This window comes from Chelonia mydas, chromosome 17 (assembly GCF_015237465.2).
Source record: "Chelonia mydas isolate rCheMyd1 chromosome 17, rCheMyd1.pri.v2, whole genome shotgun sequence".
Taxonomy (NCBI): domain Eukaryota; kingdom Metazoa; phylum Chordata; order Testudines; family Cheloniidae; genus Chelonia; species Chelonia mydas.
The window spans coordinates 1,551,534-1,616,858 of NC_051257.2; the positions used below are offsets into that span (position 1 = coordinate 1,551,534).

The following is a 65,325-nucleotide window of genomic DNA, read 5'->3' on the forward strand; positions in this document are numbered from 1 at the left end:
GGGGTTGGCACGGGGAGGGGCTGGGCCAGCGGAGAGGGCGTCAGGGCTGGCACAGGGGGCTGGGCTGGCAGGTGGAGGGGCCGGCATGGGAGAGGGGCTGGGAGGGGGCGGGGTTGGCACGGGGAGGGGCTGGGCCAGCTCAGAGGAGGTCGGCACTGGGAGGGGGTGGGGTTGGCAAGGGAGAGGGGCTGGGCCAGCGGAGAGGGCGTCAGGGCTGGCACAGGGGGCTGGGCTGGCAGGTGGAGGGGCTGAAGACATAGGGCAGAGACCTAGTACTTGCCTGCAAGGTTTCTGCAGCTGATGGGGCTTGGCGGGCACAGGCCCACTGACTCCCTGCCAGGACTCCCAGCCCAGGGTTCCTCTGACTCTTTGTCCCGTTCCAGCACGAGGCCTCTCCCGCCCCAGGGCCCGGAATGGTACAAAGAACAACTCCAGTTCTGTGCAGGGGGTAAGCCCGATCCCGAACCCACAGAGCTGGGGAGAAGCCTCCTCTTGTGCCGGCACCTTCCGTGGGCCCTTTCAGGCCTGCGGTGCTGCCCCCGAATCCGCCCCCTGGGGGCCTCAAAACCCTTTCCTCCTCAAAATCCACGTTGCCTCTCCCCATTCCCTCGGCAGCGTTCCCGAGGTGTTCCCTGCTAGGAATAATAACCTCAGAAGGCCTGTGTACAGCTGAGCAGCAAGGGAGCCAGAAGCCTGGAGTGAGCCCATCTGGCTGCATGGTCAGGATCCAGGGGCTGTGTGAGCCAAACACAGGGACCCTTCCCTGTTTGGAAACCTGGCCCGAGTGAAGCCAATAGACAGGAGCCTGACCTACAGCAGGCCGTAGATATGGAAGGGGGAATTAGAATGGCCAACGTGGATTTTGAAGAGCAAATAACTAAAGAAGTATAAAAGGAACGAGATTTTTTAAGTCTTTCTGAACCAGGAACCCAGCAAGTCTGATAGATCACCGAGCGTTAAAGGCACAGTTAAGGAAGATGAGGACATTGGGGAAAAGCAAACTGATTTTAATTTTTTTGCATCAGTCTTCCCCACAGGGGCTTTTGGGGAGATTCCTACTTGGATCTGCTCTTTCTGGCATTAAGGGTGAGGATCTCTCCCAGACTGAGGTGTCAGAAGAAGAGGTGGTGAAACAAACTGATCATTTAAAAAGCAGGAAGGCCCCAGGTCCAGCTCGTCCAGCCAACAGTTCAGGAGGAGTTCAAGGACAAGGTGTGTCTCTGTGAAAACAGTCACTGTGCCAGAGCACTGGAAGGTAGGTAGCAAATGTACCTCCCTCCTACCCCCAAAGTCTCTTGAGGCAATTTCAGAAATTACAGAGCAGTCAGCTGTAGGTGTAGCTGAAACAATAATTAAAGAAGGAATAACAATACTCCTGAAAGCTGTATGATGGGCGTAGTCAAAGGAAAAGTGTGTTCCAAAGGTCTGTTAGAACTCTACCAGTCAGCCCCTGAATGGCTAAAGGAGAACTGTTTGACTTAATTTATAGATTCCAAAAGGTCTTTGACAAGATCCCGCACAAGAGACTACTGAAGAAGCCAAATTGTCATGGGGTGAGAGGCAAAGTATTGGCATGCATCAGAAACTGGCTGAGACAGAAAGCAAAGAGTAAGGGTAAATGGCCCGTTTTCGTGATGGTGAAAGGCTAACAGCAGGGCCTGAAGGTTCTGTCCTAGGTCCTGTGCTGTTTAATATATTGATTTAATTATCTGGTTAGGGCTGGGAGCAGCAAAGTTTGCGGTTAGCACAAAGTTATTTACGTTAGTTGGATCAAAGAGGACAAGCTAGGGGAGTGGGCAACATGGTGGCAACTGAAAATCAATGTCTACAAAAGCAAAGTAATGTACATTGGAGGGGAAATGTACACTACTATAGCGCACGGGGTTCGAGAGGTGTAATATCCGCTTTGGAAAGGAACCTGGGCATGATTGTGAACAGTGCAATGGAGACATCTGCTCAACTTGCAGCTGTAGTCAGAGAAGCAACAGGATGTTTGGAAGCATATGGAATGGGTTAGAGACTAATTTGTATTTATTTATACAAATCAGTTATGTGGCCTCATCTGGATACTGGGTGCAATCTAGGTCACTCCATCTCAGAATGGTTATTGGAGAACCGGAGGGGGTTCCCAGAAGGGCAATGATCAAGGGTAGGACAAACTTTCCAATGAAGAGAGATTTAAAAGATTGCGATTAGTACCTTAGAAAGGAGAAAAATAAGAGGGGGGATGATACAAACATGATAATTGATGGTCTAGAGAAGGTAGATGGTGAGTATCTCTTCTTTCCCATAACACAAGATCAAAGGGGACATTAAATACAATTAAAAGGTAGTCAATTCAAAACTGATACAGGGAAATATTTTTTCACAAAACATCATTAGACTGTGGAACTCATTGCCACAGGATGTCAGAGAGGACAGGAATTTAGCAAGATTCAGAAAGGGACTGGACAGTTATATGGATAATAAGGATATCCAGAGTTATGGTGGTTAATGCCAACATCTGTTTAGGGAAGGATATTAAACCCTATGCAGCAGGGTTCAAGCCAATCTCTAACTATCAGCCCAGGATGAAATCTAACATAGGTGACAGATTGCCCCACTGCTGCCTGCTGATGAGTTCTTGCACCTTCCTCTGAGGCATCTGGTGCTGGCCACTGTCAGAGACAGGATACTAGGCTAGATGACCCCTGGGTCTGATCCAGACTGGCAATTCCTGTGCGCCTAGACGATTGAGGGGAGGTGATGGGAAAGAGCAGCTTTATCTCAGACTTTAGTAGGATTCTCAGGCCTTTCGGTGCTGCAGATGGACATTGACACAGTGCCTACTGTGAGGGGGTGCCCTTTGCACCATGCAACACTTAAGGCTGGGGAATCAGTTGTTTCCATGATATTAAGAAATGCGTGTGTTGTGAGGCACAAGGGAGCTGGGAAAGAGTGCAGGGAGCAGCCACATTGCCAATCTCTGGTTCCAGGCCGGGCTGGGGGGGAATCACGCTCCACACGTCTTTAGGGCTAAGGGGGCCACTTGGGCTCAGAACTAACCTCAGAGCCCCCTGCACTGCTATGTCTGTGGGGCTTGGGTTTTGGGGAACTCTCCTCCTGTTTGCCACTAGATGGTGGCAGTGGCACATGGTGCAAAGTGGTGACTGACCTGGCCCCTGTCTCCCTCCATTTATAGAGGTTCCCAGGTGGAGAGCAGTTAGCTGGGGCCTGTCCTCACAGGCTCTGGCCCTAGTCTCTCTCCCCATGGAGCTCAGCCCTTAGTTGTGGGGGGGATGGGGAGGGAATCCAGCCTTAGTTCTCCTCTCCCTGTCCCCCTGCTGACCATTTCCCCCTGCCGTGCATGGCCTAGCCCATCCATTCCCACCCTAATGATGTACCTGGTGCCAGGGCCTGCTCCTGGCCTCATCCCATCACTGGCACAGCTTGTCCCCATGGACCTAAGCTGAAGGGGGGAGGTGTCCTAAGCGCCCCCCTCCAGATATCAGCATGGCCCTGCAGTGGAGTGCCACAAGGAGGTGATGGGCATCTTAACCCTTCCCTTGCAGGACAGCAGCAAGCTGGACCCATCAGCAAGCGCAGCCTACGGGGGGAGCAGATTGCAAGAGCATGGTTCTTCAGCCCCAGGATCAGAGCACTGGGGGGGAGTCCTGCCTCCGGCAAGAGCCCAAGCCCTGTGCTTCAGGGACAGGTAGAAAACGTCTATAATGCACCTGGACAGCTGTGCGCTGCTGCTTAAGGGGTGAGACTCCTGCAGTAATCAGCTCACACCCCAAGCAGGGCCCAGAGGCAGTTTACCAGGCCCTCTGCCCACACATGCCCAGGGAGGTTGCCCTACCTAAGGACCAATGGGGCTAACAGGACCAGGTCTAGGACAGAGCCACTGCTGCTGTTAAGTTAAGAGGTGGCTCGAGCAGTCTGTAAGTGCCGACATGGGGAACAAATATTTGATACTGGCTTCTTAAGCCGAGCAGAGACGGGTCTAGCAGGATCCAACGCTGGAAGCTGACACCAGATAAATTGGGACTGGAAATAAGGTGTCAATTTTTAATGATGAGAGTAATTAACCATGAAAACAACTTACCAAGGGCCATGGGGGATTCTCCAGCCCTGGCAATTTTTAAATCAAGACTGGCTGTTTTTTTCTAACAGCTCTGCCCTAGGAATCTCTGGCCCCTGCTATACCGGGGGTCAGACTAGATTATCACAATCTAGGAATCCATGGCCTACTCCCCCTTTGCTGTTAACCCTTCCCTTCCAGAGGGTTGTCACGTGTGCATGGCACTGTCCTGTGACACAAGGATGTACAGCGGTCACCCAGCTGACAACCGGCTGGACAGTTTGCCTGGGTCTCTGGATGGGATTTATAGGGTGTCAGTTAATGCATGCTGATGGATTGGCCCTACTCAGAGCCTGTGCGAGCCCAGCCCATGGCGTGGCGTTTCCATTTGCTCTGCTAAGAATAGGGTGACTGCCCCAGCCCCAGTCTCTCTGCCGTGAATTCCTTTCCTTTGTGCGCAGCTGCCCCACACCCTTGCTGGGTCTGGGCCAGCTTCAGGCTCCTCTGGCCCTGCAGGGCAATGCTGGTGTCTGCCATTGTCCAGAGGTATCCCAGGAATGCAATGAAAAGAGAAGCCAGCTCCTGGGAAAGCAGCCAGAGCCACATCCCTCTGTGACAACAAACAGGCCGAGCCTCGGGGCAGGGACTGGCTTGAGCAGTGGGTGTATTAACACAGGCAATGCCCCAAGCTGCCCTCCCAGTGCCCCAGAGAGGGGCATCCTCTGGCACTCCTACCACCCACCCTCCCCCCAGCCTTGGTGCTAGGGCCAGCTGGTGTGAGCCTGAGGCAGCCAGGTACAGGGAGGCAAACAGCTCTTAGTCCCCAGCTGTGGTCCTGGCATGCTGAGTGTGGATGGCGCAATGTTTATCTCAAACCCACGTGGCTCAGAACCAGACTCTCCTGTCAGGGCAGCCCAGCCCCACAGCCAGCTCCTTTGGGTTCAGGCCAGGCTGTGGGGCCAGCTCCTTTGGGATGTAACACTGCCCTTTCTGCCCTGCCCTGCTGCTTCTCTTGCCCTGCTATCAGCCTGGCACTCATGCTCTGCTTTGAATCTCAGCCCAGGGCTCTCCACATTTGCCCCTGCTCCCCTGAGCTGCTGGGGGAGGTCTGTCCGTTTGCTCTCTCTGTTTGCAAAGGCTCAAGCTCTCTGCAGCCAGTTATAGATTAACTCCTTTCATCCTCTGGAGTGAGTGTGGGGCTGGGGAGGGGATCCCCTGGGATCCAAGGTTTCAGAGTAGCAGCTGTGTTAGTCTGTATTCACAAAAAGAAAAGGAGGACTTGTGGCACCTTAGAGACATCCGATGAAGTGAGCTGTAGCTCACAAAAGCTTATGCTCAAATAAATTGATTAGTCTCTAAGGTGCCACAAGTCCTCCTTTTCTTTTTGCGAATACAGACTAACACGGCTGCTACTCTGAATCCTGTCTTAGAGACTAACAAATTTATTTGAGCATAAGCTTTCGTGAGCTACAGCTCACTTCATCGGATGCATTCCATGAAGTGAGCTGTAGCTCATGAAAGCTTATGCTGTAATAAATTTGTTAGTCTCTAAGGTGCCACAAGTCCTCCTGTTCTTCCTGGGATCCAAGCGGCAGATTATCAGGGTGGGAAAGGTTAGGCAGTCCTGGCTTCCCAGCCGGAGTAACCATTCTGTGTGGTGGACCATTCTGTGTCGTGGACGGGGCAGGCTGGGCTAATCCATTATCTCTCTGTGGCCTCTCAGGAGCAGACACCCCCCCGCACACACACATACCTGCTGGGGTTTTTTGACTCCCAGATGCCATACCTCAAGGCTGGGGCTCCGGAGTGTGTTGTGCGGGGAAGAGACCTGCCTTCTCCCACTCCTGCTGCTGCTCATGGGTCCTGGCTTGGGCTCTGCAGCACTCGGGACCAAGGCCGTGCCACCCACGTGGGGCTTAGAGAGTGAGGCATGAACTGTTCCTGATGAATTAACCAAAACCCCACCTTTCCTTCACTGCCCGTTAATCCCCTTCTGGTAGGTTCCCTGCTGGGACGGGACGGTGTCTGCACAGCAGAGCTCTCACCAGCTGACTGATTGCCCCCCGCCAGCCCAGGGGAGTGTAATGCGCACAGTCTGTCTGCTCCGTGACTCTCTGCCTCAGTGGGAAGGGAATCGCCTTTGGCTGGGCCGGCCCTGCCAGCAGTCGGCTGGGCACGTCCATGCACGGTGGCACGGAGAGGAAGAGCCAGGTAACAGAGTCTGGCCCTCAGAGCTGGAGGTGAAGTGCTTTAACACCAGGAATTGGGAGACAAAGGGCTGTTCACAGGCCGTGGTGCCCCAGCGGCCTGCCAGAGCTGTCCTGTGCTGCCTGTCTCAGCGGGCTGCCTCCTGGACCTGCCGAATCACCCAGACTGAGGGGCCTGAGTCTTGTCCTGTTGGTGCCATTGGCAGGAGCAGGCCTGACAAACCACCCGCTCTGGCTAACCTCCCAGCCGGGGGCCTGCAGGCCCTGCCCTGCTCAGGAAGGTAAGTGGGGTAGCTCGCTCTAACATGGCCAGAGCCCTGGCGTCTGCCAGGAATAGTTACTGCTCCTACGGGTCCGTTGCTACAGCCGCTGCTGTGTCCTTCCTCCAGCAAACGCCCACGCATGTGGTCAGCCTCCCTTAGCCTCACGCTGGTTTCCCACTCTTACCGCTGGGCTCACTCGGGCATTGGGAGGCAAAGTGACTGGCCCAAGGCCACACAGCAACTTCGTAGAGGGGTCAGGGCTAGTACCAGGAGCCCAGGGTCCCAATGTCTCACACTAGCCATTAGATCAGCATTGTGTCCACCCCTGCGCTGCTCTGGGACAGGCCAGCACCCCTCCTGCAAGCCCAGCCATGGCGTGCAGCTGCCCTACAGGTTCTGGATTCAGCTACCTACTGGGCCAAGCCAAGCACCAGGCCCAGGCCAGGGAGGAGGAGTTTGCCTGTCCTGGCCCCATCCCTTGAGTGCCATCTGTAGCTGGCATTTTCTGCCCGCTAGGCCTGGCCCTGTCTGGGCAGGATTGTCTGTCTCAGAGGAGACGCAGGTAGAGCCCAGACTGTTGGGACAAGGCGGCAGGCTGGCGTTTACAGGGCCTGCTTTTGTCTGTTGAACAAAGACCCCCTCACCCACCCATCAGCCACTCCTTCCCTGACAGCAGCTAATCACCCCAAAGGCACATGGCAATTAACTGAGATTAAAGGGACCTGGCAATTTACAGCCCTGGCTGCATTCAGATGCTGGCTGAGCCCAATAAAGAGCCATTTAATTAGTGAGGAAGGTGGGGCAAAGGCGAGTGGGTGTGATGGCCAAAGAATTGGAGCTGTCACCCTGTGCTGAGCAGCCCTGCCCTGGAGGGAGAGCAGACAGGAATTCACTTGAAATTACAGATCCAGGGGCACTGGCCAAGTCACTGGCAGGACGGCTCCAGCCCAGGCTTCTCCCACAGGGGCTGACTGGCAGTCTGGGAGCAGGAGCTCTGGCTGTCTTACTGTGTCCTGAACGCTCACTAGGTCCAGGGTTGTGGGCAGGGTGTCACTGATGGAGCACAAAGGCCTTTCTGGGCCTAGGTTGGGGTGGCAGCCAGTGTGCTGTAAAGTGACCCCACTGGGGGAGAGGGGGCAATTCTAGGGCCCCAGTGAGTGGGAAGTTCAGTGCCAGGACTCGAGACCCAGGTAGCTTGAGGTGGGAGCTCAGCACCAGGCCTCAGTGATGCAGAGAGGGTGAGGGGGAGCCCAGCCCCAGGGTGGGCTGGGAAACGTTAGGGCATTGCCCCCAATGGTACCCAGGCTCAGCAGCCCTGCACCTGGCGATGAGCTCTGCTGCAAGCAAGCAGAGGGAACGTGCACGGGCCTGCGATGTGGAGCGTAGCTGGCTGGTTCCCTGCTCTTTGCTACAAAAGTCAGTTCCTAGAGAGAAGAGGCTGTGAGCTGCCAGAGGTACTTCCAGTTTAAGGCCATGTCTCAATCAACCTTAACCTAGCAGAGGGACATGGATACAGCACGACAGGGCCTCTGTAACTGGGCTATGCCCTGGGGCATCAGGTTCCATCTGCATGGCAGCTTGGATGGGGTCGCACACCATCCCAACTCGATTGCAGTGCAGCTGGGGAGAACGAGTGCTGCGGGCGACTGGCAGCTCAGTGCAGCGGGTGGGCTGGGCTCAGGAGTGCCAGGGCAGCACGTAGACAGTTCCCTGTAACCTCAGCTTCCTGATTCAGCGTTTTGTCAGTGTCAGACAGAGCTCAGGATTGGGTTAGGGTGGGGCCGAGTTGTTTGAGGTCTCAGATGAATCAGGCATCCCCTGGAAAAGGGTTGGCCTGGGGCAGATGGCAGCTTTGCTGGGCTGAGGGATTGCACCACTCACGGATCTCACCTGGCCTCCGCAGGAATGTTAAATCGCTGAAGTCCTCAATGGGCTCATACTCCCCAGGGGGCCTTGGTGGTGCTGCCAGCCTCAGCCCCCACCAAACCAGGAGTCAGGCCCAATAACTCAGGAGAATGAAAAAATATTGAGTGGGGCTCTCTGGGTTCCCCTTGTGTTTGCTGAGGCATTAGGTCAGGCTCAGGGCACGTGCTCAGGCTCCTCTGCAACCGGGACAGCTCAAAACTTACTCGAACAAAACACCCAACCCCTATGGGCAAGATTCTGACTAATCCCCCGACTCCAGGGGCTGGGGCTCTAACGACACCCCAAAACCCGCAAGACTCGCCAGCCAATCCCCAGAGCTGGCAGCGCCCACTGGCCAGGACTGGAGTGCCCGGAAACAAGCTGGCGAAGGGCAGGAGCCCAGCACTGTGGGGTGTTGGCTGTTTTGTGATTTTAAAGCCAATCTCATGAGTTTTGGGGCCTGACTTGTGACTTTTGAACTGTTGAGGTTGGCAGCACCTCTGCCAGGGGCATCGCTGCCTGAGCCCATCTCCCCCCGGCTCAGGCACTGGGAGCCATGGGGTGCCTTCCTTTGGTGCTGGGAGCCATGGGGCGCTTTCCTGTGGCGCTGGGGGCCATGGGGCACCCCCCCTGGGCACTGGGGGCCATGGGGCGCCCTCCCTGGGTACTGGGGGCCATGGGGCGCCCTCCCTGGGTACTGGGGGCCATGGGGCGCCCTCCCTGGGTATCTCTAGTAGCCTGGGGCCATTAGCACCCTCGTGGTGCCCCCAGGGCGCCTGGGCTCCCCACCCCGCTGTTGTGAGCAGCCCTGGCTCCGCTGCTGCCCCCCGCCCCCTGCAGCGACCCTGGGCGAGGGGGCCCGAGTGCGGGGAACGCGCCGGGATGTTCCTCCGCGGCCGCCGTAGTGGAGCCCGGAAGTGTCTCCATGGAGACGGGGGGAGCCGGGCCGGGGCTGGGGGGCGATGGAGAAGTACGAGCGGATCCGGGTGGTGGGGAGAGGAGCTTTCGGGTGAGACCCCCCCCCGGGGCCTGGCGCTGCCCCCTCCCGCGAGCCCGGGGGCAGCTGCGCTGCCACGTGGCATGTGGGGGCGGGACCCCCGGGCTGAGCCGCGGTACATGGCGAAGCGGCAGCGCCCCCCTCCCGGCGCAGCCAATCAGGGACCGGGAGACAGGAGGGCGCCCTTGGGGCAGATAGCGGAGAAGGGGAACAGGCTGGGGGGCAGATAGCGGGGGACGGGCTGGGGCAGATAGCGGGGCCCGGGGGACGGGCTGGGGCAGATAGCGGGGCCCGGGGGACGGGCTGGGGCAGATAGCGGGGCCCGGGGGGCAGGCTGGGGGCAGATAACGGGGCACGGGGAACGGGCTGGGGGCAGATAGCAGAGCCTGGGGGATAGGCTGGGGGCAGATAGCAGAGCACGGGGGGGCAGATAACAGGGCTCGGGGGATAGGCTGGGGGCAGATAGTGGAGCAAGGGGGACAGGCTGGGGGCAGATAGCGGGGCCCGGGGGGCAGGCTGGGGGGCAGATAGCGGAGAAGGGGAACAGGCTGGGGGGCAGATAGCGGGGCCCCGGGGGGCAGATAGCGGGGGACGGGCTGGGGGCAGATAGCGGGGCCCCGGGGGACAAGCTGGGGGGCAGATAGCGGAACAAGGGGGACAGGCTGGGGGCAGATAGCAGGGCCCGGGGGACAGGCTGGGGGCAGATAACGGGGGACGGGCTGGGGGCAGATAGTGGAGCAAGGGGGACAGGCTGGGGGCAGATAACGGGGCACGGGGGACGGGCTGGGGGCAGATAGCGGAGCATGGGGGGGCAGATAGCAGAGCCTGGGGGATAGGCTGGGGGCAGATAGCAGAGCACGGGGGGGCAGATAACAGGGCTCGGGGGATAGGCTGGGGGCAGATAGCAGGTTATGGTGTGCTAGGCTTGGTGGGGGCCTGTGTTTCTCACTGATAAAGCTTCTCGGGCCAGACTTCTAGAGCTGAGCATCTTAGTCCAAAGGAACTGGGATGGGTAACTGGAGCAGGGCTCGCAGTTAGCATCTTCAGAACATTCTGCATAGCTAACTCAGCGTCACTGCCTCTGGAGAGGTGCGGAATCACTATTATTCCCATTTTACTGCTGAGGAGACTGAGGCAAGGTGCCTAGGCGCACACAGGAGGACAGTGTCAAGGCTGGGGAAGGAGCCCTGGAGTCCTGTGCTCTAAACACGGCACTTATTTCCTCTTGTAGTTTGGGGGAGGAGTGGAAATGGGGACCAGGCCCCCTGAAATGGCTCCTGTGTTGCTTGCGTCTGTTTGTTTTTGGACAGGTGCATTTGGCAAACATCTGGTGCTGTTTTCCACTTCACATCACTCATTTTGCTCTAGGCTTGGTCGCCCCTTTCCTTGTTGAGCTCCCTCCCATCCCATCTCTTGCGTGGCTGGTCCCTCTAATGCAGACTGTCCGTGCTTTGTGCTATCACAGAATAGTGCACCTGTGTCTGCGCAAGGCTGACCAGAGGCTCGTGATCATTAAGCAGATCCCTGTGGAGCAGATGACAAAGGACGAGCGGCTCGCAGCACAGAACGAGTGCCAGGTGCTGAAGCTCCTGAATCACCCCAACATCACTGAATATTATGAGAACTTCCTGGAAGACAAGGCTCTTATGATTGCTATGGAGTACGCACCAGGTGGGACACTGGCGAGGAGGGGCATAGGCTGGGGACAGAGCTTCTTGGGTTCCTCAGTGTAGCTGGATCTGGGTGAGTGAGCCTCTTTAGAGAGCGCCTGACTTAAATATCAGCAACCCCATGGGTTGGTTTTCAAGGCATCCATAGTGCTCTGTGAAGGTGAGGAGACTCCGGTAATGTCTCTGGTACTTGAGACAGGCCTGACCTTTGTTTGGCAAGGCTGTTTCCCTCTGAAGAGGTGCTCACTCCTGTCCTTTGTCACCTCCTATTTCCTTATCTTGAAGCATATCCTATGTGAGGCTCTTGTGGACATGGTTTGGAGGTCCACAGGATAACTTAAGTTTGTTGTTCAAAGGGACCTGGCCACATTGAAAATTCTATTATTTGAAAACGTTTTAAAATACATTTGCATGATTAGCATTGCCAGCGCTTATCCCAATGGAAAGGATTTTAAAAATCTCTTTTTCATCACTGATCTGTATGTTCCCTTCTGCTCTTCACTGGGGGGTTCTGTCAGTTTCCCTTCTGTTTGTTGTCAGCTTCCCTTTTGGGCTGCAGTGCTGGAGCGGCAGAGCTGCCTGGAGAAGTGTCAATTCAAACAAACACAAGATTTGCCTGGCCATTTTAAATCAAGAAAACGTTTACCTTAGGGTTTGTAAAACTGCTTCATACAAAACCTGAATTCTGGGCCCCTTAAACAGCGGGTGGGTACTTTAGCAAGGGGAATTTCTCGATGCAGAACAGGCTTATCTTGTTCTCCCATTGACATTTGCTGCCTCACAGTGCTCTGATATGTATGGTTTTAGCATTTCTGTTTCCCACTGAGCCCTGAAGGCAGCGCTGCCATTGACAGTGTGGTGCTAACATTAACCCCTCTGCTGCTGGTTCTGCATCCCATGTGCTGTGCTGCTGCTGTTCTCTTAACATTCAGAGAATGCGTGGGCATGTTCCGTTGGTACATTGTATGACTTTGGACATGCTTGGCTCGTTCAGCAGCAATTGTGCAGTTAAGATACTGTGACTCAGTTCCATTACTTTTGGTTAAGACTATGCCAGCCCTGATAAACGTCCTCTGCTGATGGCCCTTCTGCCCTTTGCCATCCATCCCAGGTGGCACCTTGGCAGAGTTTATTCATAAACGTTGCAACTCCCTGTTGGACGAAGACACCATCCTGCACTTTTTTGTGCAGATCCTACTGGCCCTTCATCATGTTCACACCAAACAGATCCTGCACCGGGACTTAAAGACTCAGAACATTCTGTTGGACAAGCACCGCATGATCGTCAAGATTGGAGACTTTGGCATCTCCAAAATCTTGAGCAGCAAGAGCAAAGCCTACACGGTGCGTATCTGCTGAGCGTTCCCAAATTTCTGAAGTCCAGGGGAAGTTCTTCCCATCACAGCTGTTCTGTTTCTGTGTCTCCATGTGGGGAGAGTGGGCCTGAGATTAGGTTGCATCAACTATTGTGATTTAGATTTTGACAAGTCCATAAATAATCAGTATTACTGCTAATCTTTCCACTCTGTGGGTGTCTCACTCCAGTTAGCTCACTGATGTTAGAGTAACAGGGTAGCAGTGAAGACATAGCAACTCAGCTTTTAACACAGGCTGGTAGCTGGAGTTCAACCCCAGGCTGCCCTATGGGCTTTAACTCGAGTTGTTAACCCGAGTTAAAAGCTGGGTGGGTGCGTCTTCACTGTTACTTTAACCCTAGGTAAAAACAGATCTTCTTGTGCAGTGTAGACATACCCTTAATCTCCCTTGACACCCTCTCTTACTGCAGTCATGAAAGTAGTTATGTCAGTTCCTATCTCTCTCATTACCATAGTGTCTGAACGCCTTCCAATAGTGCATGAAAACAACTGTCCTCCTTGTCCCCAGGAGAGTATTGTGTGTGGCGTGGATTGGTTCATTTTGGTAGGGCTTTGTTGTTGAAGATTGTTTTTATTTAAAAATATCCCTGCGGCTGTGTGTTTGTGCTGGAGAAGGCTGGTTGGAGGTAGGTGCCTGGCGCTTGCAGTGGGAGGGGATGGGGCGTGTTGGGATGATCCATAGTTCCTGGGGAGGTTTGTTCCACAGTCTGTTACTGGCCTTGTGGAAGTTCTTCCTCCTGCACAGACCATCTTTGCCCTTGGGGTAAAGAGTCCTGCTGTTCCAGGGGGGTGGAGTTGTTAACCACAGTCCTCATCCTGAAGCTTCAGGCTCCTAGATATGTTGGGCCCAAGCCACTGAGCACCTTGAAGCTAAGGCCTGAGTCCTTGTACTTGACTCTTAGGCTACAGGAAGCCAGCGTAGAGGATGGTGGACAGGCCTGCCGGGCTTGTGATGGCCCGTGGTTCTGAGGAGACTCACTATGGCATCCGGTGGCTGGAGTTTCCTAAGGCCTGTTGCCTTTGTGCCCAGGTGCATTGCATTGCTGTAGTCCAGATGGGATGTGACAGAGTCTTGGATAACCAAGGTTAGGTCACAGTCCACCAGGCTGGGATGGAGTCTCCTAGCCAACCAGAGATGGTAAAACTGCGGCTGTGTGAGAGGTTAGCATCAGAGAGCCTCTTCTGAGACCGGGCTGATATGACACATATGCTTGGGGGCTGACTTTTTCAGTTTCTGAATCTTGCTGGTTGGGTGGATGTCCTGTCTTTTCTTTTTCATCTTTTTGCTGCCTGATACCTTGGTATCTGTCCCCATCTAACCTGATCTGGTTGGCATCACTAAGCGATCTGAGCCCCGCAGTTGGCTAGAAGTCCACATTGGAGCTAAGTGCTGAATGGGAGAGGGAGCCATGCTCTAGTAGTGTCAGAAATGGTAAATCCTCTAGCAATTTTATCCTGGGAAGATCATCGGCCAGTAATCAATAGCAGGGAAACTAACGCCCCTCCCAGTTCGCCTAGAACTCTGGCTTCGTTGTGTTGTAGTCAAGTCATTTTTGTAAGCGGTGTTGATCTTTACCTCTCCTTGCCATGGTTCTGGACTGAGAATGCCATCATGCATCTGTGCCTCTTTCTCTCAGGTTGTGGGGACTCCGTGCTACATCTCCCCAGAGCTGTGCGAAGGGAAACCCTACAACCAGAAGAGCGATATCTGGGCGCTGGGCTGTGTGCTCTACGAGCTTGCCAGTCTCAAGAGAGCCTTTGAAGCTGCAGTAAGGCTGGGGTCTGGGGTTTTCTTAAAGCTGAGATGTGAATTCCAGAAATACGTCCCTTGGGCTGTGCCTGCTGCATTCCCACAGAGCCTGCAGCTCTGGGGAGGGCAGCACCTTGCATTGCTCCTGATGTTTCCTGTCTCTCTGCCCATGCAGCAGCCAGGGTTCTGCTAACCATGTGTGTCTATGTTCCTTCCATACTCTCCAGAACCTGCCCGCCTTGGTGCTAAAGATCATGAGTGGGACGTTTGCTCCCATCTCAGACCGATACAGCCCAGACCTGCGCCAACTCATCCTGAGCATGCTCAACCTGGACCCTTCCAAGCGGCCCCAGCTGAACGAGATCATGGCCCAGGCCATCTGCATCAGGCCACTTCTGAATCTTTACACTGATGTGGGCAGTGTCAAAATGAGAAGGCAGGTTGTGCTGCTGCGATCATCTCTCTGGGGCCTACCAATGGGAGGGGGTGGGGATGGAGAGGCTCCAGCTCTCAGGAGGTCTCTGAGATAGTCAGTTCTTTACTTGGTTGGAGCTGGGAAGGGACGCTGACCAGCTAGAGATCTCAGCTGTGCTTGTGGTATGTGCATACAGGCTAACAGGACCCGGGCTCATGCTCGGCAGCCCGGGGGCTCAGGAGATGGTGCATTGCTGAGGGGCTGTCACGGGGAGGACAGGTTCACCTCCGGTCTCAGGATCTTGCTGACAGGTGTTGCACTTGCTCGCTCACTCTTTGTTGTGGTGGGTGTGGTGCTTTGGGATCCCTGGAGTTGAGAAGACCCATACTGCTGTGGTCAGCAAATACAAATGTGCACACACTGACTGAGTTCTTGCCCCTGCCCTCGGTGTCGCCCTTACCCTGGGGCCAGCATGACCTCACACAGGACATGGTGCTGTCAGAGAGCCAGCTGGCCGATCTTAAAGAACTGTCCCCAGGAAACTGAACTGTGTCTCCTGTCCTGAGTCTGCCTGCACCAGGCCATGCTCAGCAGTTCACTCTGCCCTAATGAGAAAGCTTCCCTCTCCTCTCTGAGCCCAGTGCTGATGCTGGCCCGGCTGTTTGAGTGAACAGTCAGAAGTTGTGCATTTTGGTTTGACAGGCCTGAGAAGCCATTAGCTACAGTGCCACCAGTGACCCACAACAGAGCGGGAGGAAGAGTGACCAGTGCCAGACCCAGGGGTAAGGCCGGGCACAGTGTATTCAGCAGAACTTAATTTCAAAGGCGAATCCTTTGTATTGACCAGCAGTGGCATCCTCTGCCAGATGAAACTCAGGCACTTCACACCCTAAATCCCCTTCCTCGGAGAACCTGTACTCCAGCCCCAGGCTGATGGGACTCAGGAGCTAGCCAGTGCTGCTTCTAGATCAGCCCCTTCCGAGGCTTTCCTGCCCTTGTCGTCTGGCGCCTGAGTTCCCCTGTGCTGCAACGCTCCCAGGCTGGGAATTGAGGGTCCCTGGGTGATGAATAGCTAGAGCTGTAGCAGCCCATCTGCCCTCTGCAAATTCTAGAGTAGAACGCTAGTTTCCCCCTCCTCCTGCTGGCATCGCCCTGGAGAGCTGCTGTGAACAGCCTTCCCTGGAGCCCCTGGTTGAGCCTCAGACAGAGGTTCCAGGCCCTGTTCTTGCCAGCTGATTTAGCCCCTCTGTCTGACTGGGTGTTGTCCTCCACTGCGGGTGGGCATCTGGATAGTATGGCTAGAGCCACTTCCTTGCCCATTATAGCTTGCCAGGGAGGGCTGGGGGGTGGCAAGCTGGGGTGATGGTATTTCGTTTGGACTCCTAGGTGTTCGAGTTGGTTCAGCCAGGACTGGAATCCCACCTCCCCTGTCTTCCATCTACACCTGGGGCAGCGGGATCACCACCCCCCTCCGCCTGCCCATGCTCAACACAGAAGTGGTGCAGGTTTCTGCAGGGAGAACCCAGAAGGCCGGCGTCACTAAATCAGGGAGGGTCATCATGTGGGAGGTGAGCAATGGCAAGCAGGCAGCAGCCAAGGGCAATAAGCCACTGTCAGCAAAGGAGGAGTATAGCCTGCTTCCAGACATGCCATGGCCCCACATCCCCCCAGTCAGCAGGCAAATCCCTGCCTGCTCCTGATGACCACTGAGGCTACAGGAGGTCGGGGTGGGCTTATTGCTCCAACTTGTTCTTTTCCCCCAAGCCCAGCTGCAAGCAAAGTACATTTCAAAACCTTTTGGCTTTTCCTTGCTAGGCTTCCCCAGTGGGTGCTGCTGGAGGCCCTTCTCTCCCAGGGGCCACAGAGCAGCTCCAGCCTCAGTTTGTGTCCCGCTTCCTGGAAGGTCAGTCCGGAGTGACTATCAAACATGTGTCCTGTGGTGACCTCTTCACAACCTGTCTGACAGGTATGGCCATGAGCGGTGCTGTCTCCCTGCACGTTTTGGGGGTTCCCAAAGCAGCCAACCCCATCTTGGGATGGTGCAGCTGCTGTGTTGCTGATGGGGCATGCCCAGCAGGACTCTAGTCCCAAAGTCCGTATGGCAGAGAACCCTTCCCACCCAGAATGAGAAACCAATTTCAATGAGTCTTTGTGACTCAGCAGCACCTGGGGGAGCCAGGATCTGAAAATGCTTTTAAAGCATCCTCCAAGCTGCTTTTGGTCTGAGCTTCCTGGCTGAGTGACATCAACCTGGAATGTGCACTGTTTGCACAGTGAGGTTCTTCTGATGGCCCGTGGGGAGCCGGGTGTGTTTGCAGTTCTGCTGGGGATCAGGGGAATAAGTGACAGATTTGCAACTGGCAAACTTCAAATGTGTATGTTTGTCCTATCTCTGACCATGCTTCCTGCTGCCCCTGGGCTGGGTGGCCGGTAAATGAAGGACTCTGTGTGTTTAACACCTCTCCAGACTGTTGAATTAGAAGCTCCTGCGTACACAGCTGGAATAATGTTATCTCAGTGCTTTGCCCATCATCCCCTGTTTGTGTTAGTTCTTGTTGGGTGACTTGTCCCAGCACGTTTATGGCTGCTTCTCTCAAGACTCCTGAGCCCCATCTAAAAGTAGCCCTCTGTACATATCCCCCTAGCAGCTAGCCCAAGGCATCGGTGTGGGATTGGCAGTGTCTGCCAGCTGGTGAGGGCTCCCAAGGGACGCTGGTACTGCTTGGATGCTGTGATCTGTCCCCAGGGCTGTGTGGATGCACAGTGTATTGTGGGTGGCTGTAATATGGCTTTATTTTGCTTTTCCAGACAGGGGGATAATCATGACTTTTGGCAGTGGCAGTAATGGTTGTTTGGGGCATGGAAACTTCACTGATGTAACACAGGTTTGTAGTGTGAGAAATTGGGGACACCGATAAATACTGACTGTGTCATGTGGCACAGCTTCTCCCTGGCCCCCAGCGGACTTGCAGCACTCCTGCTGTGTGCATCCAAATGACGCTGACGGGCTCTGGAACCGGATCCTTTCCCTTCCCTCCCCCCAGCTCTGTTCATCCTGCTTCTCTCTCCCCACTTGCACAAAGATGTCTTTGAATGTGGGGTTACAACATGCTGAGGGAAGTCGAGAGCTGCCTTGTGGTTGCTGTTGGCTGGGACCCAGACTCTGCCGCTGCCTGCAATCACACACCTGGCTGTTTCGGTCTCAGCCCTACAGCTGCTGCGGTTCACTGGGAAACTTGTTTTTCAAAAGAGCCAGTGTTCAAAGGAGAGCCACGCGTCTCTGATTGGGACAAAGTGCTGGAGCTGGAACGGAGCTCTCCTCTCCCCCTCCCCTCTCCGGGCTGTTTCCCAGCCCACCCTGGCTGGCTGGTGGCGATAACATGTGAAATCCAGCCAGGGATGAGGGTTTGGGCCGGTTTGTCTCTGTGCTCCCTTGCAGGGCTTCGGTGGGTGTTACCCTCTGGCTTCTGCTTGAGAGCTGTGCACACCTCCCATTTGCCGCTGTGGAGGAGCGTAGATTGGTGGCTGCAACCATATTTAAGCAAATGGTGCTTTTCCCTGAGGAGGTTGAGGCCCATGGGAGGGATGTGTCAGATCTGACTCTTATCACAGCATGGAAAAAACAAAGTGAGGAGATAAATGGGGAATCTGCCTCACGGGAGAGTTAGCTAGTAGTTTCCATGCAGTGCCCTGGGAGTGGATCTTTCAGGTGAGACATTATAACCAAGTTTTACCTGCTTTGCATGGGCTTTTGTCACAAGGGTAGAGATTTGCCCTGCTGCCTTTGGCATAATGTTTCTCCTCCCCAAACTGTTGTGCTAGTTGGTTGTCTGGCAGCTGTTGTTTACCCCAGAGGTGGCTGCATTTTCCTTTGTGCTGTATATACATAGTTTGTAAAGCACCTTTAAGATCCCTTGGGACAAAAGGTACTATGGAAATGTAAATATTGTTCATATAGTGTAAAACCTGGAATAGGAACTAGAAAATCTATGGAGCTCTGCTACCTTGCCTTGCCGTTCTGCAGTGCCCGCTGGGTAGGCAGATCTGCTGTAGTAAGGAGTCAGTCAGTGAGCTGATGGGGGGGAAAGGGCGGAGCTGACTAAAGCTGTTCTTTTCTCTACCAGCCTAAGATCGTGGAGGCATTGCTGGGCTACGAGATTGTGCAGGTGGCATGTGGTGCGTCTCATGTGCTGGCCATTTCCAATGAACGGGAAGTGTTTGCCTGGGGCAGAGGAGACAATGGTAAGGGGATTTTAGCTGCCACTGCTTAGCATGATCAGGGGGCATTTTTCCTCCCCTTTTACTTCCCCAGTCCCTACTGATGTCCCTTTGTGTACTTCCTGGAAGGTAACTGTTGTGTGAGACCGACTGTGGCTGGAGCAGCTGGCAGTTCCCCACAGCCAGGGCACCTGCGCCCTGCACACAATGCTCCCTGCTGGGTGTGTCCGCAGCTAAGGCGCCTGCCCCCTTGCACGCAGTGGCCCACATCCAGGCCCTGCAGTTACCGCTCTAGATATTGTTACTCAGGGAAATGCCTTTGGTTTGTATTTTGATACGAAAAGTCTCTCTAAACGATTTCTTTTGCCCAGGTCGGCTGGGGCTGGGAACTCTGGACTCCGCTAATTCTCCCCAGCAGGTAGCTGTTCCTCCTGAACACGAGGCTCAGAAAGTCCTTTGTGGTATTGACTCCTCCATGGTCCTGACGGTGAAGAACCAGATTCTTGCTTGTGGGAGCAACAGGTAAGAAAAGAGGGATGTTTTCCTGCCTTCTGGACCAGAGGTGTCACCATAGCAGATCAGTCCAGGGCCCATCTAATCTAGTGTCCTGTCTCCAGCAGCACGAGAAGCTCAGTAATGGGTATCTCTTTGGAGCTGCCGACAGCTCTGATGTAGAGCAAGAATGTGCCCTATATCACAGTAACCATACATTTCTCAGCATCCCTTGGCTTCCGTGCAGCTAGCCCGGGAAGGCTTTGGCCCAAGGCATCCTGAAGAAGTTCCATCTATAATACATGATGTTTGCTCAGCCCCGGGACTGCTCTCCTCATGCAGGTTTAACAAGCTGGGCCTGGATAAGATTGCGGAGGAGGAGGAGCCGTCCCTGGGGGATCGGGTGGAAGAGGCTCCCACATTCACGTGTGTCCAGTCAGGGCCCTTAAATCAAGAGCCAGTGGTGTGTGCAGATATCGGAACAGCCCATTCGGCTGCAGTCACAGGTGAGGAGGTGGCCCTTGGAAACCTGTGCTGGGAGGGGTAATGTGGGGAGGACCTTCCCCCCCTCCCCCCGTGGTTTGGGTTCCAGACAGCGAGTCGGCCTGGGAATGTTTGGGCTGTGGGGGCAGTGTGCTCTGCACTGGTGGAATACCAGCCTCTTACCGGGACATCTCGCTGCTTTCTGACCAGGCGAGTATTGGCTGACTTCTCAGTTCCGTCTTCCCATTGACAGCTTCTGGCCAGTGTTACACCTTTGGCAGCAACCAGCACGGGCAGCTTGGCAGCAGCACCTGCCGTACCAGCCGTGTGCCCTACCTGGTGGTGGGACTCCAAGGGATAAAGGTCACCATGGTGGCTTGTGGCGATGCCTTCACTGTGGCCATTGGAGCAGGTGAGATTGAAGCCCTGGTGTCCTGTCTTGCAGCAGTTCCTGGCTTTCTTGAGCTGTTAGCCAAGGAGTCAGTGCTGCTGGTGAGCGCTCCAGGCTGCAGCCTGCAGCCCCACCCTGCTTCCTATGGCCGTTCTGAGAGGAGCAAGGGGGGTAGGCTTGTTCCGCTCGGCAGGGCACTCTGCTCTGGAGGGTCAGCAAAGCTCATGTCAGTCTGGGAGAAACCATCTGCAGCCAAGTGTCTCCTTTCCAGAGGGAGAGGTGTACACGTGGGGGAAAGGAGCCCGCGGGCGCCTGGGAAGGAAGGATGAGGAGACCAGGACTCCCAGGCCTGTGCAGCTGGAGGAGACCCACCCCTACCTGGTGACCTCTGTCGCCTGCTGCCATGGGAACACACTGCTGGCAGTAAAACGTGAGTAGAGGGTTCTTCGCCACAGCTGTTCTTGCTGCAAGCTCAGGGGACCTAAACTGAAGCCCTGCCTGGCGCCCTAGAGGGGTCGTGCCCGGCAGCACTGAGGGGGCAGAGTGTGTTTAGCCAGCTGTCAGCCCCTGCTGCCCTCTGCTCTCTGCAGCTCTCCTTGCTAATTACACTGTGTGATTTGGGGGCCACTAATGCTCTATTGCTCATTCCATGCCTGCTGGGCCACAGACCTTTGGGGTGCTCCTGCCTGCCTTGGCATTGCTTTGACTTGCCTCTAGACTAAGCCCCTCCAGATTTTGTCACTCTGGGATTTCCTTTGGGGGAAGCGGGGTGCTGCCGTGTCTGTTGCTACCCAGGTCCCTTTCTAGCTGGGGTGTTCCATTGATCTTCCTTAGGCCAAATGCTAATAACCAGGGAATCCAACACATTTTCAATCTGGACTTACTCCTCCACAGTGAACCCTGGCCCTGCAGAGCACAGGGACAGCCTCCACTGCAATGGGTCCCTGCTCAGCCCTGTCAATCCGGACGTCCTGTACCAAGCGTTTACTGTGTCTGTGCTTCGGGGAGACCTATCCCTGAGCCGGGAGTGCTGCATGCAGCACCCTCTGGAGTCACTTAACTCTGCTCCATGGGTCAGCTCCTGAGCGGTGCAAAGCCCACTCCCCCCCTGGTTGGAGCACTCTGCAGCTCTTCCCAGTGCCTACCGGGCCAAAGGCCCCCCATTCGTTACCAGCTGGCTGGTTTCTGGAATCTATGGTGTCTTCGTATTCCACTGAAATCAGAGCAGCCCCAGGCAAAGCACAGAATCCATCTCTCGTTGTGTGCTACACCCCTTAGCTACTGTAGTGATACTGAGCCAAGCCAGCAAAGCAAAGAGCAGCGGGGGAAGGAGTCGTCCTTTGGATTCCTAATGCCCTCCTGCTACGGCTGGTCAGGGGAAGCCTGCAGGGAGCTGCCGTGCTGGTGGCCATGTTTATGGAGCCAAAGCATTTCCCAAACCAGCGACTTTCAGAGCAATTGAAATTGCCTAAATAGAAACTGAGATTTGAGGCATCATTTTGGCTCCTGGATCTTCTCTGTGGTTTGATAAAAATAGCAACAGCCTGTGGCTTCTCTTCCCTCAGTCTGAAGGCAGCATCATTACATGGTTCAAATACACCCACAGTCGGACCTGCCCTTCCTGTGCCAGGATACACGAAGAGAGCCTAGGTCAGCACATTGGAGGGTCTGCTCGTACCTCTGCAGTGTGGACTATGGCTTTTCCCTTTCCCTGTCCCCTGCTAGCTGGCTAATTGTCCCCAGCAGGGAGGAGCTCCTTCCCAGGGACATGGCTTTTAGTTCCCTCACGCTCCACTGGGCACCTTGATTAAGCTACAGAAAACATTCCTGTATCTGTATCGATCCAGCCTAGGTCCTTATCTGCCCTGCCCCACCCCCCAGTTACATCTGAGCGCTTCACAGTCTTTCACTGATTTAGTGTTGAACCCAAATGCATAACATTCAGGATTGTGAATTGAGCCACCAAAATGTCACATGCAAACAGCGCCCTGCCCTGCTCCATGGGTACCAGAGTGCAGATATCATGGAAAGCCAGCAGAATGGGTTGGTTCGAACTTTGGGCTTTCACCCAACTGTTGGGTTGGAAAGCTTTTCCCAGAAGAGAGAACCTGTCTGAACCTTCTGCTTGTGGTATAGCCCTAGTCCCCTGACACAGGGCCGTACGAAAGGCCCATCACTAAAAAGCACCTTTGTGCTAAGGACACAGCGGTTCCTTAGTGCCCCAACTTGTCATTCTCTCTTGGTCACCATTCAGTGCAATTTCTTTCCAGCATTTGACATCTGCTCCCTGGCTGCAACTGCCTGGGCCTGGACCAGTATCTGCGACCCGCTTTGCTGTGAGCTCTGTACTGCAACCTGCTGCTAACTCTAGTCAGACCTCAGCAGTGCAAACCTCCGTGCCGCAGCAACCCCAGTCAGGAAGGGGCCACTAATGAATGAACAATGAGAAGTGGGAGCCTGTCCAGCAGCACAGAACTCCTTTGGAGAGAGTCTCTCTTTGCCTTCGGGGCTAACTCAGTGGGGGGAGCAAGGGGGGCACAGACCTCAAGGAGTCACTGTTTCTTTACCCCCCAGAAGACCCTTTAGAATCAACATGAAGACAAAGGGCCTCTCTGTTAATCCTTTAGCACCAGTGCACATGGCTGTTCTGATGCCAGTCCCACGCCCTCTGCTCTGTGTACTAATGAGGGCCTCACAATGGCTTCCCGGGGCAGCAAGAAAGTTGGGCTACTGAACCACAAAGCCTGTCAGCCTGATTATTGGCTTGGTAGCCACAGGATGCTGCTGATTTTAGCCTCCTGGTGGAGTGCTCTATTGGATACTTTGCCTGTGTTTATCCCTGGTTTCTGCCCTTTGTGTTTCAGCTGCAGGGGAAGAGTCGGGCCCGCAGTGAGGAATGGGCTGAGAGGAGCGAACTGCACCACCTCCATATGGACATAGCCAGCTTCCTTCTGATCTATATCCTCTCCTGCCTGCCTCAGTGTTGCTCAGGCCTGGAGGACGGGGCTCTGTAGTGCAGGGGCAACACTATGGGCTGCATTGGTGCTTGCCAGGAGCCTGAGAACACCTAATCTATAGAGAATGGAATGCACAGAACTGATGCCCTTATCGTTAATATAGAGATGTCAAACCCCTCAGATCATCAGGTGCCACTGCATGCTGGAACCTGAAGCCTCCCCTGGCCGCTGCACCATGGAGCAGCATCTGCTGGGACAGGCCACATCTCTCCATCCAGGATGAAGGGTGATCATGACCTGACTTGTATTCAGCGGGCCCCACTCAAGCGATTTTGCCACCAGCAAGAAGGGCCTCAGTTCATTTTCACAGATCCATGAAAACTGAATCTGGTTACAAAGCGTGGGCTGGCAGTTTTGTGTTGGAGGGAGCTGTCACTGTTTGCACCGGAACGTCTGTTGTTACAGCCCCAGGCACTATGATGGGTGACTAAGTGCAAAACTCTTTTACTTAAAGTCTATTTATTCCTGAAGAATGTTTGGCCCAGTTGTTGACCAAGTTCATTGCATTTTCAAGCTACCAAAGTTCTGGGGCCATGACCCACTTGGCCCTTCACAAGCTGCCAGAACCAGCGAGAACAGTGATCTTGTGTGTAGGCGGCTTGGCCCTGGACTGTTCTTCCCAAGTGCCTGCCTTTAACTCTCCAATCACAGCTTGACTTGGGTCCTTCAACCCTTAGTTCTATATGCCCTGGCTAAAGTTTGTTCTCAGGTCTCCTAAAGCCTGCTAGTGACCAGTTCACTGTCCAACAGCGTAGACCTCTGCTACTGAAAATCACCAGTATCGCAGCAAGCAGCTGTGAGTAACTGGAGGGCTAGCCCCAATCTGACCATGAGGAAGGAGGAGGACCTCCCCAGGGCTCTTCCTACCAGAGACTGGAGTTATCTTTCTATGTAACCAGAAGGATCGTTCCCTTTTCTACTGACACCAGACTCTGGGCCATTTGCTGAAGAGCTTGTCTCTGATCTATCTTAGCAGCTCTCCTTTTCACATCTACTATGATACACTTGCCAGTCAATTATTGTGTATAAAGGCCATGCTTTCACTTGCTGGTAGGTTCACTGGCTTAGTTATTTTATTGTGGATCTTTGTTTGATTTGAGGCGAAACTTGGCAGTGGCTGACAGGCTCCAGTGGCATCTGGCTGCTATGTCTGGAGATGAAAGATCATTTCTTGTATCGCGGCTCCTGTCCCCGCTGGGTGCTGGGGCTCTGGAGAGGCTGAGGAGCAGGGTCCCCTGTAGCACTGGAAGTTGCATGGTGACCTGACTGGGGACATTCCTCTCTTGCCTGTGTTCCGCCAGGAGAGCGAGACCTCCTTTCCCTGGTGGCTGTCTTCTGCACAGGTGGGAAGAATCAGCACTCTGTTACCACCAGAAAGGGCTGTTTGTTGTTCAAAGGTGTCTGTTTTCTTGGCATTTGCCTTGTGCCGTCCGCCTCTGCTGGCGTTGGAAGCTCTATTCACGCTAAGGAGCTGTAGATCAGATCACTGCACATGCTCATTGGATCTCTCTTGCCCTTAAAATGGTGTGGCTCAGGAGGTAGAATCCGGGGCTTGCTGGGGGAATGGCCATCTCGATCGGTTCCAAGCCAGTGCTGAGTGATGAAGGCAGTGCTGCGTACCTGGCTGTGCCGGGTGAGCCTGTCTCATGCCCCTTTGCTTTGGATGGGCTGCGCTTCCTCTCCCTTCTGTAGGTCACGGTGAGGCTCCCAGGAGCCTTTGTTTAGGTGGAGGTGTTTTCTGACCCCAGTCAGATCCAGGATTGTGAGTCAGGGCAACCCTTAACCAAGGGGATTGCAGCTTGTTGGGCTAAGAGAACCACTGCAGCCTTCCTGGGCGAATGGTTTCAGGAAAGACCTCTTGTTGTAGGGCAGCCCCAGCTCCTATAGGAATAGCATCCTCCTGCCAATGTCTCTACTGCCCCGGCTCTGTTCTGTAGAGCCCAGGGAGAGGGCTGCCAGAGGAGCCGAGTGCCTGCAGCTCCCACTGACCTGACCTGGAGCTGTGGGTGCTCAGCACTTCTGTTAGCCCCCAAGTCCACTCTGATTCCAGGGGGGCACTTCCAACGTGGAAGCGCAGGTGAGAGATTCCCTCCGAAGAGCCTGGCCAGTCTGTTTTCCGACCCAGAGCTGAGGGAAAATGGAGCCTTCCTGGAGGGAGATGCTATTCTTGCCTCTGGAGAGACTTGCCAGAGGGTCAGAACTGGCCAGGAATGGCCACTGGACGGGAGGGTTGTGACTCCATAACCTAGGCAGGGCAGCTCCCTGATGAACCATGTCTGCCTCTGACAGCACAAGGTCTCTGTCCTGCACTTTGGCAGCACTTGTACAGCCTCTCCTGCCAATAGAGTATGGAGTTGAGTAGAAATCCACCATAAACCAGTCCCTTGGAAAGTCCGACACCAGCCACCTGGTTTCCTATGTCCCCTTGGAGCAAAACAGCTCCTCCCCAAGATGAAGTACCTGCCGAGGTGAGACCTGCTGGCACCAGCTCCACTTCCGGAGCCTCTTCTGGGGCTTTTACTGCATGAGAGATGTTGTTTTATGGCCTACTGAAGGGCCATTTCTCAGCAGAGCCCATGGGGGATGGCAGCATTAGGGACTGTAATAGCGTGAGGAGCCAGCTCATTAACAATGTGCTCCCAGAGGGGAAGACCCCAGTAATCTCCCTTGTAGAGTGACCATATTTTCCCAAAGGGAAAGTGGGACACTGCACAGGACCAGCCCAAGGCCCCCTCTCCCCACTGTGCATGGGGTTGATCTGGCCCGAGCCACTTTCTTGAGCCCTCCCTCCCATGTGGGGCTGGCATTGGTGCTCTCCTGCCCCACTTTGTCCAGTTTGCTTTTGCCAACTGATCATCAGGCAGCAAGAGCAAACAGGACAAATGCCCTGTTTTGTCAAAAAAGTCGGGATGACCAGGACAAGGCTTAAAAAAGGGACTGTCCTGGCCAAATTGGGACGTATGGACACCCTACCCCATTGATTCTCACTCATGTTACACCTTGGTGTGTGTGGAGTTTGGGGTGTTGCAGCCCCAAGCTAAGGCCAGAGCCAGCAGGAATTCACAACCACTGTTCGTATTTGCTGAGCACTGGAGTTAATCTTTGAAGCCCCGGAGTTCAGCAAGGTCATTTGAAGAATTTAATACTGGACTGTGACCCAGCTCGGAAAAGAAACAAAGAGGCCCCAGAACAACACTAGAGCTCTCAGAACTACAGGCTGAGGCATGTCCTCCCTCCCTGAGGCACAACAGCCAGAGCTAACAGGCCATTCCATCCTCAAGCCTGTGCATTTGCTCCCCGCACAAGCTCATGCTACCCCAGTGAAAGCTCCCGCTTATCCTATGCCGCGGCTTGTGGGCTTGTTCTTAGTCCTATGTGTAGAGGAGCTGGGGCTAGAGTACATTCCTCTAGCAGCATATCCCAGCCAAGGGCAAGGAGCCCCGGATCCACAGGCACTGAAGTGCACACGCCCCTTTCATGCGCGCCCCCTACTCGCAGCTCGCTTCCAAAGCCAGAGCACTTTCCACGGGGCCAGCAGCAGGAGAGGGACGTGGAGCGCATAGAGGAGAGATGGGCCCTGTCCTGGTGAAGAGGACAGCTCAGCCACAGGACTGTTCCAGAGCAGCAGTGTCCCTCAACTATCCCTGGTGAGCCTCCGGAGGACGGACAGAAAAAAGAACATGTTCAGGAGATGATGCTGGAAAGGGGAAGGCTGCCGAGGCAACCCATTTCCCTCCTGTTCTCTCCAGCTTGAGGTGGATCTTGTGCATTGTCCATGTTCCTGAAGAAAAGCTGAAGGCCCATCACTTGGCCTAGGGACTCAGCGGTGGCGGGATTGGGAAGGGGCACGAAACTCTGTACTATGTAGTTTCTGTAGCTCTCCTAAGCATCTCCTGGGAGTGGAGCAGCATCCATAATCAGCTCTCCCTGTGTGAAGGGATGGTAACACCAGGAAGAGGGAGGGGAGGGACTCAAGAAGTAGAAGATCCCTAGGGAGCTGGTGAAATCCCAGGCCGCTTTGTTCTGTTCTCAGTTGACAGTTGGAGAGAGAGTGAGTGTGTGTGTGTTTGTAGGTGGGTTGTGATGGGCTGTTGGGGGCACTGGGTGTAGGAGGACTGCCTGTCTGTCAGGGTAGCTGCGGAGGTTATAAGTACAGTAGCTGCTCTGGGGGTGACTGGAGCGAGGTCATGTATTGCCCGTATTTCTAGTGACTGCCGATGTGCCTAGAGGCATCTGGGCCTGAGGGAGCCATAGACATGCAATATCCGATAGTGATCAGGCTCTGAAATGGGCTGATCTTTCCTGTTTGTAAACCCCATGGCAGGGACAGGGACTCCTCGCTTCAGGCTGTCCCATCTCTCCAGCCAGCTCCTTCTGATGACTTCGTGTTCCCACTAGCTAATGAGTCAGAAATGCTCTCTGCAGTGGGCTTAGAGGCTGAGTAGTTTTAAACATCAAAGTGCAATAAATAGAAATAGTGACTCTCTAGCCTGCTAGCGCCTTTCATCGGAGAGTCCCACGGGGCTCGCAGGCCTCCGTTAATGGACCTGCACATACTTCTGTGAGCTAGCTAAGTTCTGTCCCCATTCTCCGCATGGGACACTGACACAGCGCAGTTAGAACCCCCCCGCCCCCTTTTAAAGCTGTGTGCAGAGATGGTTTACATGGAGTTATGGCTGGAGGAGCACGTTCTATCCTGTTCTGGCCAGCCTGAGGGGGATGGGACCAGCTTTCACAGCCATGCCCCAGCCTAGGCTAGACCACAACTCAAGTGCCAACTGAACAACCTGGGTCCATTTTGTGGTGTAGACAGGACCCTAACTGTGTTCCCAGAGCGAGCTAAAGCTTGGACACGGCGAAGGCCTTAGCTCTTTTGCCTACAGAATACAATTAAGAGCCATCTATGCTATAGGAGGGCTTAGGGGATAATCACATTGTATTTGGCTTCCCTGACACTGGCTGAACTGTAATGCAAGAGACACCTAAGCACGCACGTCATGCTGTGAGTCAGTGGCAGAACCAGAAAGGGAATGCGGAGCTCCCCCAGCCTGAAGCGTTTTATGGCTACTAGAAAACAGAATGGGAAGAATAGTTACCCACATGCCATGGGCCATGCAGCCAGCATGCCAGACCCGGTGGGATATCGTTGGGGGCCAATCAACAAGCTCCAGATATGTCCAGTATTCTAATGGCATTTCCCAGCCTGCTCTCATAAGGCCACCCATGGTTAATCTCTCACATGTAGCATTTCCAGGAGCTCTGGGAAAGTGAGGGAGCAAATTCCTGCTGGTTAAAGTTTAGCCCATTCTGCTACCAGCTTACTGCCTTCACAAAGCCCGTTTGTTAACCTTTCCTGCCTGTCGTCTTAGTGTGTGGCTGGAGACCAGTCCTCTCCCATCAGCCAGAGCTGTTGAGGGCCTGTAGTTCAAGTCACACTGGTGCCCAGTCTGCTGGAGAGGGATCCCAGTGCGCTCCTGGCATGCACTGGCAGAGACCCTCTTTTAAATTTGGATGCCCCATTCATTTAACCCATCTGTCATATATCCAGTTGCTTGACAGCAGGTAGGGTAACACCATGCATGTGGCAGATTAAGCTGCTAGCACAGAACCTGATTCCCTGGGATATCATTCCCCCCCCACCCCGGGCTGTGTATGTGGGGGCTGCAGCCTGTACCCCACAAGTTTTGTGCCTGCCTTGATTCTAGCAAACGCTGGGGGGCCGGGTTTTGCTCCCACCAGGCAGAACCTGGCAGATTTTAACAAGACTTTTTGGGGAGAAGAACATGTGTAGCAAGCGTCATGATGGGGATTTACTCACTTAGCATTTCCCCCAGGAATCCCTCAGTGTTCCATTTGCTATTTGAAAACTAAACCCAAAAGTTACCATAGCAACTACTACCCTCAATGAGACAAGGACTAGAGCACGGGCGGGTTAGGCTCCAGACACCTGCTCCTCACCCTGTCAGCCGGTGGGCACCAAACGGTGGTTGGACCTGTTCTGCCAGCCTCCGGGGAAAGGGACACACATTCCTACATGCTGCTTTGGTTTCTGAGAGCAGCAAGTGGAGGCTGGAGGGTGGCAGCTTTAGTCTGGCTCTGCTCCTTGCATCTTTTATCCTCCCTCCAAACTCTTTGAGAAAAAGGTGAGACGCGGGGCAGGAAGGCTATCGCCTGCTTGGCATACGTACCCATGCAGTCCGAGGAGGGCCCCCAACTCCCAGTGGCGGGGAAGAGGGGCTAAGCCAAGAGTCTTGACGGTTTGCATGGAGAGAAATGGGATGTTCTCTGCTCTGAGAAATAGGGAACGGGATTGTTTTTGCCCTCATCAGCATGCCCCCCCAAGGCCCAGCATTGGGGCAAATGTCCTTCAGTGGGGGTGGCTGTACAGGTCTCAGGAGCGAACAAAACAGTTGTTTGAGATTAGCCACAGGGGTCACTGCAGGTCTTTGTGCTCTCTAGGTCCTGAATGTCCACCCCAGGGCCTGGAGCCGCGCAGCACCGTATCCACCTGACAAGGAGTGTCTAGCGCAGCGGTTCTCAAACTTCAGTGCACTGCGACCCCCTTCCGACAACAAAAACCACCCCAGAACGGGGGGCTGAAGCCTGAGCCCCGGGGGGGAGCCAAAGCCCAAGGGCTTCAGCCCCAGGCACGGGCCCTGTAACCCAGCCCTGCCACCTAGGGTGGAAGCCCTTTTGCTCCGGGCCCCAGCAACTTCAAGGCAACCCTGGTGACCCCATTAAAATGGGGTCCTGGCCCCCAGTTTGAGAACCGCTGCTGGTAGTCTCACCTTGCTCCAGATGTGTTCGGTTTAGTAACTTGTGCGGGTAACAGGTGTGATCACTAGGTGGCGCCCTCCTCCCCGCCCGTCGCGGGGTGCGGCAGCTCAGGGGTCGGTGCAGCGGAGCGGAGCGGGAGTGTGGTTAGCCCGCTGCTGGGCGCCAGACGGGGAAATCACCGCCCCTCCCCCGCCACCCGGGTGCTGGGCCTGGCCTGGGAGCGTGGCCACCCCCGGAGACGCGCCAGTCTCAAAGCACGTGGCCGACCAGAGCTAATGACTCCTCCAGGCGCAGGTAAGCAAAGAGCCCAGAGCGGGACACTGAGGCGCAGGGTGTCAGTGACTCAACCAAGGACACCCAGGGAGCACGTGGCAGAGCCAAGACTAGACCAGACCCCGGCTCCCCGGCCCGGGCCATGCCCACTGGGCTGCGGCAGGGGAAGGGAGCCGGGGGCAGGGGGTGGCCCTGGCCTGGCTCTGGGGACTCCGACCCGGGGCTGTGACCCCCCTGAGCGAAGTCTTGCGCTGACCTGGCAACCGTGGGGGCGGGAGCAGCCCTAGGCTGCGGGGGGGCAGCGCGGTGTCTGCTCTGCCAGCCGCTGTGGCGTTGCCCCCGGGGGCCGAGCCGGGGAACCCCCCCACCCCCACTCCCTGCTCGCGCCCCGAGGGGGCGGGGCGGCGCGGCCGGGCGCTAGGACCGCGCGGGGCCCGGGGCCGCCCTGGGCGGGGCCGCCGCCTGCCCCCGGAGCCGCCGCGCGGCGCGGCCCCAGTCGGTGCCCGGCAGGCGCGGGGCGAGCGGCGGCCCCGGCCCCACCATGCCCGGCTTCGACTACAAGTTCCTGGAGAAGCCGAAGCGGCGGCTGCTGTGCCCGCTGTGCGGCAAGGCCATGCGGGAGCCCGTGCAGGTCTCCACCTGCGGCCACCGCTTCTGCGACACCTGCCTGCAGGAGTTCCTCAGGTGCCCGCCGGCGCGCTCGGGCGGGCTCTGCCCGGGGGGGCGCGGGGGGGCAAGGTCCCGGCCTGGGCGCCTCGAGCCCGGGCTCGCCGCCGGGGCTCGCGGGACCGGGGGCTGGGGGGGGGTTGTGACGTCAGAGATCCCTTTGTTACGTCAGGCCCGGGGGGGCGCCCCCCCAACCCCCCGGAGCGCCCCGGGCTCGTGGCTCTCGCGGGCCGGCGCTGGGACCGTGCGGGGCTCCCCGGGCTGCTCGCCGGGCCCGGGGGGGGGGGGTCTCGTGGCTGGGCCGGGCTGGCGGGGGCCCCCCGGGCAAAGCCCCCCGGGATTTCCGCCCCCGGGGCAGCGGGGGGGCGCGTCCGGCAGCCGGGGCTGGGCAGAGCCCGGCTCCTGCCCCGGGCGGTTTGTTCTGGTGCCCGCCTGGCCCGGCGCTTTGGCCCCCCCCGGCCGCGGGTCCCAGGGGGCCCGGGACCCCCGGGCGGAGCGGCCCGGCCTCTCCGCAGCGCCCCGGGGCGGTCGCCGCTGCCTGGCTCGGCCCGGCTCGGCTCCGCGCGCGGCGGGAGGTGGGGCCGAAACTCGCCGCTTTCGTGACGTCCCTGGGCAGGTGCGGAGATTGTCCCCGGGCGGGACGTCCCCCCCTCGGCCCCTCTTGTGCGCGGCTCGGGGGCCTGCGGCAGAACGAACTGGGGGGGCCGTGTGTGCAGCGGGGGGGTGCAAGTGTCAGGCGTTGCCCAGCCCCCCGGGGTGCGGGGGGGGTGAGGCTCGACACGGGGTCGGGTCACGTCGCTCCTGAGTCCTCACACGTGGCTGTTCCGCCCGGCTCCGGCGGGCAGCGCCCTGGGTGCAGCGGGGCTGGGAGCTGCGCCCTGCCCCGCCCCGCCTGCCCCTGCCCCTGCCCCAGCCGGCCGGGCTTGCAGGAGGGACACGCATCTAGCTGCGTATTCTGCCCAGTCCAGCAGTCCCAGCCTGCCCTCGCCTTGTGCCCTCGCCTTGTGAAGGAGGATGGGAGTCCCTGTGGGTAATGGCAGCCTGGCCCCCCGCCCACCCCCCCCCCCGTTTCCAGGCTGGGTCCCTGCAATGGGGCACCACAGTGGAGATGTCCCCGTTGTCCCCACGTCCAGGGTGCTGGTAGGCGTTGTGGCCCACCTTTGCGGAGCGAGAAGCCGGGTGCTCTCTACATGGTGACGGACCAGGGGGCCCCTGCCCAGGGTATACAGACTCCTGTTTCTCCCAGCTGGGGGCTGTCCTGCTCTTGGCTCTGAGTTCTCACTCGCTTCCCACCCGTGGGCTCAGTCTCGGTCTGCGGGGGCGAGGGTGGGGGGTTAACCCCTCAGTCCTGGCGGGTTCACACTCTGGTGCATTCCAGGCTCTGCCTTGGGTGGTGGCACCAGCCTGTCCGTTCTGCACTCTGCCCCCCGCGCCCTTTGTCCGAACATCCCTCCCTGATACCAGTCACGCTGCAGCCCTCTCTGCCTGCCCCACGTGGCCTGGTAGTGGGAAGGACCCTGCAAACATGCTGGCTATGTGCCCAGCTCAGCAGCTGCAGCTCCATGCCACCCTGGGCCCTCCTCCGTTTGACTGGAGACCAGCTGGTTCCCTGCTATGGGGCGGGTGGGGGGGGGGGCAGGACAGCCACTTTATTGCAGAAGTGGGTTCCAGAAGTGGGGAGGGGAAACCCTTGGCCACGACAAGACCCTCTCTGAGGAGCCAGAGCTCAGCCAGGCTACATCCCACCCTGCTGCAGGCCCATAGGATTGTTTGCCCCCAGACCCTTCAGCTCCATGTGGTGGTTTGGCTACAGTGTTCTCTCAGGTTCTGGTGCTGTGAGCAAGCCCCTGGAAATGGGCAGACCCTGCTGAGAACCTGGGCTGCGTGTGTACAGCGCCTGGCACAGCAGGGTCCCAGTGCTACAGATCACAGTACAGCAGCTGCAGATGTGGGCAGGGCTGGGAGCTGTGCACTGGGTTAGGAGAGGCCTGGTCTGTGGTCAGGGGACGGGCATAGAGGCTCTGAGAGGCAGTGCGGGCTCAGCAGCCCATGCAGTGGCAGTGGGTAGAGAGGAGCCTTTTTGTGTGTTGCACAGTGTGTAGCTAGCACGGTCGGTCCTGTTCCCGGTGCACTCAGGGCCTTCAGGATCCCTGCGCCTTTGTGCTGGGGACACTGCTGGGAAATAAGTGTGCCAAATGGGATTTATTTCAGCCCTTGCCGGACTTCCCTTAAGAGCCCCAGCCCAGCTTAGCTCTCAGCAATTGCAACACTGACCTAAAAAGCAGAGTCTTCAAATTGGGATTAAACGTGTGCGTGTGGGGACATAGGTGGGAGCTTCAGGGCGAGCGGTTTTCCTTCGGGCACCTTGCCTTTCTTCCACAGCCCTGCCCCTCTCCTTGCTGTGAGACTCCATCCTCCTGGCAGGATTGTGCCCTTCACCAGAGATGGAGCTCTGCAGCCGCTGGTGCTTGAGCCCTGTCCACACCACAGCATCTATCCCTGCTGTTGAAGCATGCTTGAGCCATGGGGTTCTGGAGGGGTCACCTGCGGCAGCAGCTTCCCACAGGCTTGCTGAGCGGTTGTGGATTGCCAGAGTGCTGCCAGGGCTTGGCATGTGCCGTCCCTGGCCCCCCCCACCCCCGCCGGGCAGGCAGGGTCTCTCTCGGGCTAGCCAGCTGTCCACAGCCTCGCCAGGGAAGCCTGGCGTGCGCCTCTGAACGCTCCCAGAGCCAGCTGCTTCCAGCACCACCAGCCAGTCCTCTGCCTCCTGCTTCCTGAATGAGGCCCGGCGGGGCGAGAGGCGGCTCTGGCTGTCGGTGCTCGGAGGGGGGCTGGTTCAGTCATGTTCTCCAGCCTGACACACCTCAGCAGCCTGTAGCTCCCGTCTGGGGGGCTGCGGTCCCCCCTCCCTCAGGGCAGGGCTGGGGGCCAAGGAAGCCCCTCCACCTCTGAGGGCTGTTTTGTGTAGAACGATTCGTGTTTAACCCCTTGGTGCCCAACTCCACTGTCACCAAGTGCAAAGCGGGCAGCTGTGGGGTCTCTGGGACTGCAGAACCCTCTGGGGCTGAGCTGGGTGCCTGGTGTGCAGTGTCGGGGCGGGGGGAAGGACTAGAGCACAGGTTGGTGCCAGGACCCACGGCTGGCCCCGGGCCATGGCCATGCTCCCTGTGGCTGCGATGCCCAGGCCCACTGACCAGCACGCCAGCCTGAGTCTCTGTGGCGTTGTCCAGAGTTTAACTAAACCCCTGGCTTGGGAATGAGGAGCCCAGCGTTGGCCCTGGTGCCTGTGAGCAGGAATAGAACCCAGGCTACTGCCTTGAGCGTGTCGGCATGGACCCCACTGCAGGGGTGCACGTGCCTCGCACACGAGACCTGGTTTTTTGTGACTGGCAGGGCTGCGTGTGCACCTTGTGCTCCCACACGGGGGCAGAACAGGAGGGGTGGCTCTGACTTGTCTCCGTTTCCGTTTAATGCCCGTGGCAGCGAGACCGAACCTGGCGCACGTCGAACCTGCACGTTCCTAGCTCAGACTAAGTGGCTTGAGAACCTCGGCGCTCCTGACCACCATGGGCTGAGGGTGACTGTGGCCTGAAATTCTCTGGTTACACCCCCTCCCCCAGCACAGACCCTCACCGTACAGGGTCTCTGTAGCGAAGGAATCAAGCCCCAGGGCTTAGCCCTCCTTCCATGGACTGGTTCCCCTGACAATGGGCACAGCTGGGACCTGTTTTGTCTGTGAGAATCCCACATTCCCAGCAGATGCTCAGCATCCTCGTCCTTCTCTGGACTCATGAGGCTGAAACTCCACTGTCTGGGACAGTCCACGATGGTCTCGTCAGCCCCCAGACGGTGAGCGTCAGAACCCTCCAAATGGCCAAGCCAGCGTCGCCTTGAACCCCACGGAGCGTCAGACAGGGCCCCAAGGAAGGACCCCGTACAGCCAACCACAGCCCCTGAGGGGTTGCAGCTCTGCGCTGAGGGAAATCGGGGCCTTCCCATAGGCACAGCAAGTCCTCCCAGCCCTTCCTGGAACGGGGGACAGGGAAGGACGTTGATGCTTCCTGGCCCAGCACTATGCTGCCATGAGCGTTGGCCCGGACCCAGTGGATGAGGCTCTGGCTGAGCCAGGCCCATCGTCTGTATCGAGATGTCCGCTGGCCCCGTGAACGGATTGGGGCTGAAAGCGCCTTCTACCTCTTCACTGCCCCAGGGGAGGTCTTCTCTTCACAGTCACTGGGGCATGTTCCCTGCTCCCAGCAAGGCACCTCCCCTCCTGAGACTTACAGGCTTCTACTGCAGCCCAAGCCTCCCTGGCCTGGCAGGACTGGCGCTGGTGAGCTACCCGTGTCCATCTGTGATGCCACCAGGCATCACCAGCCCTCGGCCCTGCTCTCAGGAGCCCTCGGCTGCCTGGGTTTGAGTTGGGGGGGAAAGGGGAGTTGCCGCCTGGCCGCTGTCTGGGAGCTTGAGGAGGCACAGAGCACGTGTGTGGCCCTGAGGGATGCTGCTAGCCAAAAAAAAACCTGGTCTCGTGCACGCAAGGTGTATGGGCTCCTCTCGCGGGAGCTGCACGGACCACGGCTGGGAGAACCACAGCTCCTGTAGGGGAGGAACCGTCCTCCTCTGGGCTCCCCCTTCAGCGCCCCCTCCTGCAGGAGCCTGTCCCGGGGTGCGGCATCCCCTCCTGCTGGTGGGGCTATTGGCCATGGGAAATGCGCTCCCCTCCCCAAAGGGGCTGGTGCAGAGTGTCCTGGCTCGCTGGGCTCTGTGCCTTGGTCTCTTGGCTGTTTGGAGGTGTGGGGGGATGTGCTCCCGTCTTTTGGGCTAAAGGAGCGAGGGCTGGCTGCAGCTCAGAGCAGTGTCTCCCCGTCCCCCGGGGCGCTCAGCCCTCCTGGTGGTGTGGGGGCCGGGCATGCCCAGTCTTGCTGGGCTGGCTGCGTAGCCAGGAATTCGGAAAGTGTTTTGTGATTGCTTGGTCCAGGACTGAGCTGGCACAGGGCTGGGAGCGGAGGCCTCAGGGGCTGCACCAAGGAGCTGAGCCCTGTGTAAACACGGCAAACTGTCTGTTTCTGCTGTCAGGTGGTCCCAGTCAACAGCCCCTGAACCCAGCCCCAGTCTGCCAAGTCAGGGAGGGGCCCCACCCTCTGTGGGGTGACCCCTCCATCAGGGCGACCTTCCGCTGAGCAGAGCTGGAGAGTCCCCAAGGCCGCGGGCTCTTGGAAGGAGCCAGGCAAGTGCCATATGAAGACAAGAGGAACCTGATTTGTGCAAAACTGGGGGTTTCTCAAGAGAGGCTCCTTCCATCCTATGGTGCCGTGGAGGGGGTGACTAGGACGTGGCTGGGGGCAGCTGGAAGCTGACTTATCTCCCTGGGTCACCTGCACTGATGCTGCCTGGGGCCTGCGTCTGGCTCTTGGCTCGAGTTAGGATTTCTAATGTCAGAGAGGGGAGATGTCTACTGGATTAGAGCAGGGGGCTGGGAGTCAGGACTCCTGGGTTCTGTCCCTGGCTCTCGCACGTCATGCTGCCTTAGGGGATCTCTGTGGACCCTCGGAAGGTGCTGACCCTGCTGCAGGGCTGCTGTTCTGCCCAGCCCCCGTGGTGTGGCAAGGGGCGTGGGCTCGGGTCAGTCTCTGGTAACTGATGCGTTGGGCAGGGTGCATGGCTGAGCTTGCTGCTGGCGCCTGGAACAGAGCAGGGTCCCAGGGAGGGTGCTGTGACCCTCCTCCCCCTTGGGCAGCCCAGCCCCAGACCACGCAGTGTTCAGGGACGGTCAAAGGCAAGGACTTCACTCCCTAACTGCTGCCTCAGCACATTCTCTGCCCAGCCAGCCGTGGTGGAGTGAGCAGGCTTTGTTGGGGATTATGTCAGTTCTCCCCCGCCCTGCTGTGGGGGACCTGCAGCCTGTTCCTGTCTGTGCTGGTTAACCCTTGCTCTGTGCGCGGCGCTGGTGCTGGGGAGGTGCATGGCAGCCAGCGTGGGAGCGCATTAGGCTGCCGGAGCCGCAGGGTTCCCGCCGGGTCGCCTGGAGCTAGCCTAGGCCATGTGCCTGTGCCCAGTCTGGGGTGGGGCTGCTGGCGCGAGCCAGGCTCCCACACTGCTTAGCATGGCGCGGCCAGGCCGGGCTCCACCCCAGCCTGCTCCAGCCTTTGCAAGGAGCCTCGTTCGCCCTTGTGTACCATAATCCTCGCCCTCGGCTTAGTCGCTTCCTCTGGGCGTGGAATCCAGGCAGAGCCGAGGCTGGCTGGGAACGTGCTGAGGCTGGTGCTGTCTGAGCTATGCCCAGCTGTGGGAGCTGCTGTCTCAACCGTTCTCGGGTACTGCAGTGCTCGGCTCTGCCCACGGTCTGTCCCCGGGGGGAGGTGCCTTTGCATGCGGGGAGGCCAGGTTCCATTGCCCGGCTGGCTCCGTGCTGCACCGTCAGGTGTGTGGCTCCCTGGCGAGCGCTCTGCTTCCATGTATCCCGCTGCTTAGGCTGGGGCTTTATTTCTCCTCGCTGCCCAGCAACTGTCCCCACAGGAACAGCGGGCGCCCAAACAAACCGGGAGCTGGGCAGCCTGGGGCCTGTGCAGGGAAGCGGGCTTGGCCTACGGCGCTGGGCTCAGGTGGCAAGGAAACCACCCAGCCGTATTGGCCGAAACCTGGTGGTTTCCCTCTTGGTGCATCTGCGGGGGGGACCATAGGGGCTGAGCGCTAGGGGTCTGACTAGCCCTTGTTCTCCAGCAGGCCGTGGGGCCGGGGCTCTGCCTGGCATCCCCGCCATGGCATTGGCAAAGGCCTTTCCTCCTGTAGAAATAACCCAGCCTGGAAGCTGAACGAGGGGGCGAGTTGGATGCCAGGCTGTGACACGTGTGAACCACTCCTGGGAGTCGGGAAGGGGAGCCCTGGCGGGTCAGCGCTCTCCCAGCTGCCCAGGGCCCCCATGTGTTCCTGTCACACCTCTGTCCGCAGGTGCTACGAGCGACTATGAGGGAAGGGCAGGTGCAGTTTCCTGTCCAGCTCCACCAGGCATCCTGGGAAGCACAGGAGCTGTTGCCCCAGGAAGAGGCCCCTGCCATGGGTAGGAGATCCCAGCTTTGCAGTGGGAGCCTGGCCCAGTCAGACCTCTGGGCTGGAAAGCCTGGCGTTCAGTCTCTATGTCTGCTGCCCTGCTGTCCAACCCTGCGCCCTGCCTTGCTCCTCTCCTGTCTCCCCGGCTGCAGTTGTTGCTTGGCCCCGTTTGTTCCATCCAGCCCTGGTTAGTCCGTGTGAAATGCTGCTGGCACCCTCTGAATCCTGCCGCTGGGGCGGCGTCTCTGCTCCCCGGGCGCCCGAGGGAGCTCTCTGGGCCCGGGTGGGAAGGGGGTTAGTGGAGGTAAGCGCCAGGGTGAGCACAAGGATATAAACTGGCCAGCAACAAGTTTAGGGGGGAAAACACCCAACTGGCTTGAGGACTGAGGCTGATCAGTTTGTGGAGGGGATGGTACAATGGGACTGTGACTGCCAGCAGCAAATACCTCCAGTGGCCGGAGACGGGGCACTGGATGGGGAGGGCTCTGAGCTACTACAGAGAATTCTTTCCCAGGTGTCTGGCTGGTGGGTCTCACCCACATGCTCAGGGTCTAATTGATCACTATATCTGGGATCAGGAAGGAATTTTACCCTGGGTCAGGTTGGCAGAGACCCTGGCGGGTTTTTGCCTCCCTCTGCAGCGTGGGGCATGGTTCACTTGCAGGTTTAAACTAGTGTAAATTGGGGAGTCTCTGTAACTTGAAGACTTTAAACCATGATTTGAGGACGTCAGTGACTCAGCCAGAAGCGTAGGAGTGGGAGGGATCTCGAGAGGTCGTCTAGTCCAGCCCCGTGCCCTCATGGCAGGACTGAGTATTATCAGAGCTCAGGGGTCTATTACAGGAGTGGGCGGGCGAGGTTCTGTGGCCTGCCATGTGCAGGAGGTCAGACCAGCAGATCACGATGGGCCCCTCTAGCCTTGAGTCCCTGAGTCTGTGGGCTGTGGCAGGTGGCTGTCGCACGGGGGGTGTCCCCTCCCCTGGGCTGGGCTGTGGCGGTGCCCGTGGCCCCGAGGTCTCTCTCATGCAGAGTCTGAGTGGTCCCAGGTGTGGCCGTTCTGGCTGCCGCGAGCACGGTTCAGCAGAGCTGCTGTTCAGGTCTGGAGGGCAAATGCACTGTGGCTGCCTGCCCTGCCCTGCCCGATGGCTCCTGTGCGTGTTGCTGGCGGGCCAGGCCCCTGGGAATCACGGTCACATGCTGCTCTTCTCGTCTGGCAGCTTCTTAATTCTGGCTGAGCGATTTAGTAGCACTGCCGGGGATGTAACCCTGTCATGTCTGGAGAGCGGCTGCCAGCCTCCCTGTGCTCCGATGGCAGGCGGGTCGTGCTGTGTCCGAGCCCCCAGGCCTCGCTGCTAGACCTTGTCCTGGACGCTCGCCACAGGGAGGCTGGTGGGACTGGCTGTGTTGCAAGCCTGAGGCAGACCAGCGAGGCAGGGCGCTGTGCAGCTGGGTGGAGGAGGGTTCCTGTGCAGGGGGAGGCAAGGGCCGGGCCCCCCAGCCTCAATCTCCTCGTGCTCCGGGTTCTCCAAGAATCTGGCAAGTGCAGCCAAGCTCCTAGTGGTCGCAGGTGAGATCCGTGGGCCAGGGAGCTGCCGCATGCTGGTGATTCGGGGTGGAAGAGAAGTGCTGGTTGCAGGGAAGGGCTGGGCTGGCCCCAGTGGCTCCTCGGCCCGTATTGGCTGTGGCTCCTCTGGCCTCGGCTTGGGAGCAGATTTCACTGTAGGGCAAAGGTTGGGCATTTTTCTGCATAGTCTTGGCCCAGGCGTAGCTGCAGATTCTGCGACGGGCTCTTGGCCTGTGCTGCAGTTGACTCTCTGCAGTGCTGGGCCCAGGCCACGGGTGCCTCCTGCCCCTCCAGCACTGGCTGTAGGGCTCTGCATCGGGCCCCCAGTTCAGGGCCCTGGTGTCTTCCGGCCATGGCTCCCTGCTCAGTGCCTGAGAGAGGGCAGGGATCTGAGCTGGGGGGCTGGCAGTGTGCAGGCTGGCAGAGCAGAGCATTGCCCAGTGCTGGCCTATGCCCTCGCCACCTCCTGATGTGCATGGGGGAGCCCAGGGCAGGCGAAGCAACCCCCCCTCTGGAGCGGGCGCCTGGGGCTGGCCGAGGCACAGTGGGACTCTTGGTGTGCTTGGCCCAGGATGGCCGCAGCTGTTGATCTCGGTGGGGCGACTGCTGCTGTCTCAGCCCACTGGGAATCCCAGGCTGGCAGCAGCTGGAAGCCTGGCTGAAGGGACACCTGTTCCCAGGCTGCAGCCTGGGCCTTTCCCATCCCTGTTTGTCCGTCAGGGGATTTGATGGGGGGAAGCCAGTTGGACTGAGCTCTGCAGCACTTGCCTAAGCAGGGATCTGGTGTCAGGGGAGGAAGCAGCATCTGCTAGGGGTGGGGGTCGGGTAGGGGCATTTCTGGGGTCAGAAATCACAGCTCGTGGGCCTTGATAAAACCCGTAATCTGTGCAAGGGCCAGGTGGGAGCCCCCCTGCTCTGGCCTCCCTCAGTCTCTCCTGGGGCTTGGAAGCAGTGGGCGGACGCTCGAACTGCGTGGGATACGGTGCCGCGCTCCGGAGTCTCTGTTTATTTCCATCAGGGGTTCATGTAACTTACCCGGCAGCTGGTGAGGGGGAGAGGAGGCCATGGGAACTGGGGGAGGGGAGGAGCAGCTGGCTGAGCCGGGCCTGGGCTGTGGGAGGGGGGGAGGGAAGGGGTGTGAGCCAGGTAAATGCCCTGCTGTAGTGATCACTGGCCTGGCTCTGTGCAGGGCTCTGGAGCTGAGACCCACGGGGGGGCAGGGGCTCCACGTGCCAATCCAGCCTGTGCCAGGGGAGGGGAACGTTTGCGTAGTCGACTCCCACCCTGCCCCAGTGACTCACAGGGAGGCGCTGCCTGCGGGCGTGACACCCGCTGCGTAGCTGACCTTTGTCACGCAGGGAAGGTGTTTACACTCCCTGCCTGGCACTGGCTGTGCCTGGCTCTGCCCTGGCCTAACAGGCAGCCGTGTGCTTGGAGCGGTGCCCACGGAGCTTGTGGGGGAGGCAGCCAGGGCCAGCCCCACCTTTTGGACACGTCCTGGCCTCCTGCGGGGAAGGTGTCCTCTGGGTATGCTGAATTGGGGTTGTCACTGGGGCCTGGAGTGCAGCCCCTGCTCCCCACGGCCCTGCCTGGGGCAAGGGCTTGGCCAGCGGAGACTAGCTCGGGGGGCTGAGTGATCTGTGGCACCTGCCCCCCATGTCGCTGCAGCCAGGCCCCTCTCCCCTCCTGGCCGTGGCAGTCCTGGTCTGCCTGCACCTTGCACGCATGCTGCATGAGGACCCCAGGCAGTGTGGGCTGTCAGCGCAGGGAGATGGGGCTAGCGCTGTGCAAGGCCTTTCCCATGGGACCCAAGGGACTCCCTCCTTTCCTGGAGCTCTGCTGGGGGGCTGAGGGCTTGCTGCTGCCGGCCCCATGAGCTCAGGGGTAACATCTGGAGCTGAGCACGTGGGGGCAGGCTTATTACCAGGTTCAGATACAGGGCACATTTCCTCGCCAGAGAAGCCTGAAGGATGGGCTGGGAAAGCGCAACTGCCTGGATCCGTGCAATGGCTTGGGGAAAGCCCTGCAGAAAGAGCAGCGGTGCTGGCTGCAGGCTCAGGCGCACTCTGGGAGAGGCTCCACTGTGCTGGAGGCCCAGTCGCGCAGGGCACCTCCAGGCCTGCCAGGAGAGGCCCCAGCCCAGCCCCACTCAGGCTGTCTGTGGGGTGGGGCCCAGTGCAGTGTCCCCCAGGCAGGGTGCCTTGCGCAGGTTTTGGCGCCTCTGGAAGCTGATCAATGGACAAGCGGTGACTCCCCTTCCCTCCCGTGGGGTGCAGGTGTCTGTGTGTCTGGGCCCTGGCAGGTGGGGGGCAGCTCCAGGGCGAGCCTGCTGTGTTTCCAGGTTGGGGGCTGGGTTTGGGGAAGGCACTAGCCGGCTTTGCCCAGACTGCCTCCGCGCCTCCTGTTTGCTAGATGCGCCGCTGGCAAACGCTGCCACCTGCCCCACGCGGGGGCACCTGGGCTGCTATCGCTGGCCAGCTGTGCGAGGCGCACGGAGCACGGGCACTGCACAAGGGATCTTCCCAGCTGAGTCCCCGAGTCCAGGCTCTTGGGATCTGTGGGAGGCTGGAGAGTATGTTTCAGAGTAGCAGCCGTGTTCGTCTGTATCCGCAAAAAGAAAAGGAGGACTTGGGCCCACCTTGGTTATCACTACAAAAAGTCCCGTCCCCCACCATCCCCGCTCTCCTGCTGGTAATCGCTCTCGTTACAGTGTGTATGGTCACACCCATTGTTTCATGTTCTCTCTGCATATAGATCTCCCCCCTGTATTTTCCACTGCATGCATCCGATGAGGTGAGCTGTAGCTCACAAAAGCTTATGCTCAAATACATTGGTTCGTCTCTAAGGTGCCACAAGGCCTCCTGTTCTTTTTGGAGAGTGTGTGTCATCCATTCCCCCCTCCCCGCCCCCCCCCGCGGTGCCTAGGCCCTTCGCAGTCCAGGGCTCCCCTGCCCCCCCGGGTGACCTGTCTCTGAGCCACGCGCAGCGCTCCCCCCGCGCCGTCCCAGCAGAGCTGTCAGCCCCTCCCAGGGTCAGAGGCTGGGGAGCTGCAGGGGTGGATGGGACTGAGCTGAGAGCTGGCGGTTTCCTGGAATCCAGGAGCCCCTGGGCTGCCTGGCAGCACGTCCACCCCTCAACATCTGGCGAGCAGCTGTGGGGGGGGAGGGGGAGAGGTACCAGCTCCTGCTGTGGGGTGGCAGATTTCTCACCTCTAATGGAGCCTGGGAGGCATTTAGCACCTGGCTGTGGGGAGCTGCGCCAGACCATGGGGCGGAGCTGGGCCTGTTGGCCTGGCCTGCAGAGCCCTGGCTGCCCAGGGCTGGGAGCAGCTGCCCTGCTTTCCTCCCGGGGCCCATGCTCCAGAAATGTTCAGGGCCGGGGGCTCGGCTCCACCAGTGTTTGGGGCCGGGTCTCTTCCTGGGCGATGTAAAAGGGCCCGGGGCCCCCGGCTGCCACCACCAGCAGCACAGTGGGGCTAAGGCAGCTTCCTGCCCGGCTTCGCTCCGTGCCACTCCCAAAAGCGGAACGGCCCTATGGTCCGTGGAGACACCCCGCCCCCGCCCCCACCCCCACACACCGCTCCTGCTCCCAGCACCAACTCTGCAGCTCCCATTGGCTGGGAGCTGCGGGGGTGGAGACCCCCTGGCCCCCTGCCTCGGAGCCGCTGCCAGAGGGGGGTGTGGGTCGCTTTCGGGAGCCTCCCGAAGTAAGCGCTGCGCCCAGCCCAGCCCAGAGCCTGCACCCCTCACCCCCTCCTGCACCCGACTCCCTCCCAGAGCCTTAGGCAGGTGTGTGGGGAGTGGGGGGCGGCAGGACTTGGATCTGTTCTGGGCATCACCAAAAATTGTACAAACCTGCCGGCCCTGATGGGGTCACTGCTCCATGCTGCTCTGGGAATGAGCCCATCCCGCCCTGCAAAGCCTGGGGGGGAAGGTGGGTCACACCCTGGGAGGTGTCGGGCCGGCGGGAGAAGCAGAGTCTGGCATTTGAGGCACTGACGCTCTCGCCCCGTGGCGTGGCTTGAGGGGCCATGCACCCCAGAGGCTGCTGGGGGAGGCTGAGCAGAGAAGGGGGCGTTCGGTTCACTTGTGTCCCTTGCTGGGTTTGAGCTCCTCTCGCAGGGCAGGCAGAGCTTGGGCGTTGGGCATGGCTGGGTCAAATGACTCAGACGGAGGTGATGCACACACCTCTGTGTCTTCACCTGCCCTCAGAGCAAACCTAGTCCCTTTCCCTACACAGAGGGAAGTGCTGTGTGTGTGGGAAACTGAGGCACATAGGGGACTTACTAAAAAACGACAGAAAATTCCCACTTTGCCCCCCAGGGAGCCCTGCTGTCCCACCAGCTTTGACCTTGGCTCGTTTCTATTGCAGTGAAGGCGTCTTCAAGTGTCCAGAGGATCAGCTGCCCCTCGACTACGCCAAGGTGAGAGCCCCGCCCTGCCCATGACAGCTCAGCCATGGGGAGGGGGGTTTGGTGCCCAGCATGGCGTGGCCAGGGAGCTCGGCTCGGGTGCAGCATTTTCCCACTTGTCTCCTGCCTCCCCCCATTTGCAGCCCAGGGATGGAGGCTCCAGAGCTGGGGCGAGCCGTCTGGCAGGGAGGTCAGCCAGTGCATGGGGAGCTGAATCTCCCCCTTCCCCGCAGCCTGGGCTGCCCCAACTGGGGGACGCTGCATCAGGTTCCACGGAGCTGGCAGCGTGGACCGCGCACGGCCTCAGCCGGTGGCCTCCCTGGGGTGTCGGGCTGCGCGAGTCCGTGTGGCAAACAGATCTGGCAAACAGTCTCCACGTTACAGACAGGGACCCCCTCCCCTCACAGCCTGCCCTGGGATTGTGCATTGGCACGCCTGGCACAGGCTGCGGTGCCGACGTCGCTCTGAGGCGAGAGAGCCCTTCGTGCAGCTGTGCTGGGAAACTGGCACCTCTCCCAAGAAAGGCTGCTTGTTCGCCGCCCTGGCATGGCAGAGCCCCTGCCACCGAACAGGAAACAGCTAGACCCCACGGGGGGGAGGAGGTCCAGCCACAGCTCCTGCGCCCAGCAAGGGCCCCTGGGCATCTGGCTTGTTTCCTCCAGCGCTCTGAAGAATGCTGCTGGAGCCAGGACCCAGGCCCTGCCCTCCCCTCCCCTCCCGTGCCCCTCAATCCTGACCTGCAGCCCCTGCTGTCCCAGCCCTGGACTCGAGGAGAGGGGGTTAATTTAACCCTGAGCTAAGTGGTTCCCAGGCAGGTTCGTCCAGCCTCTCCCTTGTGGAGAGGGCATAGCAGGCTGTGGGCAGCCCAGTGGCTCAGGCGGGCACCTCCTCGGGGCAGGTGGATTTAGAGGCATGATGCTTGTGTGTGGAGCCGCTGGGAAGGAGGAGGCTCAAAGCCAGGACCCTGCCCCTGGCTGAGGCAGCGCCTGGTCCTGGAGACACCGGGCCGGCAGGGGAGACGAACACCCTGGTGAGGGGCAGGAGACATGTCCATACTCACTGTCTGCCTTGGGCCCCAGGACTCCCCCTGGCCTCGCCAGGAACGCCCTGCCCCTGCTTGGTGCCTGCTCCGGGGCGTGGCTGGTGCCCCTGGGATGGGCCTGGTCCTGTTCTGACCCAGGGTGCAAGTCCCCTGATCTCTAAATGTCCCTTTCCCTAGATCTACCCGGACCCCGAGCTGGAGGCGCAGGTGCTGAGCCTCACCATCCGCTGCATCCACAGCGAAGAGGGCTGCCGCTGGAGTGGGCACATCAAGCACCTGCAGGTGAGCGGGGAGGGGCTGGGGAGCGGCTGCAGGGCCTGGGGCGGGAGGGGCAGCGAGGGCGGGTTTGGCACTGGGCTGTGATACCAGAGAGAGAGGGAGACGCGCACACCCCCCCCCTCCCCTGCTCACGTTCCTGTCTCGCCAGCCCCATCTCGGCACGTGCGGCTTCAACGTGATCCCGTGTCCCAATCGCTGCAGCACCAAGCTGAGCCGGCGCGACCTGCCCGACCACCTGCAGCACGACTGCCCCAAGCGCCGCGTCAAGTGCGAGTTCTGCGCCAGCGACTTCTCCGGCGAGGCCTACGAGGTGCGGGGCTGGTGCAGGGCAGGGCTGGTGTGGGGAGCCAGGGTCCCTCGCGGGGGCAGGGCCAGCCCCACGGGGTCCCCCTCGCAGGGGGCTGGTGCGAGGGGCAGGGGTGGTGCCGGGACGGCCCCGCGGGTGATGCCCCCTGGCACCAGCTCATCGCGCTCTTGTCCCCCAGAATCACCAGGGCGTCTGCCCCCAGGAGAGCGTGTACTGCGAGAACAAGTGTGGGGCTCGCATGATGCGTCGGCTGCTGTCCCAGCACGCGCTGGCCGACTGCCCCAAGCGCACCCAGCCCTGCCCCTACTGCACCAAGCAGTTTGTCTTTGACACCATCCAGGTGAGGCAGGGCCCTGCAGGGGGGGTGGGGGGGGTGCTGCTCCCTGGGCCTTGGCGGGGGTGGGCTGCATGTCACGGGAGCCCGTTGGGTGTGCCCGGGTCGGGGCCCAGCCGGTCTCTGGGGGAGCGTTACTCCAGCTAACAGCGCCTCCCCCTCTGCTCCAGAATCACCAGTACCAGTGTCCCCGCTACCCCGTGCCCTGCCCCAACCAGTGCGGGACACCCAGCCTCGCCAGAGAAGACCTGTCCGGGCACCTGAAGGAGAACTGCAGCACAGCCGTGGTGCTGTGCCCCTTCAAAGACGCTGGCTGCAAACATCGGGTAAGTGCTGCCTTCTGCCCCCGCCTGCCTGGGCCAGAGCCGGCACTACCGCCCCAAGCGCCCAGGCTCCTGCTGGAGCTCCCTCCCCAGCCCTGGCTCTCACCGGCCCCCCAGTGCCGGCCCCTTCCCTGTCTTCTGTGCTGCACTCCATTGATGGCTGCTTCTTCCTCCGTGCAGTGCCCCAAGCTGGCCATGAGCCGGCACCTGGACGAGAGCACCAAGGTGCATCTGGGCATGGTGTGCTCCCTAGTCAGCCGGCAGCGGCAGGAGATCCAGGAGCTGCGGCAGGATGTGGAGGAGCTGTTGGTCAGCAGTGACGGGGTCCTGATCTGGAAGATCGCAGACTACGCCCGCAAGCTGCAGGAGTCCAAAGTGCGCAGCAACTACGAGTTCTTCAGCCCACCCTTCTACACCCACCGGTACGGCTACAAGCTGCAGGTGTCCGTGTTCCTCAACGGGAACGGCAGCGGGGAGGGCAGCCACCTGTCCGTCTACATCCGGGTGCTGCCGGGGCAGTACGACAGCCTCCTGGAGTGGCCCTTCTCCTACCGCGTCACCTTCTCCCTGCTGGACCAGAGCGACCCCTCGCTGGCCAAGCCCCAGCACATCACTGAGACCTTCAACCCTGACCCCAACTGGAAGAATTTCCAGAAGCCGGGGGCCTCCCGCAGCTCCCTGGACGAGAGCACGCTGGGCTTCGGGTACCCCAAGTTCATCTCGCACGAGGACATCAAGAAGCGCAATTACGTGCGGGACAACACCGTCTTCATCAAGGCCTCGGTGGAGATCCCACCGCGAATCCTGGCCTGAGCCTGGCATGGGGACGTTAGCCAGGGGCCTCGCGGCTCAGCCTGGCCGCAGCTGCGTTGCAGCGACTCCGTGGCCTTTCTCGGTCTGCAGCAGCCTGAGGGCACCGTGGGCTTGTCTGACTGGGGCCCTCTTGGTGTTTCCGCCCCAGAGGCCCAGCAGCCTCCTCCTGAGCAGGGACTGTCGCAAGCAGGTTTCCTGCAGCAGCCATGGCCTGGAACCACCCTGGGCCCCGCCAGCTGAGACCCAGCGCCGTGGCTGGAGCTGGCCGTGGGGTGCAGGGAGAGGCCCTGCAGACTGGGTGGGAAGGAGAGCAGGCCCTGCCCTTCCATACATGTTCCCATGGGCTGGCTCTCCAGCCTCAGGACAGCCGTGGGGCCCAGGCAGGCTGGTCACCGCTGCCCCCAGCCTGTGCCCCACCAGAGTGAAACACCACCTCTGTGGGGCGGTGTTGCAGCTGGGCCTGGGGGAACCCCAGCCCCCCTCCAGCACCTGCAAGCTCTGGAGCGGTGCCCACGGGGGGGCAGGGGGGTAGAGCCATGCTGTCCTGATAGCATCAGTGGCATTGCCCCCGGGGATCTGGGGCGTCTAGGCTGCCACCCCATTGGGACAAAGTGGATCCACCTGATCTCCACTGGGGCCATTGGTCATATAACCCAAGCTCTCCTCCCCTCCTGAGTGCCTGGAGGGGGCAAGGCCTGGGGCTCCCTGCAGGCTGCCCGCCTCGGGGCAGGACTCGCCCCTGTGCCCTGCAGCTCAGCTAGGGCATTCCCCCTCCCCCCGAGAGCCCCAGAGAAGCCTGGACAACACAGGAGCCATGTAGCGGGGCAGGGACCCCCTCCCCTCCCATGAGGCCTTTGCAATGAAGCCCTAAGAAGGGAGCCCCAGTGAGGGGTCCCCTTGTAGCTACCAGCCCCCTGGTGCTCTGGAAGCCCCACAGGGAGGTACAGACCAGCCAGAGCCTGATGCCCCAGCAGCAAGGAACCGGCAGGTCCCCTGGCGCTGGGTATGCGGCTGCCAGGGTCCCCAGGCTCCGTCTCCTTCCTGCTGCCTCAGGGACCCCCGGAGGGCACAGGGCCCCTCCACCCAGAGCCATGTTTTGTGAGCACCTGCCCCAGCGTCTGGCTGGGGAGCTGGGGTGCATGTGTCTTATCACCGGGGAGTCTTCCATATCGCGTCACTCCGAGGGGAGGGCGTCTGTTATTTATTGTCCTGGCTGCGGAGCTGCCCGGCCCTGCTGCCTTCACACTTTTTCAATAAACTCTTCTTGTATTTATCAGGTTTGATCCTGCTGCCTTTCCTTCCTCACGCCGCAGGGGTTGGGCCACAGGTGGGGCTTGGCATGCAAAGGAACTGCAGTTAATTGCCATATGCAAATGAGATCACCCCTCTCTCTGCTGGGGCAATGTAGAGGGGGAGGCAGTGCGACTTAAAGCAGAGTCTTAGCAATGAGTTCGGGGAACCCACCAGCTAGACACGTCATTGCTATGGCATGCTGGGCACCCCCTGGGGGCGGGGAGAGGCGGGCAGTGGGGCAGTTTCTCTATATCACGTAATGTTGAAATGCAATTGGGCATCCGATCCGAAGAGCCATTCCATCCCCCAAACGGCCTCCTTGCAGAACGGTCTGTTTGACCCACGCAGATGATATAAGGGTGAGCTCCAAATAGCCTGTTCCGGGACGTTTGGAAAATATTTAGCCTCACGCATGTTCCCTGTACTGCTTTGCCCTGCAATGAATTGCAGGATGATGTGGGCAGTGTAATGCAGGGAAGTAGGTTGGAAGACGGCTCGTGGAAGCCATCATCTGTGGTGCTTCAGTCAGCCATGTTATAAGAGGGAAAGTTGACTTGTGAACAAGGTAGTGGCTTTTTGGCAAGGGGTGGCACTTGGCGATTCCATGAACAATGGTTCGAGAAGATGTGAAGAGACACATCTTGGAGAAAGCTTGAACGTGCACGGAAGCATCTGAAGATGTGGTGAAGACAGACTTCACGTACAGTGCTCCTGGACATGTATGGTACCCAAGGAGAGAACTGTTCAGGTACACAGCCAGCCCTCTCCTAAATGACTTGAGGATTTCTTAAATAGGAAAAGGCAATCAGAGCGTTATTTATATGGTTAAAGCAAGTGATCACAGATACAGGAAGGAGTTTGTGTTACCTTTTGGAACTTAAGACTGAGCTTGCTCTTTACAGAAGCCTAGATGTCCTTCAGTGCTAACCCAGGGTAAGCCGCTCTTATGCCTAGAACCCCTGGAGTGGTGCAGGAGCTTCATGTGGCTGGTTAAATTGTAAGTAAAAGGTGAAGTTGAGGTGGCAGAGATCTGCTCAAATGCCTCTGTCCTCAGCAGAAGTGAGAGGTGAACCAGAGTCTCCAGCATCCCAGCCAAATACCCTCCCCACCGCACTACAGGGGGCTTCCTGCTCAGCCCTTGTGCTGTGGCCTAGTTAATATTGAATTAAAGTGGCAGGGCTTCAAGAGGAAAGACCCAGGAATTGAACCAGGGTCTCCAACATACAGGGGAGAGCCCGACCCCTGCACCAGAGAGAGCTGCTCTCAGGGCACTTTTGCTTGGCCCAGTGAATAGTCATTAAACTGGAATGGCTGCAAGAGACGAGACTCAGGGCAGTAATTAAAGTGGAGCAGCTTCAAGAGGGGAGCCCTCCAGCAGGCTCCCGCCCAGCCCAGCGCTGGTGTTTACCACCCTCCTCAGCAGGCACAGGGGCCACTCCCCTCCCTGCTGCCCACCCACCTGGGGCTGACCAGGCCCGAGCTGCTCTCTTGAGCCCTCCCTCCCGTGTGGGGCTGGCATTGCTGCTTCGCGTTTCTCCTTCTCCTAGCGTACACATTGCCACGCCCAGTGCCTGTCTCTGAACTGCAGAGCGGGGTGAGAGTTTGCCTCTAAGCAGCAGCAAGGCGACTGCAGCCTGTGTGTGGCTCATGGCCCTTTGGGTGACCCAAAGAAAGTCTAACAACGCTGGGCTTGGGAGCTGGCAGTTGGTCAGGGAGATACGTTCTAGGTGAACACTGCTCGTTCCCCCCCAGCTTTGTGCGAAAGAAAAGCGATTTCTGCCCCTCCCAAGACCAAGCTGAGCTCTCAGCTGTGGGAGGTAGTAACCTATCTGCCTGCTGGCTATAAACCTGCTCCCACCACCTCCCGTGTGAGCAGTTTGAGGGCAAAGCGCCAGAACACGGAGGTGGTCACAGCAAGATGATCTGACGTCTAGTGCAGTGGTTCCCAGCCAGGGCTACGTAGGGATACATCTACTCAGCGAGATATTTGCCTACTTGTACGACAGGCTACATAAAAAGCACTGGCAAAATCAGTACAAACTAAAATTTCATACGGACCATGACTTATTTATACTGCTCTATAGACTGTACACCAGGGGCAGGCAAACTTTTTGGCCTGAGGGCCACATCGGGTTTCCAAAATTGTATGGAGGGCTGGTTAGGGGAGGCTGTGCCTCCCTAAACAGCCAGGTGGGGCCCCTGCACCCTATCTGACCCCCCCCCCCCTGCTTCTCAGCCCCTGACGGGCACCCCTGGGACTCCTGCCCCATCCAACCCCCCCCCCGTCCCCTGACGGCCCCCCCCCAGAACCCCTGCCCCATCCGTCCCTGACTGCCCCCTGCTGCCCCATCCAACCCCCCATCTCCTTCCTGACGGGACCCCTGCCCCCATTTGAACCCCTCTGTTTCCTGCCCTCTGACTGCCCTGACCCCTATCCACACACCTGCCTGCTGACCACCACCCCAAACTCCCCTGCCCTCTAGCCAACCCCCCCTACTCTCTGCCCCCCTTACTGCCCTCTAGCCAACCCCCCCTACTCTCTGCCCCCCTTACTGCGCTGTCTGGAGCACCAGGGGCTGGCAGCGCGACAGCCGCACCGCCCGGCTGGAGCCAGGCACACACCGCGCAGCACAGAGGCCAGGCCAGGGTCTGCAGCTGTGCTGCCCCGGGAGCTTGCCTGGCCTCTTGCCCAGAGCATTGGGCAGGCAGCTGAGGGTGCGGGGAGCTCAGGGGCCAGGCAGGAGGGTCCCGAGGGCTGGATGTGGCCCGGGGCCATAGTTTGCCCACCTCTGCTGTACAATAGTTCTGTTCCAATTGATGTATGTGATAACGATATGGTGAAAATGAGGAGTTCAGCCATTTGTCGGTTGCAGTGCAGGGCCAGGTGAGTACTTCGTCCTTCATGCCATGTTCAGACAAGACGCTCTACACGCTCCCTTACTGGTACGTTAGAGGGTGACGTGTCTTACCATTGTCTTCGGAGACAGACAGATCATTCCAGCTGTCACGTGTGGGCTTTAGACTCGTCTCCCGGGCTGAGCAGAGAACATCAAAATAGGCTTTATAACTGGGGGCAGGGCTCTCATCTGCGTAACTTCATACAAATAGCAGCTAGAAGAACTTCTCAGATCAGTCGATTCCTCAACTAGTGACAAATATCTGATGTGTGACAAGGTACAAACACGCTCCTGCTGTTCTGTGCCTATAGAATTTTGCTTTAACCGAAGGCAAGAAAATACAGGGACATGCACAAACCGTCACCAGAGGTGAAACGTTTCCTGCCCTCTCCAGAGCAGGACGACTCCGCGTACGCCCTGGCATTACCAGTGGTATTTAGAAGCTTTCTGCCAGCTGGGGGCACAGTTAGACTCTGTTTCTACGGCCCTTTGGGTGCTGGGAGGATGTTTTCTCAGATTGGATGCCCAAGAACATTTAAACATTGCGTGATACAGAAAAACTGTCCCCCTACCCCCAGCCCCACCCTCCTGGGGATGCCTAACAGGGGGTGGCAGTAACATTTTTCTAGCTGATGGGTGCCCGCAATGGGTCGGTGGGAGGGGGGGCAGACTAAAAGTGCAGGGCTGAGCCCAGAGAAGCTCAGGGCCCAGGTCTGCCAGGGCTTCGGGTTAGCAGGGTGGCTGGGGCTGCAGCGTTTTGAGCTTTTGTTGGCACAAATATACATTTCTTCCTGTGTGGGGTGCAAAGAAAACGGGCCAGCACAGCACCCCAAGCAACACATCCACCACCTGCCTGCAACCACCCCGCCGAGCACTCGCCCACCCCCCAGTCAGCGCAGCGGGTGTTGACTCTGGTCCCTATTGAGGACAGCCTGAAGCAGGTAACACTACTATGGCATGGCTGATCATCCCCTGGCAAGGGGGACAGAGGGCTCCCTGTCAAGACCTTAGCCCCACAAGGCAGAGGAAAGTACTAGTCCCCCTGACCTCCATATGCTGGCACTGCCCCCATGTGCCTGCTGGAGTGCACCGACCTCAGCAGAGACCAGGGAGCAGCAGGGAAGGTGCTGCCCAGCCAAGATCTGGCCTGGTCCCTCCCTGAGGGCCACTGGGCTTTGCAGTTAGTGATTACAGATTCCAGCCCCTCCCTCTGGCTCTGAATTCGCTTGCAGCTGCAGTAGGAAGTTCAGCCTGTTCCCAAATGCACAGGAGCTCGACTGACCTGGCGTCTTCGGAGCGCCGCCAGGAAACCTGGCCTGGCCTCACACCGCTGTGCTCTGCCCCTATCTGCCCTGCAGCCCGCTGCTGCTTGGTCCAGCCCCTGGGGCCTGTGGTGGCTGCTCTGCAATGCCAGGAACAGCTTCTCCGCTCTACTGCCTGCCCGTCCCTGCCGGCGGCCTAATGCACTGGCCCATCTGCTCGAGGGGCCATAGACCTACCAGGCCCCGGAGCGGCCTGTCCTTGGGCACCATGGCAGCCAGGGGGCTGGGCGTGGAGCGAAAGAAAGGGCAGTGGCCGACAACATGCAGCTGCACTGGGCCACGTTCAGGCCAGGCTGTGTCTGGGCCGTGCTCCCCCTCCCGCTGGGCTGTTTTTTCTTGGCACCCAGACATATAACTAGGCCGTTGGCTGGTGCCACAGGCTGGATTGTCACTAGATCCCCAACGCTCCGGGGGCCCAGCCTGTGGGGGCTGCTGCAGCTGGAAGCCCTGGACAGAGCAAGGCCTCCACTCACCTCACCTAGCCCCCACCCCCCCACAATGGGGCTGTACCCAGTGAGGCCACTGCACCAAGTCCCAGCCAGACCCGGCACCAGCCTGGCCAAGGGGGAACAATAGGCAGAGCCGGAACTGGTGCCCGGATTCACCCCACCTGCAGCAGAGAACAGCCAGGAGCAGCGTCTCTCCCTACAACCTAGGGGCCCAGCTGCTCCCCCCCAACTACAGCGGAGAAAGGTGCTGTCCCGGCATGCAGACACCTCCCCCAAAGCAGTCGAAGGGCTGAAGGGCAAGGGAGGCCAGGCAGGGCCCCGCAGCATGGCAAGGCCCCTTGGCACAGCGTGTCCAGCAGGGCTCCCGATGGTGCCAGGGCTGGGTTGGGCACTGCCCGTCTCAGGCTTTAGGCAGTGGGAATTCTCCACGGCCTCTCCCTGGGCCCGGGCCCGGGGTTCTCACGCTCCTCCAGCCCTGCTAGTGGGAGCCACCACACAGAGCCCTGGCTCGGGGCTTCTCCAGGCCAGGGGCTGAGCAGAGCCCTGCTGGCCTAGGGGGCCCAGTGCTGCCCCATCACCCCCACCTGGGGGGTCTGCAGCGGTGAGAGCCACCTCTGAAGGGGAGGTGAGCAGGCTCTGCTCAGCCATGCATCAAGCAGCCACTGCACTCATGCCATAAGCCTGATTGACCTATCCCCCGCCCACCCCTGCATGCCCCCCAGGCTTCTACACCCTGCTCCCCCCATCTGCACACAAAGGCTCCCTCAACACCCCTTGTTTTAAGGTGGTGGGGTGCATGCCTGACCTTGGGCTGCAGGTTTCCAGTTTCTCCTGAGCGGGGCCCTGGGAACAGCTCCTCCAGCTTGTGCTGCACCCTGGAACCAAGGCCTCTCGCCACAGCTGCACCAGATAGCTCGTCAGTGGAGTCGTTAGAGGGGACTGGAGGCTGGGCTGGGCACAGAGGGGCTGTCTGCACTGCAGCTGGGCCCGCCCTAGACCCAGCAGTGTGCAGCTTGGGGGGGCGCTTGCAGGCCTGAGACACAACCTCCACCCTGCGATTTTAGCAGACTGGGTCGAGCCCAGGGTGAGCGTTTGTTCACAAGGCAGGCAGGCGGTGCGCTCCCAGCTGCAGTGGGTGCCAAAGCGGGCTGCTTAGGGGGCAAACAGCTGAGGCCAGGAGAAAGCAGCGGGGTGGGCCTGTGGGGCCTCAGAAGATCTGGGGGAGGCTAGGGTAGGATGGGGGCTGTGGGGTGGGCTCAAGGGGCATGGGCGGAGCTGTGAAGGGGAAGCTGGTTTGCTCGCTCAAGGCCTTAGGGGTCTTAACCCCCCCAAATAACAGCCAGGGCCGCTGGCCAGCTCGCACAAGGGCACTAAGCTCACGCTCAATGATCCTGGGAGGCCAGGTGCTCACTCAGCTGGAGCCCCTCCCCCACCAAGCCCCCCCGGCATCCTGGCCCTAGAGATAAGCCCCCTCTGTCCCGTGTCTCGGCAGCTGGGATGGTTCTGTGCTGAGCACACGTGGCCATTACGGACCTGACGGCGCTCCCTGGCCTGCCCGCGGCGGTGATTGACAGGCCCCATCCCACGGTCACAATGCAGCTGACCAGGGACCCAGTCACCGCGCCCCCTGCGCCTGCCCGGCCCAGGTCCTGCCGCTTTACTTGCCTGGAGACCTGAGCTGTGTGCCAGGAGCCAAGGCTGGCAGTGTGGCTCTTATCAGCCATGCAGGCCACGGGGCTAAGCAGCCAGGCAGACGCCGGGGGGTATGGGGGCGGGGGGGCAGCACAACCCCCTCAGGTCAGGCTCTGCTCCCACCCCCCCCGCAGCTTTGAAATGGTCAGGCCCAGGGAGGGGCTCCCGGCACAGAGGCCCACCGAATGGCCATGTCCATGCTGCAGAAACAGGCACTGTTGCTCTACCCTGGGGGCCGGGGCCCTTGCCTACCCGCCCTAGGCAGCTGGGCGCGACTGCTGCAGCAGCCTGTTAAACAGCTGCCGTGTTCTAACTCAGAGGTGGCTGCATTGCTGTGATGGGCACAGCTAAAATCAGAAGCAAAGGCCTTTCTGCTCCCACCCTACTGAGACAGTGGGGTGTAAAGCCCCCTCCCCTCATACATGCAGCTCAGAGACTGTGGCCAGGAGAGGCCGGTCGGATCCAGTCCAGCCTCCAACACAACTCAGGCAGCGAGCTGCCCCTGCAAGCCCTGCACTGTCCCCAGCGCCCGGTCTGAGCTGGAGCGACCCAGTTCGAAAGACCCCTGCTCTCTTGTCACCCCGTGAGGGAGAACCCACCGCCTTGCCAGAGCAGCTCCCACCTCAGGGGAAAGAGACGTTCGGGGCGGGGGAGAGGGGTGGCAGGGAGACGTCTCCCACAGGGCCGAGCCAGCTGCCCCATCGCCACACACAGCCCAGCCCAGTCAGGAGCCAGGCTGAGTGCATAAAGGGGGTGCGGCAGGGGCTGTGGCAAAGGGGCGGGGAGCCCCCGGGGTCAGACGGGCAGTGCCGGAGCGCTAACCCTGACCCACATACTCCGAGCAGATGGGGCTCAACTGGAGGTGGGTAATGCAATAATCACTGAGTGCCAGGAGGCAGCTTGCTCCATACAACCTCCCCACCCCCCATTGGGCCGAAGCAGTCTGTTCAGAGATGGGGAGGGGCTGCCCCCATCCAGCCATAGGCTGCCCCCAGTAGCTCAACACCAGCCCCAGGGGGTCTCCTCCACCAGCAGGGCCCCCAGAGGCTCCATGGGCAGGTGAGGCTGGAGCAGAGCAGCCGGGGCTCTGGAGAGAGCCCAGCAGAATTCTGTCCCCATTGCTACTGCGTGGCAGAGACAGGGGCATTGGCAGCCGGTGGCAATTCCCCGCCTCCTGCCTGGCCTTGGCTTGGGGCATGATCCTGGCTGGGCTCCAAGGCCAGGGGTGGCAGCATCTGTGTAACCCAGTGCCCAGCCCCCTGTGCAGCCTGGGGCGGGATGTGACCCTTCAGTAGCGGTGACGGCATCTGCTCTGCCCCTCAGGGGAGCCCCCCTGGTGTCTGTGGGTGTGCGGGGACCAGGATGGGAGTTCCCCAGTGCTGCCACCTGCAATGGAGAGGGGAACCCAGGGGCAGTGCGGGGTGCAGAAGGATGAGGAGGCCATGGCACGGGGGCACTGCAAGGTGGAGAATCCACTGCAGGACCTTGTGGTCCATGCCCTGGGCACATGCCCGCTCTGGCTCTAGCCAAGCTCTCCAGCCAAGCTGCCAGGGACTGGGGAGCGACCACCTAGCTGGCTCTGCTCTTCCCTGCCCCGCCAGCCCAGGAGCTGGAGCCAGAGCCCACAGCGCTCCTGGCTGCAGCAGTCAGGTCTCTCCTGTGACCCTGCTGAGCCTTTCAAGCTCAGGGCACTGAGAGGAGGAGGGCTCGGACCAGCCACAGGGATGGGGGAGAGCAGCAGCCCACGAAGGAGCCGCTCGTCCTGCTGGGCCGCACAGCGCCCCAATTCCCACTGCTCTGCGTGGCTCAGTACAGAAGCAGGCTGCTTGGCCTGGGGGGTGCCGTTTGGCAGTCCAGGGGTTTTCTGCTGCTCATGGGGGGTGGAGGAGGGTTGCTATATAAACGCCCTCTGGGGCTGGCCCTGTCTGGGGTGCGAATCTCCCCAGGCTCAGGCGACTGGCTGGGCAGCGGAGGTAATGGGCTCCCCAGGAGCAGAGCCGGGGGGTCACTGCTCGCTGCACCCCTTGAATCCCCCACACTAGGCCTGGGGAAGGAGCTGCGGACTCTCCACCTGCCCATGGTGCCAGGCAGCAGGGCCTGGCAGGGTAGCAGCCCAGCTACCTTCTGGAGGGGAACTGAGCATTGGCCCCCGCCGCTGAAAGAGCCACCGTCAGTGACGGAAATCCCCCCGGAAGGAAGCAAAGAGCTGCCAGCAAAGGGGACTGCCAGCTGCTGTGGGGAGCTGCTGAGGAGCACCTGGTTGCTGTTTACCCTGAGCGGCTGGCTCCCAGGAGAGCCCGGGGAGGTGCTGCGTGCAGCTGAAGCCCTAGCAGGGTGACTGCGCAGGGCTGGGCTGCCAGCTCCTAATTAGCCTGGCTGTAATTAAAGGGCCATTTGCATATGACAGGGCAATAATTCAAAGCAGACAGGGGTGAGGCGGGGAAGGAAGACAGAGAGCAGCACCAGAGCCACTAGGCCACAATGACGGTAATTAGTGACGCTGGAAAGGGGCCGGGCCTGGGCCGGCCACGCGTGCGGGTTCGTGCCGTGCGGGTTGCTGCTGCGTGGAATGAGCGGCTGGAGCCAGAGCCCTGGCTGGGAGCAGGACCCAGCGAAAGAGGCCATTGCGGGTCATAGTCCCTGGCAGTCAGAGAGTCACCCCCAGCTATCAGCACCATAGCCCTAAGGGCCCCAAGCATGCACCAACCACGGTCAGTGGCCCTAGCTCGGCCGCACACGTGGGGCGGGGACTCACCCAAGATCACCCAGCACAACTGGGAATAAAAGCCAGGCGTCCTGGTTCCTGCTCAGTCCCCCACCCCACAGCTGCATGTAGGGAGGGAGAGGCTGCAGGGCCCAGCTCCCCATCACCCACCTGCACCCAAAGGTGTTAACAGCTGTGCCCTCTCTGTACCCCAAGCAGAGCCTGACTCCAGAAACCCCGAGTTGCAATGGTTTGGTTTGGGGGGGGGGGCTTTAGCTGCTGCAGCCCGCTGTGTGGATACGCTCACATCAGGCTTGTATCAGTTTTCCTTAAAGGAGAAGCAAGTTTAATCAAAAGCACAGTCAGCCACTCTGACATCCAAACAAGGGTGTCACCACGCCCCCCCCCCGGCCACGCACAGCGGTTTCACAGGATGAGGGGACAGGACAGACTGGGAGGAGGGGCAAAGGCTCATGTGGCTGGCAGAGGAAATACCCTATGTCTCCATGTGGCTCTTTCAGCTCTGACCCTCCCCAGCCCCTGTCCCAGCAGCGGGGCAGGGTTCCTGGGGAGAGAGGCATCTGCTCTGTGACCCGTCTTCAGTAAAAACGCCCTGGGCATGGCTTTAGCTGGCAGCGAGGTGAGGCCAGGGCACCACCTCCCTGCACTCAGAGCACTGATTAGGGAGCAGCCGTGGGAACACTGCTGGTCACCCCAAATACTACCACCAGCCATGCCCACTGCTGCTGGCTGGAAGGACTTCTCTCCTCACCCCCCGGAGTCACAGGAATGGCCTGCAATGGGGGGGGGGGGCGAATGGAGGCAGCACCCGGCAGGGTGGGCAGGGCTCAGGTGGGGGGGGGTCACCTTTCCAGCCTGCTAATCCCACAATTGCATTCGTGCTGCCCCAGTTTAAGGTGATTATCCCTAGCGCATAGCACTCCCATCTGGGACAGCAGCTGGCGAGAGGGCTGCTTCTCGCGGCCCATGTGTGATCACCCTTGTGCTCCCTTTGTGGGGGCACAGGAGGGCTGAGGCCATGGGAGGGGAGGCTAGCAGCGGCAGAGGGGGAGAGGGCTGGGCTGGAAGTGTGTGTTACAGGCCCAGCAAGGCCAGATGGTTCCTGATGGCAGCCGGGTGTTTGTGCCCCTCCTCCCCGTTGCTGGCTCCACTTCCCCTCTGCTGGGTGTGCCATGGCCTCTCCTCTGCTGGATCTCTGGGTCTCTGCTGCGATACGCTCAGCGTGGGGCCTGGACTGCTTGGGCCACGGCCACTGGCAGCAGAGCGAGCTCATCCCCCAGCACATTGCCGTGTGTCACTCGGTGCACAGCAGGCATGGGTCTGTGGGGGTCAGCATGTCTCTGGGCATGTGTGGGTCCGTGGTGGCAGTGCCCGGATCTGTGAGAGTCACAGTCCAGCCTGGTGCATCAGCAGAGAAATGTGCAGGACGCAGGGGTACGTGCACCCCAGGCAGGCTGCAAGCAGCAGCGATCGGGGCCCAGGGCTGGACGTGCCCAAGGAGGGGAGGTCCCGGCTGTGCCCTTGGATGAAAGTGTGACGAGCTGGCAGGGGTTGGCACTGCTACCCCGTGCAGGCTCCTGCCAGCGTGGCAGCCCGGGTGGGAAGGCAGTCTGAAAGCCTTGTGTGCTGGCCGGGGTAATGGGGACCGGGGCCCCACCCCGGGCGGTGAGAGCTGCGCCTCTGCCCTCTCTTCCGCTCTACACCGAGCCGGAGTGCGGACCAGCTGGGTTCCGACCAATAAGCCTGTTGGATTTCCACAGCCTGTGCCCTTGGGGGCACCCAGCTCCGCCTCACGCCCCACTTACAGCACCTGGGAGAGACATTCATCACTCTGAGCAATGGACTGAGAGGGGTTCATCGCTCGCCTTCCCGGAAGGGGAATTCGAGCCGTCACTAAAGAGCCTCTGCGCACTGAATAATAAATGGCTCCTGCAGACAGCTGAGTTGGGAGCTGGCAGACGGGCATGGGGCTCAGACTTTAATGGCACCAATACCCCCGCCCCAGATCCCTGCCATGGGAGGGGCAGCAGGGGGCCAGGCCTGCCTGGGATGCCAGCTCCAGCCTAGAGTTGCAGTACCGCTCTGAGGGGACAAACGTCTCTGCTGTCAGGCTCATTTCAGGCTGCCCTGTCCAGGCCCCAGGCTCCCGCTGGAGGGGCACAGGGGGTGGCAGAATGCAGCCACCAGCAAAGGCAGGACTGGGCAGGACTGTGCCCTGTCTGCACATGGGGTTCCTCCCAGCCTGGCCAGCGGGAGGCAACCCTGGCCCAGAGCATCTCTGGGGGGCTCCTCCTGACCCAGCCGAGGGGAGGTTTGCTGCTTGTGCACCAGGAGTGGCTGGGCCCAGGCCTTGCCAGGTGCCCTGGCCCAGAGTCTGGCTGTGACACCACTGAAGCGATAGGTTTGTTCTGATGGCCAGGCCCCCGCAGACACACTCGGAGCCGTACCCTAGACAAACTGCTCCAGCTTCCTGAGTCCTGCTCCTAGTTCCCGAGCCATCCGCTGGCAGCCTGGGGCACGAGCTATGCCCACGCGACTTGCTGGGGGTCTGGCACGCCAGAGCAGGCTGGCAGGATTTCCGTGCTAACAGGCGTGAGCAGGCAAGAGGCCCTCACAGCTCTCCCTGGCCAGGCATTGAGCGGTGAGCCCCGGGGCAGGGCGCTCCCAGCAGCATCTGTCCCCTCCCCTCACCCCCCAGACAGACTGAGGGTACAGCTCTGACGGAGGCAACACAATCACCAGTGACAGGAGACGGGGCACAGCCATATGGAGGCAGGTGGGGTAATTAGGGTCAAATGTAAATCTTGGATTTAATGAGCACTAATTGCGTTAGGATGGCCTGCATGGCTCCAGAAAGGGGGCTGCGGCATGGGGGAAGGAGGGGCAGCAGGTGCCTTGGTGGCACAGAGTTACGAGACCCGCCGTGCTTCCTACGGGGCACCAGTAAAGGTTGCTGTGCTGGCCTCACCCTCAGCCACGCCCCAGCAGGAGCAGCTCCATTGCCAGGGTGGCTCTCCCAGCAGTTGTGTCCCTTTGGTAGCAAGGCAGCGCTAGCTGACCTCTGGTCAGGGGTGACAGTAACCTAAAGGACGTACTCCCGAGTCCCGAGCAGGGGGGTGGCCTCAACTGGAAGAGGCGGGGCCTTTAAATACCCAGGCCCTTTAAATCAAGATTTAAAGCCCCGGGGCCTTTAAATCACCCCCGGAGCTCCCAGCTGCAGAGGTGGCTGGGAGCCCCGGGGCTCAGGGGCGATTTAAAGGGCCTGGAGCTCTGGCCACCGTGGAGCTCCAGGCCTTTTAAATCACCGTCGTAACTCTGCCACCGCTGCCCTGGGCTCCGGCAGTGGGGCTCAGGAGGTGATTTAAAGGGTCCAGGGCTCCGGCTGCTGCAGGGAGCACCGGGCCCTTTAAATTGCCAGCCTGGGGAAGCCGGTCCGGCACGGCGCACTGGCTCCTGCCGGTATGCCGTACCGGACCGTACCAGCTTACTGTCACCTCTGCGTCTGGTCAGCCTGGGAGCCTCAGGTGTGATCATGGTAAGGAGCCAGGACTCCACCTGCAAGCAGGACCTGGGCCCTTCTAGCGGCCTGGTAGGAGCAGGCTGTGGTCCCTGCAAAGCCGATCTCACCTCAGAGCTGAGAGTGCTCGTGCTCCGGGGCCGGAGGCTGCAGCAGACTGGCTGGGTGGGAAGAGCTGGGCGATATGTGACTCGGGAGGGGAATGACTCAGGAGGCCCAGGGGTCCTGTTTTGAGAAGATGGGGCCTGCTGAGGAAGGAGGGGAGACAGCTGGATAAAAGGGCCCCAAGGCAGGGACTGGGAGTGCACACAAGGGGGGAGACAAGGAGCGCAGCAGTGAAAATAAACAGAGGGAGGAAATGACTGAGGTGGGGGAGGAGAGAGACCAGAAGAGAGGCAGGAAATGGTTCTGTTGCTGCCCTGGAAAGCCCTGGGGCTGCCTGGGGGCAGCTCTCAGGATGTGCTGCGCACGCAAAGCCCCTGGGAAGGCGGCTATGAAATGGCTGGCGAGCACAGGGCTGCGTGGCTTCCATCTTGACCTTGCTTCCTGCTCGCTCATGGCTGGGCAGCACTGGGGAGACGATTCACTGCGTGGAGGGAAGGGAATGAGAAAGGCAGCAGGTCCTGAATGCGCAGGGGGCAAGAGGGGACAGAAAGCCGCCGTGATCCGGACTCACAGCTGGTCACGGGTTGGGCGGGGGAGAACTTGCCCACCTCCCCTGCCAACCCAGCTATAAGGAGGAGACAGACAGTCAGAGATTGTGTCACAAAACGTGCCAGGGCCCTGAGCAAAGAGGGAAACCTGCCCGTGGGGTTTGAGATGAAAGTACCCGGATGTGCCCTGGGGTTCCCATGAGACATAAAGGCTTCAGCGTGGCATGGAAGGAGCGTGACACTTGACATCAGTGGCCCAGAACCCAGCAGCGGCTGCAGAGCTCAGCTCCACGTCACAGGTGAGGCACACGAGCAGAAGCCCCGCCCGTGTGCCTCGCCCTCCCCAGCACCATCAGCCCTTCGCTTTCAGGCGCACACCGGCTCGGCTCGGCTCGGCGAAAGAAGTCGTCCTGGCCTATGTCAGAGAATTTGGCTGTTTGAGGACTGGCAGCACCTGCAGCCAAGTGGGGTGCTCCCGGGCATGGGACTGTGGCACCACGGGCCGGTCAGCTGGGCTGTGCTGAGCGCGGTGACCTCGCTTGGGACCGCTGCTTCCCTCTTTACCACAAACGGGCTGCACCCTGCTCGTGTTCCCAGGGAAAGTCCCGCAGCTCTTCCCGACCCCTCCAGGAAAGCTAGAGGAACACGCAACACACGGCATCAGAATCCAGAGGCAGAAACCAGGGGGCCAGATTCGCTTGGGTGCTTCAAGCCCAAACTTGGGATGGAGGAATAGCAGCCACCCTGTGAGGTGAACCCCAGGCCTTCTCCCACGCTCCACAGCCGAACCCCAAACTGTCCCCTGCCCCAAACATTCCCCAACCACCCCCCTGAACCCCAGACTATCCCATCCTCCCACTTGACCGTTCTCTGAAGTGACCCCGGACCCTCGCTAAGCTGTCCTGTGCTCAGACGGGCCCTCCCTCTTCCTGACACCGGCGGGGCGGTGGGAGGAAACCAAGGTCCACTGGCCACTTGTGACAGAGCCAGGGCCTCAGCAGGCAGCTCCAGCAATGGGAAGGGGCACCTCGCTGCAATGCCCACCCATGGGAACAGGAACTGCAGGGAGCTGCCCTAATCTGGGGCAAGCCCCCATCCCAATACTGCATCTGTCTCCATCAGGGTGACCGCAGGGCTCCGGTGGAATCAGCCAGCCCCTCCCACTCAGCGAGCAAACGGCCCTTCCAGTCCTGTGTTTGGCCTTGTCAGGCTAATCCTCCCAGGGCTGGAGCAGTGCTGAGAGCAGCCCTAACGCGTCTGTCCGTTCAGACTGGTGCTGCATGAAAATCCTGCAGGCTCCTGGGGCTGGAGCATGTGCAGGTGGACGGACGCAGTGGATACAGGCTGCAAGTGGAGCTGGGACAGATACCTGGTGGGGCTGGAAAGCCCTGGCCCCCTGGGGTGGGGGGCTCTCGGAGTCTTTGCTTCCCTGCCTTGTTCAACAGGGAGAGACGGAAAACCTCTAGAACATAAGAATGACCATACTGGGTCAGATCAAAGGTCCATCCAGCCCAGTATCCTGTCTACCGACAGTGGCTAATGCCAGGTGCCCCAGAGGGAGGGAACCTAACAGGTAATGATCTAGTGATCTCTCTCCTGCCATCCAGCTCCACCCTCTGACAAACAGAAGCTAGGGACACCATTCCTTACCCATCCTGGCTGATAGCCATTAATGGACTTAGCCTCCATGAATTTATCCAGTTCTCTTTTAAACCCTGTTATAGTCCTAGCCTTCACAACCTCCTCAGGCAAGGAGTTCCACAGGTTGACTGTGCGCTGAGTGAAGAAGAACTTCCTTTTATTTGTTTTAAACCTGCTGGCCATTCATTTCATTTAGTGGCCCCTAGTTCTTATCTTGTGGGAACAAGTAAATAACTTTTCCTTATTCCCTTTCTCCACACCACTCATGATTTGATGGACCTCTATCACATCCCCCCTTAGTCTCCTCTTTTCCAAGCTGAAAAGTCCTGGCCTCTTCAATCTCTCCTCATATGGGACCTGTTCCAAACCCCTCATCATTTTAATGAACCTTTTCTGAACCTTTTCTAATGCCAGTATATCTTTTTTGAGATGAGGGGACCACATCTGCATGCAGTATTCAAGGTGTGGGCGTACCATGGATTTATATAAGGGCAATAGGATATTTTCTGTCTTATTCTCTATCCCTTTCTTGATGGTTCCTAACATTCTGTTTGCCTTTTTGACGGCCGCTGCACACTGCGTGGACGTCTTCAGAGAACTATCCACGATGACTCCAAGATCTTTCTCCTGATCAGGTGTAGCTAAATTAGCCCCCATCATATTGTATGTATAGTTGGGGTTATTTTTTCCAATGTGCGTTACTTTACATTTACCTACATTATATTTCATCTGCCATTTTGTTGTCCAATCACCTAGTTTTGGGAGATCTTTTTGAAGCTCTTCAGTCTGCTTCAGTCTTAACTATCTTGAGCAGTTTAGTATCATCTGCAAACTTTGCCACCTCGCTGTTCACCTCTTTCTCCAGATCATTTATGAATAGGTTGAATAGGATTGTTTCTCAGACTGACCCTTGGGGAACACCACTAGTTACCCCTCTCCATTCTGAAAATTTACCATTTATTCCTACCTTTTGTTCCCTGTCTTTTAACCAGTTCTCAATCCATGAAGGGATCTTCCCTCTTATCCCATGACAACTTAATTTACATAAGGGCCTTTGGTGAGGGACCTTGTCAAAGGCTTTCTGGAAATCTAAGTACCCTATATCCACTGGATCCCCCTGGTCCACATGTTTGTTGACCCCCTCAAAGAACTCTAATAGATCAGTAAGACACGATCTCCCTTTACAGAAACCATGTTGACTTTTGCCCAACAATTCATGCTCTTCTATGTGTCTGACAATTTATTCTTTACTATTGTTTCAACTAATTTGCCCAGTACTGACGTTGGACTCACTGGTCTGTAACTGCTAGGATCACCTCTAGATCCCTTCTTAAATGTTGGCATTACATTAGCTATCTTCCAGTCACTGGGTATAATAGCTGATTTAAAGGACAGGTTACAAACCATAGTTAATAGTTCTACAATTTCACATTGGAGTTCTTTCAGAACTCTTGGGTGATGCCATCTAGGCCCAGTGACTTGTTCCTGTTAAGTTTCTCAGTTAATTCCAAAACCTCCTCTAGGGACACTTCAATCTGTGACAATTCCTCAGATTTGTCACCTACAAAAGACGGCTCAAGGTTTGGGAATCTCCCTCACATCCTGAGCCGTGAAGACTGAAGCAAAGAATTCATTTAGTTTCTCCGCGAGGACTTTATCGTCTTTAAGTGCTCCTTTTGTATCTCGATCGTCCAGGGCCCCCACTGGTTGTTTAGCAGGCTTCCCGCTTCTGATGTACTTAAAAAACATTTTGTTATTACCTTTTGAGTTTTTGGCTAGCTGTTCTTCAAACTCCTTTTGGCTTTTCTTATGACATTTTTACATTTAATTTGGTCGTTTATGCTCCTTTCTATTTACCTATTTATGTGTCGTGCCAGAGCAGGTCAAGTGGGCACGGGGCTTCCGAGTGTGAGAGGCCCAGGCGGGTGGGTCCTGGACTGCTCCTGGCCGCAAGAAGGAGAAAAGAAACATCCTTCCAGCAAAGAGAACCCCCGGCCCAGCTCCTGCCCTGGGGGATCCTCCAGCAGGTCAGGGGATCCCAGTGCACCTG

At 58.8% G+C, this 65,325-nt stretch overlaps 2 protein-coding genes across 5 annotated transcripts; both read left to right on the top strand.

Moving 5' to 3' along the window:
- The first annotated feature begins 6,100 nt into the window (after window positions 1–6,100).
- Window positions 6,101–24,290, top strand: NEK8 (NIMA related kinase 8). Of its 4 annotated transcripts, none has more exons than XM_043530999.1 (15): window positions 6,101–6,551; window positions 10,901–11,106; window positions 12,217–12,449; window positions 14,119–14,250; window positions 14,459–14,667; window positions 15,349–15,428; window positions 16,033–16,214; window positions 16,462–16,612; window positions 17,455–17,531; window positions 18,771–18,888; window positions 19,236–19,386; window positions 19,699–19,862; window positions 20,093–20,251; window positions 20,502–20,660; window positions 23,095–24,290. In XM_043530999.1, the coding sequence occupies exons 1-15, from the start codon at window positions 6,148–6,150 to the stop codon at window positions 23,121–23,123; spliced, it is 2,454 nt and encodes an 817-aa protein (XP_043386934.1). In that variant the 5' UTR covers window positions 6,101–6,147; the 3' UTR covers window positions 23,124–24,290. The 4 variants fall into 4 exon arrangements, with proteins under 4 accessions (XP_043386934.1, XP_037736421.2, XP_043386935.1 ...); XM_037880493.2 differs by lacking the exon at window positions 6,101–6,551 and adding an exon at window positions 9,314–9,447 and having other exon boundaries at window positions 10,956–11,106; XM_037880492.2 differs by lacking the exon at window positions 6,101–6,551 and adding an exon at window positions 9,333–9,447.
- A 6,481-nt stretch (window positions 24,291–30,771) lies between these two features.
- On the top strand, window positions 30,772–48,360 carry TRAF4 (TNF receptor associated factor 4). The gene is made up of 7 exons (XM_037880714.2): window positions 30,772–30,981; window positions 43,949–44,000; window positions 45,208–45,312; window positions 45,458–45,619; window positions 45,795–45,956; window positions 46,121–46,276; window positions 46,454–48,360. Exons 1-7 carry the CDS (start codon window positions 30,839–30,841, stop codon window positions 47,084–47,086), a joined length of 1,413 nt encoding a protein of 470 aa, XP_037736642.1. The 5' UTR covers window positions 30,772–30,838; the 3' UTR covers window positions 47,087–48,360.
- The last annotated feature ends 16,965 nt before the right edge of the window (window positions 48,361–65,325 follow it).

Excerpts from the sequence above, each read along its gene's own strand:
- NEK8 (XM_043530999.1), top strand. The coding sequence starts at position 6,148 with ATGCGCACAGTCTGTCTGCTCCGTGACTCTCTGCCTCAGTGGGAAGGG. Across the intron at positions 6,552-10,900 it reads GCCCTGCCCTGCTCAGGAAG|AATAGTGCACCTGTGTCTGC; the intron begins GTAAGTGGGGTA and ends GTGCTATCACAG. Across the intron at positions 18,889-19,235 it reads CTGGGGCAGAGGAGACAATG|GTCGGCTGGGGCTGGGAACT; the intron begins GTAAGGGGATTT and ends TCTTTTGCCCAG.
- TRAF4 (XM_037880714.2), top strand. The coding sequence starts at position 30,839 with ATGCCCGGCTTCGACTACAAGTTCCTGGAGAAGCCGAAGCGGCGGCTG. Across the intron at positions 30,982-43,948 it reads TGCCTGCAGGAGTTCCTCAG|TGAAGGCGTCTTCAAGTGTC; the intron begins GTGCCCGCCGGC and ends TTTCTATTGCAG. Across the intron at positions 44,001-45,207 it reads TGCCCCTCGACTACGCCAAG|ATCTACCCGGACCCCGAGCT; the intron begins GTGAGAGCCCCG and ends CCCTTTCCCTAG.